The 72,089-nt window shown below is 31.5% G+C and overlaps 5 protein-coding genes and 1 non-coding gene across 7 annotated transcripts; 4 read left to right on the top strand and 2 right to left on the bottom strand.

Annotated features, from left to right (window-relative positions):
• Positions 1-29,581: 29,581 nt before the first annotated feature.
• On the top strand, positions 29,582-32,637 carry LOC139861974 (uncharacterized). 2 transcript variants are annotated; one of them, XM_071850506.1, is made up of 3 exons: positions 29,582-29,699; positions 30,338-30,564; positions 30,728-32,637. In XM_071850506.1, the coding sequence occupies exons 2-3, from the start codon at positions 30,340-30,342 to the stop codon at positions 32,411-32,413; spliced, it is 1,911 nt and encodes a 636-aa protein (XP_071706607.1). In that variant the 5' UTR covers positions 29,582-29,699; positions 30,338-30,339; the 3' UTR covers positions 32,414-32,637. The 2 variants fall into 2 exon arrangements, with proteins under 2 accessions (XP_071706607.1, XP_071706606.1); XM_071850505.1 differs by having other exon boundaries at positions 29,620-29,699; positions 30,333-30,564.
• A 2,523-nt stretch (positions 32,638-35,160) lies between these two features.
• On the top strand, positions 35,161-37,612 carry LOC139862687 (pentatricopeptide repeat-containing protein At1g06140, mitochondrial-like). The gene has a single exon (XM_071851310.1). The coding sequence runs from the start codon at positions 35,208-35,210 to the stop codon at positions 37,425-37,427; it is 2,220 nt and encodes a 739-aa protein (XP_071707411.1). The 5' UTR covers positions 35,161-35,207; the 3' UTR covers positions 37,428-37,612.
• A 12,853-nt stretch (positions 37,613-50,465) lies between these two features.
• On the bottom strand, positions 50,466-51,436 carry LOC139863641 (uncharacterized). The gene is made up of 3 exons (XM_071852253.1): positions 51,295-51,436; positions 51,003-51,203; positions 50,466-50,827 (listed from the first exon to the last, which is right to left on the bottom strand). Exons 1-3 carry the CDS (start codon positions 51,434-51,436, stop codon positions 50,466-50,468), a joined length of 705 nt encoding a protein of 234 aa, XP_071708354.1.
• A 706-nt stretch (positions 51,437-52,142) lies between these two features.
• On the bottom strand, positions 52,143-52,214 carry TRNAQ-UUG (transfer RNA glutamine (anticodon UUG)). The gene has a single exon. It is a non-coding gene; the product is annotated as a tRNA-Gln (tRNA).
• Positions 52,215-52,257: 43 nt separating this feature from the next.
• On the top strand, positions 52,258-54,629 carry LOC139861102 (probable mitochondrial saccharopine dehydrogenase-like oxidoreductase At5g39410). Its single transcript, XM_071849404.1, has 2 exons — positions 52,258-52,899; positions 53,940-54,629. The coding sequence occupies exons 1-2, from the start codon at positions 52,258-52,260 to the stop codon at positions 54,627-54,629; spliced, it is 1,332 nt and encodes a 443-aa protein (XP_071705505.1).
• Positions 54,630-54,688: 59 nt separating this feature from the next.
• On the top strand, positions 54,689-56,855 carry LOC139863640 (uncharacterized). Its single transcript, XM_071852252.1, has 3 exons — positions 54,689-54,700; positions 55,375-55,404; positions 56,508-56,855. The coding sequence occupies exons 1-3, from the start codon at positions 54,689-54,691 to the stop codon at positions 56,853-56,855; spliced, it is 390 nt and encodes a 129-aa protein (XP_071708353.1).
• Positions 56,856-72,089: the final 15,234 nt, after the last annotated feature.

Here is a 72,089-nt window from a genome sequence, read left to right as displayed (position 1 = left end):
TAAACTATAATTTAAATATTTAAAAATTAAATATGTATAATAAGATATAAAGTCATTTTATTGTACTTAAAATGAATTCATAAATATATGTATGATTTTTATAGATAATTATTATAATGTGTAAATATGTAAGAATTTATTACTCAATGTAAGCTACTATATATATATAATTATTAAATACTACATAATTACTAAATTGTATATATGAAGTGTAAATACAAGTTAAGATTATAACTGTCATAATGACCTTATTAATACTTTCATTATTAATACTAATATTATTATCAATATTAGTTTTATGTGTATATTGTAACTGTAATTTAAATATTATCAGTTATTATTGTTATTAACAAGTATTAATATTAAAATTATTGTTAGTATAATTATTATTAAGAATTATACATATTATGATTATTATTATTGTTATCATCTTATATTATTGTTATTAGTTATCAGTATTATTATTACTAGTAATTGTATTATTATTGTCGTTGTATTTGAGATTGATATATAAATATAATTATATAAATATATAAGATATACAAGTACAGATTATAAAAAAAATAAAAAAAAAATAAATAAATAAATTTAGATATATACAAATAGATAAGTGGTTATATACAAGTATATAATAGGAATTTGTATTAATATTATAAAGATAAGCATTATTATTATTATTATTATTATTATTATTATTATTATTATTATTATTATTATTAATATGATTATTAATTATTAATATTAATATTAATTGTATATAAAATAGATAATAATAAAAAAGAGAGATATAAAATACGCGTACTCACCTACTCCTATCAAATTTATTTTTTTTCTGCCTTCTCCATTATTCAGCTCGTGATATTTTTTTTTTTTTCTTTGTTGTCAATTATCAAAAACCCTACTTGAGGACTTTTATCAAGTATCATTTTGGAATTTATCTTATAAACTGCATCGTTTCATTTTCTTATACAGATTGATAATTCATTTGGGTTCTTATTTTTTTTTTCTGTGTTTCTTCTCTGTCTCATTAAACCGAACCCAATTTATCATTTAATTGATTCGGATCAAATTGAAGGAAAGTAAAATTGTAGATCTTTTCTTCTTCTGATCGTGAATGTGTGTGTACAATCCCATATTCTAATTTGGTTTAACAAAGGCGAATTTTCGAGTCAAAGCTCAAATTTAGAAAGTCAAACTATAGTGTTCTTGATGAAATTTGAAGCCAGGGATATGTTTCTAATTCAATTGATGATTAAGGAAGATTATATGAATAATTTGAAGGGTAGTTTGTGTTGTAATCTTTAATCAAAACGCTATCAAAATCAAACTTAATTTTTTTTTATAAACCTCGACGAGCAGGCTGTTGTTGCTCTTTTTTTTTATTTTTTTTTCCTTCTGATTATGTGATATTGCATTTATACATCGATTGAGCGTTACAGTAGTTAATTAGTGAAGATTAAGAATTTAGTTGTCAATCTAATCGAATGGAAATTGAATTAAGTGAAGAAGGAGAAGAAGAGGGACACGGGAAAAATTGGGTTAAATGAAATTGGTAGAGTGTTTTAATCAGAAAAACTGGATCAGTGGAGTGGTATAGGGTTGTTTCGTGCTTGTGGGTGGTCGTGAGTTCGAGTCCTGTCTTGGACGTTTTATTGTTATTTTTAGCCTTTGAAGGTAGTTCCTATTATCAATTCATTATTATTGTTATTATCAAGATTATTATTATTATTATTGTTATTATTATTATTGATTATTGTTATTTTTACTAGTATTATAATTATTATTAGTATTATACTAATTATTATTATCACCATAGTTATAAGTATTATGACTATTATGATTATTATCATTATTAATATTAATGTTAATATTAGTTATTATTATTATTATCAATATTACTAATAAAAGTTACCATTTATTATTACTAACGCAATTAAGAATTTCAATTATAACTACTATTATTATTATCATTATTACTATTATTATTATCGTCACTAGTATTATTATTAAGTAATATTATTAATGTTATTATCATTATTTTTATCTTTACTAATATTAACTTAGTATAATAAAAACTAATGTTTTGATAAACAAATAAAATATATATATACATAAATATATTTAACACATACGATATAACAAAGTATTATATATATATATATATATATATATATATATATATATATATATATATATATATATATATATATATATATAACGATTATATGAAACATAAATATATTATTAACATAAAAATAATATAATTAATAAGTTATATATATATAAACTTATTCGGTTACGATTATGAATATTGATAAATATACAAATGATATAGGTTCGTGAATCCGAGGCCAACCCTGCATTGTTCAGTTGTTCATTATAGTCATATGTATTTTTACTACAAAATACATTAGGTGAGTTTCATTTGCTCCCTTTTTAAATGCTTTTACAATATATATTTTTGGGACTGAGAAAACATGCGCTGCTTTTATAACTGTTTTACGAAATAGACACAAGTAATCGAAACTACATTATATGGTTGAATGATTGAAATCGAATATGCCCCTTTATAGTCTGGTAATCTAAGAATTAGGGAACAGACACCCTAATTGACGCGAACTCTAAAGATAGATCTATCGGGCCCAACAAGCCCCATCCAAAGTACTGGATGCTTTAGTACTTCAAAATTTATATCATGTCCGAAGGAGGATCCCAGAATGATGGGGATATTCTTATATGCATATTGTGAATGTCGGTTACCAGGTGTTCAATCCATATGAATGATATTTTTGTCTCTATGCATGGGACGTATGTTTATGAGAAATGGAAATATGAAATCTTGTGGTCTATTAAAATTATGAAATGATTGTTTATGATAAACTAATGAACTCACCAACCTTTTGGTTGACACTTGAAAGCATGTTTATTCTCAGGTACGAAAGAAATCTTTCGCTGTGCATTTGCTCATTTTAGGGATATTATTTGGAGTCATTCATGACATATTTCAAAAGACGTTGCATTCGAGTCGTTGAGTTCATCAAGATTAATATTAAGTCAATTATCTGTTACTATTATCTTTGCCTGACAGCTTCCGTAGATTCCTCCGTAACTTATGGGATTCTAGTATTATATATGCATATCTAAATTATGTATTGCAGGGTACTAATCTACGTCCTATAATCTAGTTTTATCGAAAATCCGTCGTCTGATCGTACGAGATGAATCCCTCAACCAGTTCGAGTCCCTTAGAATTCGATAGCTATTCTGATAGTTATTCCGATATGGAAACACACTTGAGCTCCGAAAGCAGTATAAACGGAATGGATCAACCAATTGGCCATCATCAATTCTTCTGATGTGTTCGTAGTCGACTTAATAAATGGAGACGCGAAGAAGGCGATCCTTTCCGTCAACCGAATTCACCTCTTGGCGAAGAACCTAAAACACTTACCGACGGACCTGTTCGAAACACCAATTTCTCTCACAGAGTATCTCACCACGACTATATCATAACTCAGATTCAAAACTTTATTCATCCGCTCGTTCCGACCAACAATCATCCCGGAATAATATAAGAAGTCAACGAACTTCGCACACTAGTTGTAGCCTTGGAAAAATATGGTGCAAAACATACCAGCTCCAGCAACATCACCGGCACCAACAGTACCATTAGTAACAGCAACCGTACCATCAATAAAACACGCCTCAACATCTCATTCTGTACATCGATTATAATCATCAATCTACGTATCATTCTACATCAATTATCTTTGTTCTTCATGCCAGTTATGTAATCTCTAAAGCCTTAGAGATTATTTATTCTAGCTCAAACCGAAAAACAAATGAGATTAATATCATATTAACTCATTTAAATCCATGATTACATCTGAAGAGAATATATATGTAAGTATATTTTCATAAAGATTGTAATTAAAAATTCTTTTGTACAAACAATTAATGGTGAAAATATTTTAACGGGTAGGTAATACCCGAGAAATATTTAGATTTCACATTAATAAGATAAACTGTACATTCTTCGAATCTGATTCAACAGTCATTTACTATCCTACTTACAACCACCGATATACTTATCCGTTCATTGCAGAATAACCATTTTCACTCAATTTCATATTTGGATTTTGACCTATCAGAATCCAACAAGTGGCATAATGAAGAAAACATTTGACGAAATAAAAATATGATAGAAACAAACAAATTAACTATGAAAAACTTTGTTAAGAATCTACGCTAACTGTTTCAGCTAACTGTTCCTAGCTAACTGATTACATTTATTTATCGCAATTTATTTATCGCAATTTATTTATCGCAATTTATTTCTTTATCGCATATTAATTATCGCAATTTACATTCTCGCAATTTTATTTATCGTCATTTAATTTCTGTTATTTACTTTACGCACTTTAATTATCGTTATTTAATTTCTGTTATTTATTTTACGCACTTTAAATATTGGGACACGTATACAAGGTTTTGACATATCATATCGACGCATTTATATATATTGTTTGGAATAACCATAGACACTCTATATGCAGTAATGATCGAGTTCTCTATACAGGGTTGAGGTTGATGCTATAATAATATATATAATTTGAGTTGTGATCGAGTCTGAGACATGTACACGGGTCACGATATGTATTAATTAATTCGAATATTATATAATAAACTATATATGAATTATTATTTGTACACTGCTAACTGTGGATTATCGACTGTGGACTAATAATGTTGGATAATTAAAATGAATTAAAATATTGATTATAACATATGAAACTAAAAACTTCTTCAAGTTTGCCACTTGACTTCATCTTAAACCTCAAATGTATCTTGACGATTACAATCTACGTTCAAACTCTTCAATGATTCTTGAAAACACCTCAACTGAAAGGATGAACCAACCGCACTTCATCTACGAAAGAAAAGATTGATACATATAGTTATACACTTGAAAACACTCGGAACCTGAGTAAACATTTAACACGTATCTGTGCTAGCTCTTTTGGCGTTGTTATTACCGAAAATAACTTTGCAATCCCTTTCCAAAATTAATCAATTTTGTCACAGCTCCAGCAAGTCAACTTCGATTTTCATTCGAATTAACCTTATTATAATCTTGATATATATGCGTGCTCTTTTGTTGTTACCGGGGAACCTTTTATATCCCACCATATTATCAGTAGATGTACCAGCAACCTCGTTGCTCCTTGGCTTAAATCTCTTCGACAAATCACTATATTTATCTATTTAATTCTTATCATATACTCATCTGAATCTTGTAACGAGAACTGCCATACCAATTATCTAGAATCAGTAATCAGTACTTTGAAAACTCACAGCATATCTACATCAACAGTTATATGTATAACATTTATCTCTTAGAATTATGATCTTTCATTCTGAAATTCTGAAAAGCACTCAGTCTACAAATCAATACTCTGATTGTTGAAAGAAAAAAAAAATCTGAATGAAGCAGCAGAAATCGTAGACAACCGTAGAAGACCTTAATCATCAGAAGTTTGATGATAAAGAATAGTATGTTGGAAAAGCTCAGAAAAGTTGGAACTGAAAAACGGATTGAGCTAACCACTAAGGAGACCAAGGAAAAATACAAGGACCATACCCTATATTCAAAGAATCCAGGTAATTCTGGATCCGCTGAAATCTTTAGAGAATATCTTGCTCCGAAGTCATGTTAAAATGTTGCGGAAATTTTTTCTTCATCAACCTTCAAACTTAGAAATTCCAAAATATCATCATAAATATCTTCCATATTTCTGAGGATATTTTCATAAATATTCTCGTCCGAAATTATATACCTCTTCGTGCTATCAGTGTTACATCATATAGAAACTGTTAGTTTCTATATTTTGTAAACTTTCGAATTTAAAATATGAATGTTTTTGAAGTAATTTTGGGAACTGATGCATGAGTTAGTATAATATAATGACACCTGATCAACGTGATTATATTACAGTAAGTCATGCGGAGTTTCTAATGAAACGTGATGATTCACAGACCATAACGTCATCATGTGCCATGTTACACGACTCTTACGTTCTATTTGGTCTATAAACATATCAAGAACACATTTTCTTGATAGTCTTATCTTTTCTCTTGAATTTTGGTAATTTAACCAATCAAGATCGTACTATTACAATTTCTCTCTTAGTACATTAGTTATGTTCATTCGAAACTCCACACTTACAAATTCTGGGCCATTATTCGCTTGATTTAAAGTCGGGAAGATAAAATAAAAACATGAAGCTTCAAAATATCAATGGGGGTATAAATCACAGTAAATTGGACTGTGGATGCCAATGATTATGGAAAAATAGAAACAGAGACTTCGAAGTATAAGGAAAAATATAAAGCACAATAAAAACACGGAGGTTACAAACCGTGGATATTAATACGAATAGCAATATAAAGACACGGTATAATTAAGAATAGTATCCCCCCTAAGGCAATAGTAGAAGTAAACAGATTTTCTGGTGGAAGATTGAAAAGAAGGATGACAGATACGATAGATAGGAAAATATCAAGAATATGAACTGGATGAAGCATTTCCACAATATTTTAGAAGTAGGAATAGAGGAAAAAAAAAAGTATAGGAATGGTGAGAGTAATGGAACGGAAGAGTTTAATTTATAAAGGAAGAATCAGATGTAACAATCAAGACAGATGATCACATTTAATTATAGAGATCTTAATTTCCTTACTCGCCGAAGAATCAAATCTTTTAGATTCTGAAGATTTTTATTTAAATCCCTTGAATTCCGGAATTCAACTCTGACAACGTCAAAAGTTAAGACTCGCCTTATTTTCTAAATTCAACCATGGTTATGTCAAAAGCTAAGACAAAACTCTATTTCTTCATTTCATTCTTTCGTGATAACTTCATTCGTGCTCTTCGAATAATTGAATTATTTTATCTGTATTATTCAATAATGATAAAACTTTATTTATCAGCTCATATTCGTCAGGAAAACATATTTATTGTTAGCTATGACGACCTCACTCAAATTTCGGGACGAAATTTCTTTAACGGGTAGGTAATGTGATGACCCGGGAATTTTCGACCAAATTTAAACTTGAATCTTATATGATTTCGACACGATAAGCAAAGACTGTAATGTTGAAGTCTCAAAACCTTTGAACTGTGTTCATATATACATTTAACCTTTGATAAATCCCGACGATTCACGAACAAATATTTGTAAATAAATATGTATATATACATAAATGTATTATATATAATAATTTGATATTATAAACTATAATTTAAATATTTAAAAATTAAATATGTATAATAAGATATAAAGTCATTTTGTTGTACTTAAAATGAATTCATAAATATATGTATGATTTTTATAGATAATTATTATAATGTGTAAATATGTAAGAATTTATTACTCAATGTAAGCTACTATATATATATATAATTATTAAATACTACATAATTAATAAATTGTATATATGAAGTGTAAATACAAGTTAAGATTATAACTGTCATAATGACCTTATTAATACTTTCATTATTAATACTAATATTATTATCAATATTAGTTTTATGTGTATATTGTAACTGTAATTTAAATATTATCAGTTATTATTATTATTAACAAGTATTAATATTAAAATTATTGTTAGTATAATTATTATTAAGAATTATACATATTATGATTATTATTATTGTTATCATCTTATATTATTGTTATTAGTTATCAGTATTATTATTACTAGTAATTGTATTATTATTGTTGTTGTATTTGAGATTGATATATAAATATAATTATATAAATATATAAGATATACAAGTATAGATTATAAAAAAAATAAAAATAAATAAATTTAGATATATACAAATAGATAAGTGGTTATATACAAGTATATAATAGAAATTTGTATTAATATTATAAAGATAAGCATTATTATTAATATTATAATAATAATAATTATTATTATTAATATGATTATTAATTATTAATATTAATATTAATTGTATATAAAATAGATAATAATAAAAAAAGAGACATAAAATACGCGTACTCACCTACTCCTATCATATTTATTTTTTTCTGCCTTCTCCATTATTCAGCTCGTGATATTTTTTTTTTCTTTGCTGTCAATTATCAACAACCCTACTTGAGGACTTTTATCAAGTATCATTTTGGAATTTATCTTATAAACTGCATCGTTTCATTTTCTTATACAGATTGATAATTCATTTGGGTTCTTATTTTTTTCTGTGTTTCTTCTCTGTCTCATTAAAACCGAACCCAATTTATCATTTAATTGATTCGAATCAAATTGAAGGAAAGTAAAATTGTAGATCTTTTCTTCTTCTGATCGTGAATGTGTGTACAATCCCATATTCTAATTCGGTTTAACAAAGGCGAATTTTCGAGTCAAAGCTCAAATTTAGAAAGTCAAACTATAGTGTTCTTGATGAAATTTGAAGCCAGGGATATGTTTCTAATTCAATTGATGATTAAGGAAGATTATATGAATAATTTGAAGGGTAGTTTGTGTTGTAATCTTCAATCAAAACGCTATCAAAATCAAACTCAATTTTTTTTTATAAACCTCGACGAGCAGGCTGCTGTTGCTCTTTTTTTTTATTTTTTTTTCTTCTGATTATTTGATATTGCATTTATACATCGATTGAGTGTTACAGCAGTTAATTAGTGAAGATTAAGAATTTAGTTGTCAATCTAATCGAATGGAAATTGAATTAAGTGAAGAAGGAGAAGAAGAGGAACACAGGAAAAATTGGGTTAAATGAAATTGGTTGAGTGTTTTAATCAGAAAAACTGGATCAGTGGAGTGGTATAGGGTTGTTTCGTGCTTGTGGGTGGTCGTGGGTTCGAGTCCCGGCTTGGACTTTTTATTGTTATTTTTAGCCTTTGAAGGTAGTTCCTATTATCAATTCATTATTATTATTATTGTTATTATTATTATTGATTATTGTTATTTTTACTAGTATTATAATTATTATTAGTATTATACTAATTATTATTATCACCATAGTTATAAGTATTATGACTATTATGATTATTATCATTATTAATATTAATGTTAATATTAGTTATTATTATTATTATCAATATTACTAATAAAAGTTACCATTTATTATTACTAACGCAATTAAGAATTTCAATTATAACTACTATTATTATTATCATTATTACTAATATTATTATTGTCACTAGTATTATTATTAAGTAATATTATTAATGTTATTATCATTATTTTTATCTTTACTAATATTAACTTAGTATAATAAAAACTACTGTTTTGATAAACAAATGAAATATATATATATATATATATATATATATATATATATATATATATATATATATATATATATATATATATATATATATATATATATATATATTTAACACATACGATATAACAAAGTATTTATATATATATATATATATATATATATATATATATATATATATATATATATATATATAACGATTATATGAAACATAAATATATTATTAACATAAAAATAATATAATTAATAAGTTATATATATATAAACTTATTCGGTTACGATTATGAATATTGATAAATATACAAATGATATAGGTTCGTGAATCTGAGGCCAACCCTGCATTGTTCAGTTGTTCATTATAGTTATATGTATTTTTACTACAAAATACATTAGGTGAGTTTCATTTGCTCCCCTTTTAAATGCTTTTACAATATATATTTTTGGGACTGAGAATACATGCGCTGCTTTTATAACTGTTTTACGAAATAGACACAAGTAATCGAAACTACATTATATGGTTGAATGATCGAAATCGAATATGCCCCTTTATAGTCTGGTAATCTAAGAATTAGGGAACAGATACCCTAATTGACGCGAACTCTAAAGATAGATCTATCGGGCCCAACAAGCCCCATCCAAAGTACCGGATGCTTTAGTACTTCGAAATTTATATCATGTCCGAAGGAGGATCCCGGAATGATGGGGATATTCTTATATGCATATTGTGAATGTCGGTTACCAGGTGTTCAATCCATATGAATGATATTTTTGTCTCTATGCATGGGACGTATGTTTATGAGAAATGGAAATATGAAATCTTGTGGTCTATTAAAATTATGAAATGATTGTTTATGATAAACTAATGAACTCATCAACCTTTTGGTTGACACTTGAAAGCATGTTTATTCTCAGGTACGAAAGAAATCTTCCACTGTGCATTTGCTCATTTTAGGGATATTATTTGGAGTCATTCATGACATATTTCAAAAGACGTTGCATTCGAGTCGTTGAGTTCATCGAGATTAATATTAAGTCAATTATAGTTAGATATATTATGAAATGGTATGCATGCCGTCAACTTTCGATGTAATGAAATATTGTCTTTTGAAAAACGAATGCAATGTTTGTAAAATGTATCATATAGAGGTCAAGTACCTCGCGATGAAATCAACTATTGTGAATCATTTATAATCGATACGGACTTCATCCGGATGGATTATGACGGGTTACGACATGTATCAATCGCCCCTTCAGGTAACGATTCTAACCAATCTTTGGCTTCTCCCTTTAAAGTCCAGGGAAATAACATGAGATATATCTGTTCATTCTCAACTTCTCTGATTTTGAATAGAGTACAGATCCTATTAAATGTTTGAAGATGTTCGTTTGGATCTTCCTTCGGTGCACCACTAAATTGGCATTGAATAGTCACCATGTGTAGGATTTGTCCTTTGATTTCATAATCTGGCACATTAATGTCTGGTTGAGTAATTGTGTGACCTTGGCCAGTGCATTTAGCTCTCATTCGGTCTTCCATACTTAGAGGTTCCAGATTTTCCATGATTGAATTTGTTGAATCTGAATCACTAGAGGATTCTAATTTAATAGTTTGTTCCTCGACAATCTCTGTTTGAATGATTGGTGGTTCCGGAGGAAAGATTATTGGTTCAGGATCTCTGAATTGTCCCTGAATATCCTCCGGATTCTCAATTGTGAGGTTGGGTTCAAAAAATGGATTATCGGAAATTTGAATTGGAGTACTTGGTCGACTGGATGACGATTCTAAAGAAAAATCAACGATGACAATATTGGCTAGATGTCTTGATCGAGTTACAGGTGGTGAACGTATGAAAGGTTGTGAACGTTTTGCTCGGTGCATTCACTGAATATCCTGTTAGTTATAAAAATAAAAATTATATAAGTTATCAAATTAATAGACTTTTCTGATTTTGCCCACTTTTCGAATAGCCAATAGATGCAGCTGGTAGCCAGGACCCTTTAAATCGGAAGCCCGCAACTCGCCACTAACAAATCCAACTATTACTACGGACCAGAAAATTTGGATGTCTATCAAATTAACCACTTAAAATAATTTTCAGTTGAAGTTTAAAGAAATTTTAGAGAAGAAATATAAAATTCTATGTCCTAAAAATTAGAGCGGCGAAAAATAAGAAAGAAAAAGATTGCGTCGAAAAACGTTGAAAAATAAAAGGTCGAAAAATAATAAAAAGAACGTAGCGCGTCGAAACTTAAAAGTCTAAAAACTAAGAATCAAAAGTTGCGTATTAAAGCTTAACGAAATTCTATATCCAAAACGGTAATAACTTAAAAAGTACTAAAATCTTAAAACGGCGTCGTAAAATTCTAAAGCACTTAAATCTTAGTCTAAAGAAAAAGTACTTAGGGGATTTTACGGCAAAGCCTAAAAATCTAGAAATAAAAATAACTACGGCAGATACTATATCTTAAAACTAGTTACGAGTGATAAAAATACAAATTACGTACTAAATAATAAAAATATACAATTTATAAAAAGAGACAAAAAAATGATAAAATTACTAATTTTTATAAAAATATTATTTTTATATTATTTATTTTATAAAAATATTAATTTATATAATAAATAAAACTAATTAAACTTAAATTACAAATTAAAACTAAAAACTAAACTAATTAATTAAATAATTAACCCTAATTAGGGTTTATAATAATAATAATAATTAATACTCCGTAATTATTGCTGTACCAGGTTCAGAGCAGCGTGTCAGGCTAACTCATGTGGTCGCATGAGTTTTAGCCTACGGGTCTATGCGATCGCATGGCCCAAATATCCAGATCACAAATTGGGCTGCTACAGTGTAGCCCGAATACTTATTTATTTTTTTCATTTTTTTTAAATATATAAGATATAAATATATTTAGTATATAAATCTTACTTATTAGTTTTATAACTTTTTCACAATAAATAAAAATATAAACTTTTTAATTTAACTAAACTTAAAAATATAGATATATTTTTCTTGTTTTTGTATTTTTAAAAAGTATTTTTACAAAAAAAAATCTTTTGTTTTTATATATATATAGCGTTTCACTTCCGGCGTTTAAGCAGTCCCAGGCAGCGGCGCCAAAAATACTTGATGTACGTAGAGGTGTATACGAAATAGTTATATATTTACTATGAAATACTATTAAAAATGATACAATTTTACACAAGTTATTTATTTATTTATAGAGTGGATATACCTAAACCTTGCTACAACACTTATAGGCAGTGTACCTAATCGTACAGTAGTGTAGTTTTTAGTAAGTCCGGTTCGTTCCACATGGAGCTAGCCAAGTTTAACGCTATATTTTTAAAACTATATTTGTAGAAATATATATATAAATATAAGTAGTATTATTATTATAAAAGGGGGTTTTTACCGTTTAATGACCGGTTTGTCAATTTTAAAATTTTAGTCGCAGTTAAAACCTAATGTAAAATATTAAAAATAAATATAACTTAATTTAAAGCGTAAAGTAAATAACAATAATTAAAGTACGATAAATAAAATGACAAATAATAAAATTGCGATAATTAAAAAGTACGATAATTAAAAGTGCAATTAAATAAAATGACGGTAAATAAAAGTGCGATGAAATATGAAATAAAGGAATTATGCTTATTTAAACTTCCGTAATCATGATGTTTGACGTGTTGATTTTAGTTTATTACCATGGGTTAATTGTCCTTTGTCCTGGATTATTCAATATGTCCATCTGGTTTTTGTCCATAACAGTCCATCAGTCATAAATATAAAGTGCGAGTGTCCTCGTCAAATTATCCTTATATTCGAAGTCAAATATTCCAACTAATTGGGGACTTAAACTATAATTACACCAATTCTCCTTGTATATAATTCACCCCTGTTTTAATAAGTCCATTGACTATTAATCCATTCCGGTGTCCGGTTAAATGAACGATTATTAGTACTTATAAATATCCCACCCATCGTGTCCGATCGAGTGTATGTGGTTATTTATAGGTACGTCTAATTGTAAATCTTTATATTAAATTAACGAACTATCATTCAATTAAATAAATATAAAGCCCATTAATAGTCCATAGTCTAATTTTCACAAGTGTCGTTCTTTTGTCCAAACCCCAATTATGGTACAAAGCCCAATTACCCAATCTTAATATTTAGCCCAACATCACGATTACTTCGGCATTAAATAAGCATAATAATAACTTAGATACGAGACATTAAATTAAAAAGGTTGAACATAACTTACAATGATTAATAATAGCGTAGCGTTACACGGACAGAATTTCGACTTACACACTTACAACATTCGCTAGCATACCCTTATTATTATTAAATTAAAATTAAAATTATAAATTTTATATATATATATATATATATATATATATATATATATATATATATATATATATATATATATATATATATATATATATATATCGTAGAGATAGAGAGGATTAAAAAAGTGTGTTAACATTCGCTCAAAACTGCGCCTTTTATAGGAATGTGGCCAGAAAAAGTAGGCCATGCGATCGCATGGCAATTAGGCCTCCAGGCCATGTGATCGCATGGAGCAGGAATCCAGCTCACATTTCTTTGTCTCCTAGTTTGCCGACGGTTTATATAATATATATATATATATATATATATATATATATATATATATATATATATATATAATTTTAAGAATTAATTATATATTATATTATATTCATGTGCATAGTTGACTTGTAATTTTTAGTCCGTTGCGTCGAACGTTGAGAGTTGACTCTGGTCCCGGTTCCGGATTTTCGAACGTCTTTTCGTACAATTTAATATCTTGTACTTTGCGTTTTGCGGCTCGTACTCTTGTAATTTATAGACGTTTCTCATCAATAATTTGAACCACTTTGATTGTACTTTGTACTTTTGAGCTTTTTGGTCGTTTGCGTCTTCAATTCGTCAAATCTGTCTTTTGTCTTCACCTTTTATTATTTAAACGAATATCACTTGTAAATAGAACATTTGCGACTAAAAGCTTGTCTTTCTTGAGGGATAATGCTATGAAATATATGTTCGTTTTTAGCATTATCAAAACTTGAGTAAACGTTTAACACGTATATGTGCTAGCTCCTTTGGCGTTGTTATTACCGAAAATAACTTTGCAAACCCTTTCCAAAGTAGCCAATTTTGTCACAGCTTCAGCAAATCAATTTCGACTTTCATTCGAATAAACCTTATTATAACCTTGATATAAGTTGCCTTTCATCATCGTTACCGGGGAACCTTTTATATTCCGTCACATTAGTAGTAAACTTACCAACAAATTCATTACCCTTTACTTAAGTCTCTCCGAAAAACCATTACATTTGTTCATTAAAACCCTATCTTATACTCATCAATATCTTATAACGAAAATTGCCAAACCAATTACCGGGAATCAGCAATCAGTATTTTGAATCTCACAGCGTTTCTACATCAACAGATATATGTATACATGTAACATTTATCTCTTAGAATTGTGATCTTCCATTCTGAAATTCTAAAAAGCACTCTAGCCTACGAATCAGTTCTTTGAGTTTTGAAAAAGCTGAATGAAGCAGCAGAAACTGTAGACAACCGTAAATGACCTTAACCGTCGGAAGTTTGATGAGAAAGAATAGTATGTTGGCAAAGCTCAGAAAAGTTAGAACTAATAAACGGATTGAGCAAACTATGAAGGAAGTTGTGGACTGTAGTGACCCATCCTAATCCATCTGGACGAAGTCTTCAACAGTTGGTCCCATTGCGAGGTTCTTACCTCTATATACCATGAACGACTCCATGTAATATGAGCAAATGCACAGCGGAAGATTTCTTTCAAACCTGAGAATAAACATGCTTTAAAGTATCAACCAAAAAGTTGGTGAGTTCATAGGTTTATCGTAAAATAATAAAATTCATCATTTTGATAGACCACAAGATTTAAATCCTGCATGGTACAAATGGGCCCGAATCCTATACACACCTGTAATGTACATGCGATATCTTTTAAATACAGTACACCTTTCTTGTGTACGAAACCATTTTTCATAAATCTTAGTAACCGTACACATATCTCGTGCATAAAATAACATACACATAACCTGTGTATAAAATCATTCTCTCGATACATAACATTCATATCAATTGGTGGCAATTATCATGTCCACATAATTCAATGGTGGCAATTATCATGTCCACATAATTCAATGGTGGCAATTATCATGTCCACATAATTCAATAATAATCCGCAGAACTTCTGTCTGCATAATAATTCATTCGAGGAATGTTTTGCTTGTGTCTATCTCGTCAAAAATTTATAAAAGCATTTCATGTATTCACAGTTCAAAATGTATTTCAAAAGCATTTAATAAAGCAGTTGAAAAATCAGCGCATGTATTCTCAGTCCGAAAAATGTAAAGAGTAAAAGGGAATCAAATGAACTCACCATACTGTATTTTGTAGTAAAAATACATATGACTATATTGAACAAGTGTAGGGTTGGCCTCGGATTCACGAACCTATATCATTTATATATATTAAAACATATAATCGTAATCGAACAACTTTATATTTATTTTGTTATGTATTAAGATTAATATTCCTATAAATAATTTTATAATATTTTATTATACTTACTTGGTATATAATTTAATTAATGTTATAATATTGTATTATTTAAAACATAATTTCATGTAATATTAGTATACTTATATAATAAATATATTTAGTGTACAAAATATTTATTTGTTAGAATGATAGTTTTTAAAATATTGATTTATTAATAATAATAATAATAATAACTATGATAATAATAATAATAATAATAATAATAATAATAATAATAATAATAATAATAATAATAATAATAATAATAATATTGAGTAATAGATAAACTACCTCATTGAAGTAACCATAAAAATGCCCAAGTCCGGGTTTGAACCCGCTACGTCCCGCTAACCCGATATGTCCTTAACCATTCATCCGTTTTTGTTTTTGTGTTGTATAACCATATATAATTTTATTTAACCCATAGTATTCTGTTTTTCCCTATTTCTTCTCATTCTTTTTCTAAAAAAAAAAAATTCACTACCAGGGATCGAACTCAAGACCTCTCGCTTAAGCACCCATGTCTCTAACCATTCCACTATCGATTCATTTCTGTTTCAATTCATAATCCAGTTACAGTTAACCAGATTATTTCTGTTAACATAATCATAAATCTTAGATTTATTTTATCATCACTGTAATCATTATTGTTATCATCAAATCTCCATGATCATCATATAATATAATCACATCATTTTGATTATCATGTACATAATCAACATCATTCTCCGGCTCTCCACAACATCATGATCATCATTATGATCATATTAACATCGTCACGTCTTAATTATCGTAGTAACTTAATCGTAATCAACATCTTAATTATAATCATAATCCTAAACATGCGGCATCATCCTTATTATAATGTAAATCACCCTTCTGCATATCACTATATCAATTTCTGTCGGGCCTTAATTGCTTTCGACCCAAGTGAAACCACCCAAAATAAGTTTAAATGGCCCAACACCTAATATAAAGGCCTGCCATAATGGACTATGTATCAGTTAAATTGGATCGAGGGTTTCTAGCTAGGTCTGGTAACACAACCGCATAGCAGATACACAACAACATACGCGTACACTCATCAGGATTTCATCATCATCACTTCATCATCCATTATCCATTATCCTAATTATATTAGACAGGTATCCAGCGAATTTGATAGACTTTACAGCTCAACTATTATCTTTAACATCGTGTGGTGAGTTTCTATTGATAAATATATATATATATATATATATATATATATATATATATATATATATATATATATATATCAGAATTAAATAGTCCACATACTCATATCATGTCGTTTTTCTTTGTCGACTGGTATTGATATTTCCCTCAACCACTTCAAATCATATAACCGCAAAAGTTACCATAGTGTGGTGGTTTGGAATGACTAACACCACCAATAAATAGTCAGGCAGCAGCAGGAAAGGAATAAGAAATAGATGACAACAAATTGGGTTTTGGTTCCGGTGGTGTTTAATAAAAAAAACAGAAAGGTGCAGTTTTAATTTGGAGGTTTTTGGTTGTTCATGGGTGGTCTTTTGATAGCAACAAAAGCACGGTAGGAGCAGTAGAAACAGAAACATGGTGCATTTGGTGTTGGTTAGAGCCTTGTACAGAAACGGTAGTGAGAGAAAAGAAAAGAGAGAGAGAAAGAGATTTTTAGATAGAGAAACGGTTTCGATTTGCTTGTTCTTGGTGGTTAAGGAAAGCTCCGGTGGTAATGGTTATATGTGATTGAAGTTGTTAGCGTTCCACAGAGAAAAGAAAAGTATGCAAGTGATGTTAACCTTCGAATAATATTAAGAGAATATGGGTGTTGATAATCGTAAGTGGGTGTTCTTTTTATTTCTGTTTTTAATTTCCAATTTACAGTGAAGGATAGTATCATATATAGATTGAAATTGTATAATAGAGTTGGTACAATTGAATTGATCAATTCTTGTTTGTATTGATAATTTGTGTTGACAGGATTTTACAATCATACACGAAGTATCTAATTAAAAATTAAAATTCTATTAATTTTCAACAACACTGTACCTTTGATTGGAATGGGTAACGAATTCTGAAGACTCAAACAAAAATCAGATGCAGTTGACAAGGATTTAAAGTTAATATTAGAATCCTATGAGTATGTTACGTATTTATTTGTATTTATACATGTATGTAACAATGTTTATTCATATATGTATATATTTATTTGTATAAACATTTATATAATAATATATATCTGTTATTTATATATATGTAATTATATATAACCAATTTTCTATATTTGTATTTATATTTTTTTATTTGTATTTCTCTTTTATTTAGATAATTATTTTTATATTTATAGATTATGATTATTCTTTTAATAAATATCATAATAATATAATACTAATAATAAAATAATACTAATAATAAGTATAATGAGTAAATAATTATAATAAATAATAGTAATAATATTAATGATACAAAAATAATAATCTTAATCAAACTTTTATTACTCATTATAATATGATAATGATATTATTAATAATAACATTAATATCATAACAATTTATATGTATCAACTTTCCCATATTATCTATTGAAAATAATAATATGACTAACACTCAATTATTTATACACCATGTTCTTACTTTCACATTAAATAATATGAATGCTTAAATAGTTATCTTATCAAAGGTCACGAGGAAATTACTGTAAAGCATGCATTGAAAGTTAAACATGAATCTCTACTAACTTTTGTCCAGTTCCCGTTAATTGACACCTTTATTCTTATTTGTAAATCACTTACCAATTATTCCGAATATTGTCAAAATGGAAAGATTTCCTAAATCAAAGTGGACCTCTCAACAGAGACTCGTAATCATACAATGTATCAGATAAATCAATTATTTGATATTATCTTCTAATTCCATCGAATAGCATATTGAAACAAATACGATCATATAAAGTATTATACGTTAATACTTTGTTAATATACTCAAGTTATAATATACACACACACACACACACACACACACACACACATATATATATATATATATATATATATATATATATATATATATATATATATATAATCATATCCAATTATATAATGGTTCGTGAATCGTTGGAATTTGGTCAAGGTTAAATGAATGTATGAACACATTTTAAGATTTTTGAGATTCAACTTAACAAACTTTGCTTACCGTGTCGGAATAACATAAAAATAAAGTTTAAATTCAGTCGGAAATTTCCGGGTCATCACATGGACAAATCACAAAGATTTAAACCTGCCTTCAAAGAGTCCAAATGATTCAGTACCGCTGAAGTCATTAACGAATACCTTGCTCCTGACCCTAAATCCTTACGGACAAATCTTCTTCATTATCCACTGATATTAGAAATTTTAAGAAATCATCGTATCTTTCATTATAAATATCCTCGATATTTCTGAAGATATTTTCATAATAATTCTTATCTGAAATCATTTATCTTTTCGCAATATCAGTGTACATCAGAAAAGAAACTACTTTAGTTTCCAAAATTCTGAAAAATTAGAATTTAAAATATGAATGTTTTTGAAGTAGTGTTGGGAATTGAAGAATGAGTTAGTATAATATAATGACACTTGATCAACGTGATTATATTACAGTAAATCATGCTGAGTTTCTAATGGGAAGTGATGATTCACAGATCATAACGTCATCATGTGCCATGTTACATAACACTTTCATTCTGCTTAACTTCTGAACATATCAAGAAAGTATATTCTTGATAGTTCTATTCTCAGTGATTCTGGTAATTTAACAAATCAAATCGTGCTATTACGTTCTTTCTTGTTTAGAACATTAAGTTCATTCGAAACTCCATACTTACGAATTCTGGACCATTACTCGCTTTACTAGAGGTCGAGAAGAGAATAAAAAGGCAAAGAGCACCAGAATATAAGAGAAAATATAAAGCCCGATAACAACACATAAATTACAAACCGTGGATATCAATGTTTATCGCAACATAAAGACACGGGAGAATTAAAAATACTATAACCCCAAGGGTGAAGTAGAAGTAAACAGATTCCTCCGGTGAAAGTTGGAAGAGGAGAATGATTGTTGCGATAGTCAGGATAAGGACAAGGATCAGAACTGGATTAAGCATTTTCACAATCTTTTGAATTTGAGAACCGAGTAAAGAAGTGGTGAAAACTATTGGAACGGAAAGGGTAAATTTATAATGGAAATATCAGACGTACTAATCGGGACAGATCATCAAATTTAATTAAAGGGGATTCTAATTTCCTTAAATCCCGAAGAATCATATCTTAGCTTTCAAAAATTTTCTTCAAATCCCGTGAATTCCGGAATTCAACTGAGTCAACGTCAAAAGTTAAGACGAACCTTATTTTCTAAATTCAAACGTAACTATGTCAAAAGTTAAACCTCTATCTCAATCTTTTGTGACAGCTTCACTGGTACGTTTCACATAATCGAATCGTTTTGTCTATATTAAACAATAATGATAAAGCTCTATTTATCAACTCATATTCGTCATGAAAACATTTTTATTGTTAACCATGACGACCACATTCAAATTTCGGGACAAAATTTCTTTAACGAGTAGGTACTGTGACGACCCGAAAATTTTCGACCAAATTTAAACTTAATCTTTATATGATTTTGACACGATAAGCAAGGTTTGTAAATTTGAGTCTCTAAATTTTTGGAACAGTTTACATGAAACCATTTGACCTTTGACCAATTCCGACGATTCACGAACAACTGATTATAAATAGAAATGTAATTATATACATATCTACACATATATATATATATATATATATATATATATATATATATATATATATATATATATATATATATATATATTATAATCTGAAATATAATAATAAAATGTTATGCGGTTTAGTTGTTGAAATTATAAATGTAAATAGTATGTGATTTAAAAATAAAAACTTGTTAAGTAATAAATATGTATTTCAAATTTATTATTATAATCTGAAATATAATAATAAAATGTTATGCGGTTTAGTTGTTGAAATTATAAATGTAAATAGTATGTGATTTAAAAATAAAAACTTGTTAAGTAATAAATATGTATTTCAAATTTATATTAAAAGCTTTGAACATAAGTATTTAGAAATACTAGTTTTATTTTTTCAATGAACTTAATAATGAATAAATATATATTAACAATGGTAGATTTATGTATGTAATATATATACACGATTATTGATTATATGAATATTGTAATACACTAATAGAGTAAAAATTTTAAATATTCAATATGTGCCAAAATATAATATATATGATATAATTATTAAATATTATAACATGTAATATTAAATAGTAAATTTAATTGCAAGATAAAAATATAGTTGTTATATTAACATTAATATTATTAATACTATTTTATCAATATTAGTATTACTAGTATTATTATTATTTATCAATATAAAGATTTTTTTTATATTTAAATGAATTATTACTAAACCTTTCATTTTTATTAAAATTATCAAATATTATTATTATTATTATTATTATTATTATTATTAATATTATCATATTATTATTATCATTATTCTTAAAAATTATTATTGTTATTATCTTTATCAATATTATTATTATTATTATTATCATTATTAATATTATTTCTAATAATTATTATTATCATTATTATTTAATTATTATTATTATTAATATATTTAATTATTAATAATATAATATATAAAGATGAAATTACGCGAATTCACTTTCACCTCACCATCAAACGTACTGAATTTTTTGTTTCCTGTCTATTACAGATCCAAATTTTGTTATCAGTCCACATATACTTTAATTCTGTTATGTACTCTTATTCTCCCTTCCTTGTCTGATTCTTTTTTTTATTATTTTAGATATTCCTGATTTGATTAAACCTGTCGATCGTAATTGCTTTATAATCAATCATTATAAGTTATTGAGGGAACGCATTCAAATTATTATCACCATTACCAACTACAGATACCTTCTTTAACTTACCATTTGAGAAATTAAAGCAGAAAATAAAGAACACAAGTAACATACCCTGTTCTTGAACTCGTTTTGCTCAAACATCGATTTCGAAACACATTTCAAAATCCTTAAATGTCAAGTTGTTAGAAATCATTCACTAAAACTATCTGAAAAGTTTCAAAACCCAACTCTTTCTATCGAGTTAGAATTTTGGAGTCAAACTTTAATTTTCAAAAGTCAAACCATTTGTTCTTGGTTAAATTCGAATTTGTTATTTTGTTTTAGGATCAACTGGTGATTCAGAAAAATTACATAAATGATTCAAGACCTATTCCATGTTATAATTTTCACATAAAACGATCTAGAATTCGAAAAGTGATTTTGAGTTCATAGGTGACATACATCGACAGTTTAATGCTTCTTTTCTTTCTGTTATTGTGTAATTCTGTTGAGAAAACACAATACATTTGCGTCTGTTTTGTTGCAAATTAAAAACCAACTCGTTACTTTAAGGTTATGATGCTTGGGAATTCCAGTCGATTGATGATGAAGAAGCTGGAAAAAAAAGAAATCACATAAATACGGGTTAAATAGTTTAGCGTCTGTGTTATTATCAGAAAAACGTGATGGTTTAGATGGTGAAGGTGTTTGCGGGTGAGCGGAAGGTCACGGGTTCGAGCCCGACTCGAGGCATTTTTTTTAAAAGGCTTTATCCTTGAGGTAGTTTACTATCTTTATTATTATTATTATTATTATTATTATTATTAATATTATTATTATTATTATTATTATTATTATTATTATTATTATTATTAATTATTATTAGTATTATTATTGTTATTATTATTATTATTGTTATTATTAGTGTTATAATTATTGTTATTATCACATGTACAAGTATTATAATCATTATCATTATTATTATTATAAGTACTAATAATATTATTATATTTAGTAATCTTATCTTTAATATTAGTATCATTTTATAATTATTAGTATTATTATTTATTATTATTATTATTATTATTATTATTATTATTATTATTATTATTATTATTATCATTATTAACATAAGTATTATTACTAATACTATCATTTTTGTTATAAATATGATTATCATTATTAATATCATTATTATCATCCTTACTAAAATTTGTATTTTGTTGTCATTAAAAACTATCAATATTATTATTAGAATTTTTATATTATCACTACAATTATTATTACAACTATTAATATTAATACTAATATCATTATTTTATGATTATTATTACTAACACAAAAATATTTTAATTTAATATAGAAACATTGATAATCTACCTTTTTAAATTATATTAAGAACTTATTTCAAAGATTGAAGATAAATATATATTAAGTTTTAATATATGAGATAATACTTCAAAACATCAAAATAGGATATTTAAAGTAAATAACTTAACATATACTATATATATATATATATATATATATATTAAGTATTTAAAATATACAGATGATAATAAATTATTAATATAATAAGCATATTAATAAAATAAATATATAAACTTGTTTGATTACAACTATATGTTTTAATATATATATGAATGATCTAGGTTCGTGAATCTGAGGCCAACCCTGCATTGTTCAGTATAGCCGTATGAATATTTTTACTACAAAATATTGTATCGTGAGTTTCATTTGCTCCCTTTTTAAATGCTTTTGCAATATATATTTTTGGGACTGAGAATACATGCGCTGCTTTTATAAATGTTTTACGAAATAGACACAAGTAATCGAAACTACATTCTATGGTTGAATTGTTATACCGGATATTGCCCTTGTTGAACTTGGTAGCCTAAGAATTGTTGTTTATTATAATTGCCACCTATTGATGTGAATCCTAAAGATAGATCTATGGGCCTTGACAAGCCCCAGTCAGAGAATTTGAACTGCTTTAGTACTTCGATGTTTATATGTTTGGGGATATTCTAGATGCATTTTGTTAATGTCGGTTATCAGGTGTTCAATCCATATAAATGAATTTTAAACACTTGCGAGTGTATGATTATTGAATAAATGAAATCTTGTGGTCTATTAAAATTATGGAAATGATTGATTACGATAAACTAATGAACTCACCAACCTTTTGGTTGACACTTGAAAGCATGTTTATTCTCAGGTATGAAAGAAATTTTTCGCTGTGCATTTGCTCATTTTAGAGATATTACTTGGAGTCATTCATGACATATTTCAAAAGACGTTGCATTCGAGTCGTTGAGTTCATCAAGATTATTATTAAGTTAATTATAGTTGGATATATTATGAAATGGTATGCATGCCGTCAACTTTTGATGTAATGAAAGTTTATCTTTTAAAAACGAATGCAATATTTGTAAAATGTATCATATAGAGGACAAGTACCTCGCGATGTAACCAAATGTAATGTATTCGTCCAGATGGATTAGGACGGGGCATTTCAAATTTGATATTTTTTAAAGATTAAAATGAACAAAATAGATAATAAATAAAGGGAAAATATGTTGTCAAATTTAAGAAATCATCTTATTAAAAAATATATTTTCTTGAAAAAACCTAAATATCTTAAAATTAAGCCCAAATAATTTACAAATTCGGCCTAAATAACCTAGAACTACTGACTCAAATAACCTAAAATCTAGCCCAAATTACTTACATACATTTGTGCCCAAACAATATAGAAAACAAAAGTCGTCATCTTTCTACAAGTGCCTTGCAAAACGTGCTGAGAAAAAAAAAATCAATGCAGAATTACAAGAAAATAGATAGAAGCAAAAAAACTGTAACATTTTCGTCGTGTAGGTGACGCATCAATCAGACGCACGATTCGACAGGGGAGCTAAGCCAAACACCTGGGTGTGGGGACACAACATCGGTATGGATATGCACAGTTTGGGAAAAACCTAGGAACCGAATAGAAATGAGAAACTGAGGGGAACCCGAACCGAACCGAGTTATTTCGATCTGATCCTCAATCCAATATTTTCCTTTTTGGTCTACACTAAATGTGACGACCTGGAAATTTCCAACCAAATTTAAAACTTAATCTTTATATGATTTCGACAAGATAAGCAAAGTCTGTAATATTGATTCTCAAAATTTTTTGAACTAATGTTATATATTCAGTTAACCTTTGACTATTGACCAACGATTCACGAACATCTATTTGTAAATATATATATATATATATATATATATATATATATATATATATATATATATATATATATATATACACAATAAGTTGAAATATTAATTATTAAAAATAAATTATAAATAACTTGCAATGTGTATTTAAAAACTGATTTATGGATATTAAATAAAGATATATACATTTATATAATTTCAAGTTATTTAGTAAACGATAGTAACATTCGTTTATTGATTCGATTGATATTTAGATCAGTTAACTAAAACGTTTAAGATGAACAAGTAAAACACTAATTTGCTACAGTATTTTCAAATTGCTACAGTACCCGAAAAGCTACAGTTTTTTCGAAAACCACTATTTGCTACAGTAAAAATCATTTTGCTACAGTAAAACACTATTTCAAAATAAAAATGTATGTATATTTTTACAAATGTTATAAAATATAATATTAACTTAGATATAAAACGTTTTGATTTAAAATAATATTATTATACATTAAGACGTAAATTTATAGACGCAAATGACCAAATCACTCGAACGTACAAGATACACTTCGGGTAATATAGTTATTGGTAATGTAAGTCTATATTTTGACAAAAGTACACGTCGCGAAACGTAAAGTACAAGTTATTAAAGCATACGAAGTAACGTTCGAAAATCCGGAACCGAGACATAAGTCGAACGTAAACGTACAAGACATCGGAACCAAAATTACAAGTTAACTAGGCACGAGAATATAATATAATATATAATTAATTAATATAAATTATATATATAATATATATATATATATATATATATATATATATATATATATATATATATATATATATATATATATATATATATATATATATAATCATGTCGATAAGCAAAACGGTAAACGATTGTGAGCTGTCAAAGGAACCCATGCGATTGCATGGGATTTACCCCTTCAAGCCATGCGATCGCATGGCAGGGCTGGTGAGTTCAGGTCCTAGAAAAGCTCGACGAATTCTGGTCACCATTCACTCATTCACTTCACAATCTCTCTATCTCTCATATTACTACGTATATTATTTATTTATTTAAATTATTATTATTATTATTATTATTATTATTATTATTATTATTATTAAGATTAATATTATTATAAATCTTAATATTATTATTAGTAGTATTAGTATTATTATTAGTATTATACATAAAATACTACGACGAGGTTATGAGCGTGTGATTACAAAACAAGCTTTTCGAGCGGGATAGAGCTAAGGAAACTATGGGATATAGCTATGGAGGTTAGGGGTAATGTTCGTGGGTATTGTCCAGAAGTCAAACCTAGTGTTTATCATCTCCGTTGCGTCTACGTACTTTCCTACAATATTGAATCACAATATTGATACGTGAGCATTCATATCTTATCTTTTATATATTAATAGTGTATCCATGTCTAGTGCTCGAGTATATATGTTTATGCATGCTTGTATGCTTTAATTTTGTCGTTAGATAGTTTATGATGAATCACGAATTTGATACATATGCTACTGATATAAGGTATATGATATGCATATTTTTGGAAAGGTGGCGAAAAATTATTAACTTTTCATTTAGAAATCGCGTGATTTCGATGAACGGATTAAAAGATATGGTCAACTGAATTATGATTATTATTAATTGAAATTGTGTTTGAAACTGTAAATTGATATTTAAACAACTTGTTTATGAGATTGATAAATTGAATTTCCAAATATTATTAGTCGAGTAAATGAATTCTTATATAAGGCATGTCTCGTTGAACAATTGTCAAAGTTGACTGTCTTATCATGTTTTAAAGCTTTATAAACACTATAATCTGATTTTACAAGTATTGGAAAACTATGTGAAATAATAAAATATTTTCGATTACCATGATAATTCAAATATAATATAGCTCCTGAAATAAATAATATTTTGAGTTTGATAAACTATAAATTCATTCAATTATCAAGACTTATACTATGTTAATAAACATGTATAGATTTAAAGATCATATTGGGTCAGGTTGACTTTTGTTAACTTTTGCATGTCGGTCTCGAGCATTAGGATTGTGACACACTATGACCTGACCTAGCTCGTTAGACATGTATTGACCAAAATATGTTCTCGAGGTTGAGATCTACGATTATTTTGCATTCCGAGTTTCGGTCACATTTTGGTGAATGACCTTATGTGCTGCTAAGGTGAGTTTCATTTGCTCCCTTTTTAATTGCTTTTGCAATCTATATTTTTGGGCTGAGAATACATGCACTTTATTTTAAATGCAATGGATACAAGTACATACTAAATTCTACACCGAGTTTGAACCGAAAATCCTCTAGCTTTGGTAACTAGTAACTGCCGGTTATAAGAACTGGTGGGCGCGAGTAGTTATATATGGATCCATAGGGCTTGACATCCCCGTCTGTTCCAGGTATAGAAACCCTAGCCTGAACTATAAAACAGACGTATGCTATTTGAGTTTAGTACACGTTGGATTGCGTGTATTGTACATGTTGGTTGCATGTATGTTAAAACAGGGGTACTTATTAAAACGTTAAAGTTTAGTTACCAGGGTGCTCAATTTCGTAGAATCTTTTGATAAACGTTTCGGATGAAACAACTGAAATCTTGTAATCCACCTTTATATACAGATTATGCGCAACATTAAAACTATGAACTCACCAACCTTTGGGTTGACACTTTTAAGCATGTTTATTTTCAGGTTCCTAGAAGTCTTCCGCTGTTTGCTTATACGTTATACAAGCTATGTGCATGGAGTCATACATGCTTTATTCGAGAAAACTTTGCATTCACAAAATCATCACCATGTATCTTATTTGACTGTATTGTCAACGGATGTATTGTTAAAAACTATTATATACGGTGATTGTCTATACGTAGAAATCATCAGATGTCGAAAACCTTGAATTTATATATTCATTTATGGTGTGCCTTTTCAAAAGAATGCAATGTTTAGAAAACGTATCATATAGAGGTCAAAACCTCACTATGAAATCAATGAATGATGTATTCGTCCAAATGGATTTGGACGGGTCATCACACTAAACCCGAAAATTACACTAAAAATAACCTAACTGAACCGGACCGAACCAAAAGTATATGATCCGGTCCTTGGTCTGACTTTTTACTATAAAAAGGGACTCGGAACAGTACCAAACTAATTTGGTCTGATTCTGTATCGTGCATACCCTAGACGTCGGAGTCTGAAACGAATAGCAACGAAATTCGCTTAACATGGCCACTCTATGTGCATTTAAAATCACTTATACTCTTTTAAAATACTCGGCACAACGTACCAATATTTAAAAGGTATATACTCTTGAAGTTATAAAAAATATAAAAAGTCTAAATTTTATAAAATATATATACAAGACACCTTATAAGGTAGGAAACTATCGACAACTACTGTATTAAATTCCATCATTAACTATTTAAACCGTTTTGATAGATAGATCAACTATGCGTAAAAAAAAAATCAACAATGCGTAAAAACACATCATTTTTTTAAGCGAGCAAATCCTCTTATGAACGAGCACATTGGCTCCCCCATAGAAGGTAAAAGTAAAATCTTGGGTAATCAAGCGCCCAGAGCGCGAAACCTGGTACCGAGTGACTTGCGCACTATGCGCATCCTCTAATCACACTCCTTTTTGAATAATTTGGCATAACCTGGAACTGAAACCGAGTGCCGAGTGGTGTGCTTCATTGACCAACTCGGTGGCCGCTTAGTCAAGCCTATGTGGTTATAAACACTCTTGTATATTTTATTAACATTGGCTATAATTTATGGGGGATGATTTTAACACACCATTTTTTGATCCTCACACACCTATTTTAACCTTTTACTCTTCTAATAATACTCCATTTCTTTAAATTGGTGTGTGAGGATCAAAAAAGTGTGTGAGAATCATCCCCATAATTTATTACTCCGTAATGTCTGAATTTTTTTACAGTATATAAGTTTACGATAATATTAAAATATTAATAATGAATAAATATTAATTTTTTTATTTAAGTGAAGCAAGAAGGCCTAAAGGGACGGAAGGTAGAAAGAATCTAGATATGTGATAGGTGCCACATATATGAGTGTAGGATGTATTCTCCGTATATCATATATTTTTGAAAAAAAAAAAGAAATACTACAATTTATAATAAAAAATATACTCCGTAATTTTTATTTAAAAAGATTTGCTGGCCAAATGGGCAAACACATTAATGATGGAATCAATATTTGTGCTTGAAGACCACATGTTGACAAACTTTATACAAATGTGTGTTTTATTTCAATTTGTTAGAGAGAGAAAAAATGGATCTATTATAAATAATAAAGTTGTTATATAATTTATTTTATAAATTATAAATACATCTATCTTAATTCTTATCTCAAAGTCACTCTCTTTCTCGTATCTCTTGATCAGAAAAAAGTGGCCCAGCAGATCCCAGATTTTTTCTCTTTTTTATTTTTATTTTTATTTTTCTATTTTCTATTTTCTATTTCTGTATCTATATTATCGGCTCTGTTTTATAACAATTATTACTACTACTCGCTAGAGCTTAATCAAGGTTATGAGGTAACTTAATTTCTTGTTCTGATTACTTTTATACTAGTTTAATTAGATGTTAATTTTGTTACTTCTTTGAATTATTACTGTGTAACAACATTCTGTGATGGATTTTGATTTAATCTGTTTACTGTTGAGATTGGTAACAGAATCTAGGTAATTAATTAATTAATTAAATATATAAATATATGTATGTTTCCAATTACCTTTTTAGAGAATTTGTTTGGTGGTTGAAATTTGGAACCTCAAAGCCACTTTATTATATATTTGTAATTATTATCATTAAAAATATTATTTTAATTTTTATCATTATCTATTTTTTTATGTTTATATGTTTATGTTTATTATGTTTAAAATTTGGAGATTGTATATCTATCTATATAGATTATGATGATTGTTAAGTAATAATTTTGTGTGTTTATCTTTTGATTCCATGGTTGATTTTATGTATGTGTATCTGCAAAATGACTTGAGTTGACTTTTGGTTGACTTTTTTATACAATTTTCAAAGTCTTTTGATTGCATGTTCTGTTGACTGATTTATTGAAAAATTTGTGCTTGCTATGCTAACATAATCTTTTGTGTAGTAAGTTATGCTTGAATTTAATTTCGAATATTAATCGCTAATGTTACTTGATTTAGCGCAGGAATGGCGACTAAAGTACAATCCAAGACACAATTTCCAGGTTCCATGATGGATCTAAACAACGGGTTATGCAACGGTATGTGGGACTCGTATCATCGTGAGCGAACCGAAAGGACCCCACTTTACGACCCGTACTTAAATAGACAAACCATGAATGGATACAACAAATATCCTAAAGAACAAATGAGACAAACTATTATGAAGCAAGAGTCAATCTTCAGGCATCAGGTCTATTTTAATTGGTTTTGTGCATCTTTTTCTTGAATATACTTTTGTTATACTTTTTCGTGATTATACTTTTAAACGGTCACAGGAGAACTTGTTAAATCGCGTACATTTGAGTAAAAATACCCGGTCAAACCTAATATGTTTACCCGTTTATGTATTTCAGCTTCAAGAGCTTCATCGCCTGCATAAAAAACAATGTGATTTAATGAATGAATTCACAATGAAACGGCGTTGCAATTCTACAATGCCAGAAAATGCACCAAATTTAGGTCAAGTTTCTTCATGGATTACAAAAGAGATGCATGGTCAGAGAACAGTGATTGATTTAGAACTGCCTGCTGACGTGGCGGAGGAGCATGTTGGGAAGAAACCAGTCGAAAATGTTCATAATCTGAGCGCAAGTAGAGTCATTAATTTGGCTGATCTTAACGAACCAATCGTAGGTGAAGAAAAGTCGTTTTCAGCGTCTCTTGCCAACAAAAGTAGTGATCAAACGCAAGATTTATCCGCAAGGTCAAACTCGAGTCTTTGGTATCTACAAACCGAGCCAAAACAAACCTATGAGCGTTTACCGATAAAAAGAACTATATTTGGGGTCGAACTATGTGAAAGTAATCACAAACCGTCTTTTGATTCTGCACAAGATAACCATAACCTTTCGATTAGCTCCTTTGGTGCGTTAAGGCAAATTCGAGAAGATTTTGTAAGCGATAAACGTGCTAATTTTAGTAACTTGATATTTATGACAAACGGTATCAACTCCAGTGAGAAGAAGAACGAAGAAAACGGGCTGCCTTCTTGGCTTACGAAAACAAAACAGAAAGAAACAACACTTTATCAGATGAATTTGGATTCACTGCAGCAAAATTCTCAGCAGTTTTTTAAAAAAGCTGAAAAGATTCAAACCGATGATTCTCATGAAATTACGAAAATTTTTGGGGTCCCTCTTATTAAAGAAACTCATAAGAAAAAAAGCATTTCAAAATTAAGGCATCAAATTGATTTGAATTTATCTTTTGATGATGAAGATGAAGTTCCATCATCAACACAATGCATCCCAGAAGCCGTTGTCAAAATTGCTTCAATGGAGATCGATTTAGAAGCTCCTGCAGCCCTAAAAACCGAAAAAGCTTACATTTTTATAGATGCCCATGAGGAATTGGTTAAAGCTGCAGCCGAGGCTATAATGTCGATTTCAGTCGACGAGACTAGTCAACTACATGAGGAAGAACAGTCAGCTGACACGTTGCTGACGTGGCTTGCTGATGTCATAGCTTCAGGCGAGAGTGTTGGGAAAGATTCAGTGAATAATGACGAAGTGCGTGTTCCTGGAGGTGTGGATTACTTTGAGTACATGACGTTAAACCTGCAAACGAGTACGGAGGAACGTTTTGAGTATAAAGCTGCTGAGGTGGTTATGGAGGACAAGGAAGAAGACGAAAGTTTGTTAAGAAAACGCGTAACGAGAAAGGGACAAGGTAAGAGAGGTAGGCAACGAAAAGACTTTCAACGGGACGTTTTGCCGGGAATTGTTTCGTTATCTAGGCGAGAAGTGAGTGAAGATTTTTTGACATTTGAAGAGGCGTTTAGTTGTATTGGTCTTTCTTGGCAGTCGAAAAGGAAAGGTGGTGGTAAGAATGGTAGGGGCAGGCGGCAATGGGCGGATCCCTGTCCACTGCCGCCGCTGCCACAGCCACCTGTGGTGGCTGTTGCTGATGAGCGGAGTGTTTGTAGACAGATTGCGTTGGAGGAGAAAAGTCTTGGCGGGTGGGGAAAAAGGACGAGACGTTTACCAAGACAAAGATGTCAAAATGGCGGGAATCATCATTCGTTTGCTTTGAAGTGTTAAACGAAACTCGAAAGCTACCACCTTGATTGCCGCTAGCGCCGATACAATGGCGGTTGAGCGTTGACTCATTGTTGTACATAATTTTATGCAGTAGACTTGTTTAAGTGTGTCTTCTGTAATAGCAATGAATTTGCCATCAACCAAGTTAGGTTGTTGGTTGGTACTATAAAAACAGCATTTTCTTTACGAGTTTGACATAAATAGAGGAAAAACAGTCTTTTATTCATTGCTTGCTCACTCCATCATTTTCAACTTCTAAGACTTGAATATAGTCGATGTAAACATGTAATATAAATTACGAGCATGATGATAACATAAATCGGCAGCTGGGGCCTCAACATACTCGCACAAAAAGCTATAGAGAATGGGATTATAAAGGGGATCGGGGTAGGACCTAAAAAAATAACAGTTTCCCATTTACAATATGCTATGCTGATGATATGATTTTCTTCGGAGAATGGAGAAGAAATAATGTGACAAATGTTATGAAGCTTTTAAATTGTTTTGAAGATCTCTGGACTAAAGTTAACTTTGTGAAAAGTAAACTTTTTGGTATAGGCGTGTAGAACTAGATGTGATGGTTGCCCGCTTTAATTGTACACCCAACACCTTGTCTATTACATACCTTGGCATCCCATTGGGTATAAAAATGAATAAGGTTAGTGCTTGGAAGCTGGTTATTGAAATATTTAAGAAAAGGCTTTCAGAATGGAAACCTAAATCAATTTCGTTCGGTGGTCGATTGACCCTTGTGAAATCGATGCTTATAAGTTTGCCATTATATTTCTTTTTCTTATTCAAAGCTCCTGCAAGTGCGATCAAGCTACTCGAATCCATAATGTGCAATTTCTTTTGGGGCGGGTCGGGGTCGAGGAAAAAAACTTTCATCGGTCAAATGGGATAAAGTTTTACTTCCATATGTTTTTTTTTCTTTTATTTTTTATGAACAATGACTTTTATTAGAACACTCTAGCAAGAAGCTAGAGGAAAAACATAGGTTCCTTCATTAGAACACCCAATGTTTTTTTTTTTTACTTCCATATGTGTCTCGGAGTTTAAATATAGGTTCTTTTGTTTCAAAAAATCTTGTTTTATTGGGCAAATGGTGGTGGCGTTTCAAAACAAACCACAATTCCTTATGGGTTAAGATTATATCTAGCATATATGGGTCGGATGAGGGGTTGGGTGACACTAATATTTCGTAGTTTTCTTGTGGCGGCTCTACTTGGGCCAATATTATCAAAGCAAGTTCTATGATCGATGGCATGGGCATTGGGTTTACCAACTCCTTCATCAAAGTTATTGGGAAGAGAAGCTCAATCAAATTTTGGTTGGATATCTGGATCGGAAACGCTCCGCTTAAGGACTTATATCGGAGGCTATATGCTCTGGAAATGGATCAAAATGCTTCGATTCAAGAAAGGATCCGTCATAAAAGTGAATCGTACGTTTTCAACTAGCAGTGTGCTAGGGATCCTCGTGGTAGAGCCATCAATGAAGTCGATGATCTTTCAAATCCGATTTCCTCAGTTCAACTTCAGGCCACATCGCAAGACAAAATGAGATGGGGTCTAGGCATCGATGGTGTTTTTACCACAAAACAACTTGCAGTACTAATTGATGAAAAAAAGTTGCATCCTGGGAACTCGATTATTGAAACAGCTCGTAATAAGTCAATTCCCTAAAAGGTGGCAATATTCATATGGAGGGCCAAGTTAAAAAGACTACTGGTACGCTCTGAACTTGACAAACAAGGTATTGATTTAGATTCGGTTTTATGCCTTATATGTGGAGATGAAATCGAAACCGTGGGCAATTCACTAAATGTAACAAAGTTATTGATTTTTGGAAATGCTTTTTAAAGTGGTGTAACATCCCGGTTGATAAACTAAACGATTAGATCCACTTGCTAATGACTCGATTTTCACCTCCTTTTTGAAGTTTGGAAACACAATATGGGAAACAGTCAAATGGGTTTGTTGTTGCACGTTATGGAAATCAAGAAATAACAAGGTCTTTAGAGGGAAGGAGTGGAATAACTCAACTATTTTATCCGAAGTACAATCTATTAGCTTCGTTTGGATCTCAAAACGCAATAAAAAGATCACTTTGGATTGGCACGAATGGATGCTAAACCCAGGATTTTATGTTGCTAATTCAAATAGTAGAACAGGGGTAGGATAATTCAATCGTCTATCTATATTTAGGTGCTCGTTTGTTATGTTAATGTATATATTGTACAGCCGAGGCTTTATAGAGATTTGTATAGGTTCATTTTGCCTCGATGCTGCTCGTTGGATTCTTTTGTAATCAGTTTTGTGTACATATCTGCCTGCTTGTCAAAAAGAAAAAAAAAAAATGGGCATACACAATAATGAAATATATTGTCCTACGAAATAATATATTTAAATTTGAATATATATAAAAAAAAACAATTTTACATAAAATATGTGACAGATGGTTATACATAACACATATGCCCACCCAAAGGCAGGTGGGGTACATGAAACAGAAATGCATAATTTTATTTCTAGGGTTTGTAGTAATATCAATCATAACATTAATACTGAAATTAAGCTTGTTTCTTCTCTTGATTATGTATCAAGTCTACACCGGAATCAAATTCAACGTGAAAATCAACCCTTTATTCTCTAAAATAAAATCCCACTCTCATTTTTTCTCCAATTTAATTCCACAAAAAGTACCATCAAATTCATCAATTATTTCGAAAAAGTTAGCATCTTCGTTAGAAAATTGTTGCAATGCTATTTATTTAAAAAAGGTTCATGCTTTCATGTACATACAAGGTCTTGAAACCAACCCTTTTTTGGGTTCTAAGCTTGCAAATGCTTATGCTTTTTCTGGTTTATTAAGAGAATCAAGATTAATTTTTGACAAAATTGTTAACAAAAATCAAACTGTTGTGAGTTCAATTCTTGCTGGGTACTATAGAGCCGGTGAACTTGATGAAGTTTGTAACGTTTATTTAGATTTAAAGCGTAGAAAAATTGGTTTACATGGGTCTGCATTTACATTGACTTTGAAAAGTTGTAGTCAGTTAGGTGGATTAGATTTTGGGAAAGGTATTCATGTTGATGTTTTGAAATGTGGTTTGAATACGGATCGGTTTGTGGGGTCATCTTTGATCAAGTTGTACGCGATGTGTGGAGATATGGTTGATGCAGGTAAGGTGTTCGATGAAATTACTGAGAGAGATCTTGTTCTGTATACTTCTTTGATAACTGGATATACTCAAACTGATGATCAGCAGAACGCTTATGAGGCGTTTGAAGTTGTTAAGCGTATGCAAACTGAAAACGTTGTACCAAACCGTGTGACTTTAGTGAGTTTACTACAGGGTGCAGCGCAGTTACGGTTGCTGGATCATGGGCAGTTGATCCATGCCTATGCAATTAGGAAGGGAATTGGTTGTTTTGATGAGGTGTTTGAAACGAGTCTTATGGACATGTATATTAAGTGTGGGGCCCCACATATGGCTACTGTGGTTTTTAATCAAATGAACATCAAAGGTACTGCTTCTTGGAATGTATTAATTTCTGGTCATGTGAAAGCATTGCAACCGGTTGAAGCCTTAAATCTTGTCTCGCTCATGGGACAAAAAGGTCATAGATTTGATTCGTTTGCTTTAGCAAACGGGATTTTAAGTTGTGCTAATTTAGGCTTATTACGGGTTGGTAAGAGCATACATGGTTATATGCTCAGAACCGGACTTCATCTTGATGTTGTTGTCAATACAAATCTAATTGATATGTACACAAAATGTAATAATTGTGAGAAAGCAAGGGAGATTTTTGATTCCATGAAGGACAAAGATGTCATTTCATGTAATGTTATGATAGCAGGTTATCGTCAAAATGGGCATGCACGTGAAGCGATCGAGGCTTTTCACAACATGAGAAAATCGGGTTTGACTGTAAACGAAGCTACTGTTTTAGAGGTAGTTTCAGCGTTTTCTGATATGAAAGATATAAGACAAGGGAAAAGTATTCATGGATTTGTGATTACACGTGGGTTTGATTCAATTACTGATATTGCTAATCAAGTTTTGTACTTGTATGTAAAATGTGATTATATTGATTATGCTAGGCTAATCTTTAATCAAATAAAACACAAAGACTTAGTATCTTGGACGTCGATGATGAAGGGATATGAGGATGTTGGAAATGCTAATGAAGTGATAAAATTGTTTCGAAAAATGATGAATTTGGAAAAAGATTTGAATCCTGATTCGACTACGTTAACTTGTTTGCTTCAAGCCTTCGTTCAGCTCGGGTGTTTAAGACAAATTAAGGAGATTCATTGTCGTACGATTCGACTATCAATGGAGAATGATGTAATCATCATGAATTCGTTACTAACTTCTTATAGTAAATGTGGAACGTATAAAACAGCAAGAGAGTTATTCGGTCAAATGGGTCAAACGGGTCAAATGGTTAATAGGTGTTTAGCTTCTTGGAACACAATGATAGCTGCATCTGGAATGCACGGTGATTGTTATGAAGCGCTCAAATTAATCAAAGAAATGAAAAAAGAAAACATTGTTCCTGATGAAGTTACATTCATGTCTGTATTATCGTCTTGCAGCCACGCCGGTTTGGTTGACCAAGGTTTGACTCTTTTTAAGTCAATGAAAGAGGAATATGGGTTGGTTCCAAACGAAGAGCATTACGGGTGTATGGTTGACTTATTGGGCCGAGCGGGTCAATTTGACGAGGCATTTGACTTTTTGAAATGTCTTCCACCAACACAAAATGGTTCTGCACTTGGTGCGTTAGTGGCTGCTTGTAGAGTTCATGGAAACAATGAAATGGGAGAAGCTTTAGGTAGGTGGTTATTGGATTATGACCCGGAAAATTCGAGTTCGTACGGGTTGGTTTCAAATATGTATGCAGAAAATGAAAAATGGAGTGAGGCTGCATGTGTAAGAGATGCTGCTAAACAGAGAGGCTTGAAGACAACTAGTGGCTTTAGCATGATACAAATTGATAGGTAAAAATACGAATTATGGGACATTTGGGACACATCTTTTTTGTTTATTGTAGTTTTGAGCAGGCGTGGAACCAGAATTTTAGGTGGTTGATGTAATGATGTCATTAAATAATAATGAAATATAGCGAACAAGAATCTTATTGGCAAGGTATGATTATGTACAAACTTAAAAAATTAAGTTATCTTGTATCACAGATGTCTTATTTTGTTGATAACTAAGAAATTTATATGTAATTAGGTCGACTCTAATTTTTAGAAGAACTAAATTTTGGTGAATAAGAATGATTATTAATATGATTGGATGGATGATAAAAATTTTTTGCTTTATACTTTACCGGCTGCCCGCTCACATACAAAAATGAATGAATCAAATTAATTTAATAAATTCACTTAGATAGTAGATACTAAATACAATGTCAAAATCTACTCTTGTTGGATGAATATTAGTACCACCAACTCACATTTTGAATACAACTTGGTTAAGACCATCTTTAACGCTAACGTGATCGAGAAACGTGATACCATAACGTCATCCATCACACCATTAACGCGGCGTGATGGGTAAAACATTTTGTTGACGTGATGATAGCATCACTGGAAGCTTCTTTGGCATGAGGTAGGATGCACCAATTAGAATTATGAGAACAAAATATTGACCAATCTGATTAAATAAAGGGGGAACATACTCTTCATCACCACTACAAACCTTTACTCCGACACATTTGTCATATTAGTACTATACCTCACAAAAATCTCATCACACCCCATCACTCTGTCACCACTGTTTGTTGTGTCGAACAACGATGTCAATTGTGTGGATGCAACTATTATTATTGACGCGTTAGGTTCTGCGGATTCGGGTGATAGACATCTTGTTGGAGCTCATTCATTCTGTTGAATCCGTTCTTTCTACTTTAGCTTCACTTGGTGATAACAATGTTAAATTTCTTCCATTGGACTCTAGTAAAAAGCTAGGGTTGAACAAGGCGAAGAAAGTTAAGGACTCGTACGTGCTCAGAGATGAAGAGATAATGGACAAGTCGAATGATGATGATAACAAGTTCGCGCTTCGGGATGAAAAAGATCTTGGAGATTCCGACAACAACGGTCTCGAGTAATTTGAAGTGGATCAGAACCTTGGGTTTTTTTTTAAAGTCTTGAGAAGGAAAACTCGCTTCATTCTCTCGTGTCAGGTGTTAGGATTGGTAACGCTTTCATAAAGGTATCATCATATGCGATTGAAAATCGGGGATGAAAGAAATTTAATCGTTTGAAGGTTGATAGTGTGGTTGTTAAGCTGATCATAAAGACTCAAGAAGGTAAGGTAAATCTAATTAGGTTGCCGAGTAATTTTTTGAGCGGTTTTGGTTAGTTTCTATGTTTGTAGTGGTTGATAGATTTGGATTATATATTGGTTGTGGTTGTTTGATTGTATCTTGTGTGCGGTATAGTGTTACGATTGCTTAAGGCTCGGGCTTAGTTAGCTTATGCTCTTTGTTTAGTTTTAGGGAACGCTTACTACTTTCGAGTCTTGGTTTGTGTTTAGATTGATTGTATTTTTGCAAGTCTTTTTCGTGAAAATACTTGGTTATATGTTATCGATATTTTAACCAAAAAAAAATCTTGTTTCGAATCGGGTCACGTAACCCACTTTGTAGTTGAATCCGGTTCTCGTTTCGAGTTTCAACACCACCTTGGATAGGTCACTATTCCACGGGACCAAACTACTAACAATTGATCAAATCTTGTATATACCTAAGGCCACTCTCAACCATGACACAATTCATCTCCTATGACTAACGGCCACATTATCGTCATATCATCATTTCCTTCACAGAACTAACTCAGCACTAAATACTCTCAACCAGGACATACTTACTCACTTTTTTACTTTTTTAAAAGAAAAATCGTACAACTAATAATAACTTAATTATAAAAACCAAACATACTTTCATTAAGAAAAATAAAATTACATATTAAAAAAAGCATAATTAATAACATTACACTAATAAATTAAAGTATGACATAATTAAAAATATTAAAACTACTTGGATTCATCCGAAACCTCCGCAAGTTGCTTCGCGAATCTTTTCTTGATCCTTGCTTAAAATCTCATCATCATATCGTACTCGTAGGGAGGTAACTCGCGTGATATCGGTTTTAAAAGAAACTTTAATCCCTTAACATCGTACGCGTCGTGTCAGCCTCTTCTTCTAGCTTTTCCATCGTTTGTTTCTCAACTAGTGCGGCAGCTTTCGTGGACTCGACTATCTTCTGGCGCGCTTTCTCGAAATATCTACGAGAAGCGGCATCCGATGCATACGAATCCCTTTGGCTTTTGGTTCGAACAGGTAGACATCACATCACATCGTCCCTAAACAACCTTACAAAGTCGGGCTCAGTATGCTTTCGATTTCATTTTCTAGAGTCTCTTGCGTGTTTGGGAAGAGGTTATCGGGTTGAACTTGCTTTCTTATGTGGGACATAAGACCTTCAAACACTAAAAACTTTGCACAATCTTTAAGTACGCGCCAAGCATCCTCTTAAATAAAATTTCTTTTCATTTACAGTTTGAATTGTTTGCTGCGTGTCTCATAAGATCTTCCCCCAACATCGATTTTCCAGTGTTGTTGTAGTTTTTAGTGGATTACAATAACTATTTTGACATCATGTTGTAGTTTGCTCCATTTCCTAGTGTTTTGATCGACTCGTCGTTGAACCGACACTAGAGAGTTGTGTTGCATATGTACATCTCCCAAAAATGAGTTTGAGATTTTTGAGGTTCCGGTGAGTGGTTTTCAGAAACACACATAAAATACTCGGCTAAAATTTTTCTTTCTTCGTCTATCCATGGTTGTTTAGGACATTTCACTTTGTTGCCTTTGCGATCGCTTGCGGGTTAGGTTCGGGCTCGGGCTCGGGCTCGAGTTGAGTTTCTTGGACCGCGTTAACATCATCATCGTCATCGTCTTCGAGTAGAGTAGAATATAAGGAGTTTGATAGTTTGGATTCGGGATGAATGGAAGTTGTTGATATGTTTGGTTCAACAACAACATGTAGGATGTGTTATTTGCATAAGTCGCACGACCGAAGTTTGGTGCTAGTGGGTTGGGATATGACCCGGTTGGTGACGAATAATTGTGTGTTTCCATCAAATGGTTAAACATATCATTAGCTTGACTAGTTTGAATTTGGGGATAGTTTTGGATTTTTTTTTTTTTTTTTTTTTTTTTTTTTTTTTTTTTTTTTGGGTGCCATTTTGCGTTTTGAATAAGTAAAGTGAGAGTAAATGAAAGTTGTTGTTCGTTAAAATTGTATGAATTGTTGTGTATATATAGGAAAAATGCACATATAAAAACTGAAAACAAAAATAGTTGTTTGCACATTTTGTCTTTATGTTTTACAAATACAAAGCCTAGTAACGTAAACAGTTTGTCGTCCTCAAAGCTGTGGAGATTATACATATCGAAGAACGGTTCCTAGGAGGGCGAGCTGTGCGACTTCAATTCTATCACGGACCTCCTGGGCGAAGGTCTAGGTTACCAGCACGGTTACCGCGTTCGGAATGGCCTAATCCTTCTCCAACAAAGTATATTTTCAAGAATAGTGTCCTAAAAAGGTTCACGGATCACCTTATATGATGACCAAACAAATTAACCCATAAGTCACCAACTCATAAATGTCGAAATGACAATGGAACGAATGATTTGATATTTATATTCATATCCATTTATGCGGACTAGCATTCGACCAGTGTTGTTTGACGTGTTGTGTAGATCAATTGTAAAGGCGTTCTACATCGAACACTCGGTTCAACCTAGACGTAGACATCGTTTGCTAAAGGTATATCAAAAATCCATTTTGAAAATTTATTATTTGACAATTATTGATGGTATAATTGGATCATGGTAGAACCGTTAATCGTGTGAATGTTTGTTAAAATAAAAAATATTTTTTTAACACCGCGTTGTGTTTATAACTTCAAAAGTATGGATGATTTTCTATCAGTTAAGTTTGAACCTTTTGTTAATTATGTCAAAGTCCGAAATCCTTGAGACTCAGGACTATGCATTTTTTCACATTAGAAATAAGTATACTAGATTATAAGCATTTTGCATTAAAATTCGAATTTTTGACTTATCACTTTTTTATATTTATAGTAATAGTCGAACTACTCCCTTCGTCTCACACTTGGTCCTCCAATTAAAATCACGCAGTTTAAAAAAAATGATCGTCAAATGTACTTTTTGTTAATTTTCTGGTTTTACCTCTTACTTTTATTAACTTTTTGATTTTACATGCATAAAGTAAGAGCATAAAAAAAAACTTTATCTTATTTATCTTATTTATTATGTGTGAAAATAGGCAATGAATTTGAAGCAACTTAAAAAGAATAGTGGACAATAATATTGAATGAAAGGAGTATTAGTTTTCTTACACTTCTCATAATGGGCGTGATACATTGTGTTTGCTTTAGTTTTGCTTCACCTAAATATAATCAGTAAATCAATGTTGTTATTTTTTTATTTGCATTTATACAGAAAATGAAGATAAAAAATTTTCTCTGAATGGCTCGAGCATCAGATCACAACTCCACCAGCAAGATCTCTACCACCTTCTTCCTTACAAACTTCCCACATCACTTCTTCTCGACGGAGATTCGCGATCTTTGTTCTAAATACGGTACGGTTTCTGACGTTTACATAGCTAGAAAATTATCCAAAGGAGGCAAACGATTTGCATTTGTTCGATTTTTGAACGTGCGTTCTACAAAGACCTTGGAATCTGAGTTAGCCTCTATTTGGGTTGGTAATTTTCACATCTATGCTTCCATTGCCAGATTTGTTAAGAATAGTAAACCTAATTCCAATGGGTCCAATTTCCGTTCAAATGTTCATAAAGTTAATAACCCTAATTCCAATTTGGGATCTTTCTATGGGAACCCTATGCAGGGGAATTCATACGCTTCTGTTGTTGCTGGGTTTAAATCAGCCCCCTATGCCAAAACCCCAATTAAATTGATTACAATTGAAGAGGATGAACTTTTATACCTCGAAAATTCGGATCTTATTTTATTGGGTCGTGCTAAGAACCCTGCTCAGATTCCTTTCCTTAATAGGAGTTGGTTCGATGAAGGTTTTACTTCGATTTCTGTACACTACTTAAGTGGTGCTTGGATGTGGATCGATTTTCCCAACATAGAAACACGCAACAATTTCAAAAATAATCTAGCTATTCAAAATACCTTGGTAGACATCCTACCATATTCTGACACTTTCACTGTCAAAGAACGAGCAATCTGGATCGAAATCTCGGGTCTCCCATCTAGGGCATGGACCTCTGATGCTTTCAAAAAGGTCGCATTTCGTTTTGGAAGGGTGCTATTTCAAGACACAGAGGTAGATGATAAGAAAGGTAATGGTAAGGTATGCATCCTCACCACTAATATGGATCTCATTCATGAAAAAACTCTTGTTACTGTGATGAAGAAAGAATACTCGGTTCTAGTAAAGGAAGTGTCCGATTGGTGTCCTGTAATCCTTAAGGTTTTGACCGTGCCTACAGAGAACATGTCGGATGATGAAAAGTCTCTTCCCGGAAAGGATTCTGAATACTCAAGCAACGACGAACTTGAAGAAGGCGAATATGTTCAAGACTCGTATTTTAACCCTCACATTCCCAACATGGACCAGGATCCACCCATTATTACTGAAGAAGGCGAGAACAAAGAGAATCATAAGTACGTTGAATCTCCTACAAATAATGGTTCTGAAGAATCTCCTCGTGATGATTCACCTGTCACAAACTTTAAAGTTGATACTGTCGAAGAAGCGGAAAATAATGATGTTGCTCATGATAAAGATAACATTCAGGTAGAAAATGAATGTAGCACAAAAACTGTAAGCACTAAACCTTTTCATCAACAGTCATACGATGGCAACCGATCTGAGTCCTTTTCCAAGCCTCCTGGTTTCATTGACCTTCGCCACTTCTCTCCAAAGTTTTCGGCAGGTAAGCCTGCTACTTCTGAAGAATCGATTGGATGTGCTAATACACCGGTCAAGGTTCATAACAATGACTCTTTTCTTGAGCAACTTGACAAGTATATTGTAGTTGGTAACTCCCTTGGTTATGACATGCTTGGATGTCAAGAAGACTTGAAGAAAATTATTTCTAGTATGGGTGCATTTAACACTCATAAATGAATTGTCTATCTATAAACATTGCAGGAGGGGCGAATATGGAAACAAAACAAAACTGGATAAAGAATCTTTGTGTAGAGTATAGTATTATTGTTTTGGGCATTCAAGAAACCAAGCTTTCTCATCTTGATCTTTTTGTTGTTAAATCCTTCTGGGGAAATTCTTCTTTTGATGTAGCATGTGCTAATGCCAGAGGTTGTTCAGGCGGTCTTCTGACTATTTGGGACCCATCTTCCTTTTGTAAAAAACGCACTCTTGCCTCTGATAACTTATTAATTGTTGAAGGCATTCGTAAAGGATCTAACACGCCTTGTTATCTTATCAACGTTTATGCTCCTCAATCGAGGCAAAACAAACGTCGGATATGGTCTTATTTGTCTGTTTTCTTGAATAATAACTCGGGTGACTTTATTATTTTCGGTGATTTTAATGCGGTTAGATCTTCTTCAGAAAGGCAAGGTTCTGCCTTTTGCCCTTATTCTACTGCTGATTTCAATGAATTTATTGCTTCTTCTAATCTAGTGGACATTCCGCTTGGGGGTAGAGCCTTTACCAGGATCAGTAAGTCGTGTGATAGCAAAGCAAAGCTTGATAGGTTTTTGGTTTCTCCTGGGATACTTGATGCCGTACCCGATTTAAGTGGTCAAGTTCTTTCTAATCTGTGGTCTGACCATTGTCCTATCATTCTTCTCAATAAGGTTGTCGACTATGGTCCCGTTCCCTTCAAGCTTTTTTCTTCCTGGTTCCTTGCGGAGGGGTTTGAAGATGTTGTGAAAGAGGCGTGGCTTGACCCCAATATTACATCCCTCTCAATTGGGAAAAATCCGTTTGTTATTTTTAAAGACAAGCTCAAATTTACTAAACTTAAGTTAAAGGAATGGTCGAAAAATCTTAATCGTTCATACAGAGATGATCGGGCTAAACTCCTTAAAGAGATTGGAACGATTGATGATGAGCTTGATAATGGTAGATGCAATATAACTCTTTCAACGAGGCGTTTAGAAGCAGTTAAGCAACTTGCTAATTTAGACAAAATTGAATACATGAATATTGCTCAAAAGAATCGAAAGATGTGGTCCCTCTTTGGTGATGAGAATTCAAAATTTTTTCACTCTTCATTGAAACGCAAACGGAAGAAGCTTGCTGTCTCAGGTATTAACCATAATGGCATTTGGGTCACAGAACCCAAGTTGGTTAAAAAAGCTTTTCTTGAGTCTTTTGAAGAAAAATTTCAGAGGCGTAATACTATTAAGATTGCAAGGCCTAGTCGCTATCTTTGTAAGCTTTCTCCGGATCAGTGTGCTTCCCTTGATCATATTTTTTCTACAGCTGAAATTAAATGTGCCATTTGGGCATGTGGGGATGATAAATCCCCGGGCCCAGATGGTTTCTCATTTCGATTTGTGAAACATTTCTGGGACCTGATCCACCCGGATATTTTGGCTTTTGTCCATAACTTCCACGCTTCGGGTTACATTCCTAGAGGATGTAATTCCTCGTTCTTCTCTTTGGTACCGAAAAAAGACAGCCCTATTTTAGTTTCGGACTTCAGGCCCATTAGCTTGTTAGGGATCCAATATAAGATTCTTGCAAAAATTTTAGCTTCCAGGCTGGCTCCTGTTATTGACTCTATTATCAGCCCGGATCAGTCTGCTTATATTAAAGGGCGTCAGATTCTTGATGGTCCCTTAATTATTAATGAGGTCATTGATTGGTGCAAACGTAAAAATAAAAAAGCCATGCTTTTAAAGGTTGATTTTGAGAAAGCCTTCGACTCGATCAGTTGGGACTATATTTTCTCTATGCTCTCTTTCCTTGGCTTCGGCCATAGGTGGATTCTTTGGATCAAAGGCTGCCTGACCTCCTCTTTTGCATCAATTCTTGTCAACGGGAGTCCCTCGGTCGAATTTAAAATTGGGCGGGGTCTTAGACAAGGAGACCCTTTGTCCCCGTTTCTTTTCATTATTGGTATGGAAGGTTTACATGCGGCTATTCAGGATGCAGTGGAGTCCAGTTTATATGTGGGTCTCAAAGTGGGCCCGATTAATAGAAGCTTCTCTTTTTCCCACTCTTTCTTTGCCGACGATGCTCTCTTTGTGGGTGAATGGAGCGATTCTAATGTTAATAACCTTATTATTTTACTTGGTTGTTTCTATGCTGTTTCAGGTCTTCGAATCAATCTTCAAAAATCGAATCTCATAGGAATCGGAATCCCTAATGATGAAGTCAGCCGTCTCTCTTCCTCTTTTGGATGTAATCAGGCGTTTCTTCCCTTCTCTTACTTAGGGATAACTGTAGGTGCGAATATGCATCGTTTTAGTAGCTGGAATCCTATTATCAATAAAGTGGAGAAAAGACTTGCTTCTTGGAAAGTTAAATTGTTGTCTTTCGGTGGCCGTCTCACCTTGATCAAATCTGTGTTGGGTTCTCTTGGAACATACTTTTTCTCGATTTTCAAAGCGCCAAAAAAGGTTATTAACCACCTTGAATCGATCCGGAAGAATTTCTTTTGGGGTGGCTCGCAAAATGATAAGAAGATTCATTGGATTAAATGGGTGGACATCCTTAAACCTAAAGAGAATGGAGGTCTCGGGGTTATTAGCCTTGATTCTCTTAATAAAGCCTTGTTATACAAATGGAGGTGGAGGTATTTAACAAATAAAAATTGTTCTTGGGTCAAAGTCGTTCGGGCTATTCATGGACTTCAATCTGATGGTTTACATCCTATCATTAAGCACTCTTCTAGTAGTTGGGCCAATATCAACAAATGCCATATTTCTTTACACGACAATCATCGCTCTCTCGACTCCGTTTTTACTATTAATATTGGAAATGGGATGTCTACTCGGTTCTGGCATGACAGGTGGTTAAATGGTTCAATTCTTCGTGAAAAATTCCCGAGACTTTATGCTTTAGAAACTGAAAAAAGTTGTGTGGTTGCGGATCGTCGTTTCGATATTTCTTGGAATTGGAAGTGGCGTAGAACGCCGAGAGGAGGGGCTGAAGAAGAACAACTCACCCTTATGCTTGCTTCACTCACGCAGGTAGCTTTAACCGATAGTCAAGATCATTGGATTTGCCCAGGTTCCCCGCTTTCTACTTACTCTGTCAAATTTGTTCGTAATATCTTTGCTTTGAATTCAAATGGGTTGAGAAAAACTTATTGGAGCAAGGTTATTCCTCCTAAAGTTAACATCTTGTGTTGGCGGCTTTCGCTAAATCGTCTCCCGGATAAGCTTAATATGTTTGTGCGTGGAGTTGATATCGGGGATCTTCAATGCCCATCTTGTAACGCTGCTGTGGAGGATTCGAACCATATATTCTTTTGTTGTGATATTGCATCTCAAGTTTGGTCGTATGTGGCGAATTGGGTAGATAGTCCGTTTCCTAAATGGAAGGATTACCAAGAGTTTTGGAATTGGTTAGATAATTCCTTTCCCAACAAAGGAAATCGACTTGTTATAGAGGCTATATGTTTTACGGTGTTTTGGACGTTATGGCGATATCGGAACGGAGTCGTCTTCAATGACATGAAACTCAAGAGATGCAGCATCTTGGACACCATCGTGTTTTTCTCTTTTGATTGGTTATCTTGTAGAATTAAAAATTGTAGAGTTAATTGGAATGTTTGGCTCCAAAACCCTATGAACTCATTGTAACCTTTTTCTAGCTCCTTGCTAGTTTTATTTATTTATTTTGCCGTTCTAAAAAAAAAATGTTGTTGATCTTGAACGGTTGAGATATTTCAACCGTGCATGATGAAGAAAAGTATCATTTTTAATTCTATTTGTAATATTTCATTAACTGATTTAATAAGTAGAAGTCCTTGTAATGTTTTTTGAAGCGATTGGATGATACATTCGTTGTAAGTTGGTGGTTTGTTGCTCCTTGGCTAGTTGCTAAGCAGTTTGAGTAACAAAATTTTAACGTTAAAAAAGAAAAAAGAAAATTGGATGACCAATTATATCTCCTGTTCCTTTCTTGATTCCATCCCATAACCATCCAACTCCAAATTAGGAAACTTTACCAATTAATCACCGGTTACTTCAAGATATAGTCAACTTTGGAGTACATACTTGAATGATTAATGAATATTAGATGTACTGTAGAAGGACAATAATCAAAAAGTAGGTTAGAAGTCCTAAAATTCTGCACCCTCAGTCCCAATTGACCCAAATAACTGTCTATTCAATCATTTTTGTTTGTCTTAAAAATATCGTCTTTTATTTTAAACTAGTAAAACGGGCTCGCGCGATGCCGCGGGTCCTTTGGGTTGCGTATTCATAGTTAACGGAGCGATATGTATTTACAGAAGTAAAAACGTTTTGCTACGAGTGTTTTTAGATACTTGTAGTTAGTACCTAGTATACATAATGGCCTATGCGTTTTTAACGGAAGGAAGATTGCGTAAAAAAAGGGAAACAGAATTATCGATATGATGTAGTTACTTTTGGTAGTTTATTATAGGTGTGTATATGTATTAAATATAGTCCTAGGTATTTAGCGTTTTCTTTAGAAGTATCCGTTTTGCCTATAGTTAGTCCCGTTGTGTTCGTTAGATTTTTTTGAGTTGAACGGTGGGTTCGAAAAAATTTAACGCTAGGCGAGCGGAAATATATGTCCCGTTGAAAATATGGGTGAAGTTTGGTTAAGATTTTTAATTAAAATAATAAATTTACATTTTGAATCCCTGATTTACTGACTGAACTTGACAGTTGGCTAAAGTTTAGGGTGTTGTTTGGTTTTTTTTTTTTTGATTGTCGTTTGACAACCCATGGAGGGTCAAAACGACCAAAATCTCCATGGGCATTAGTATATATGGGCATTAGTATATATATGGTTAATAACAATAAAAAAAACTATTAAAATGAAAACAATTTTTCAATATAGCAGTTAATTTATTAATTACTCTTTATAACAACTTTTTTTTAATTAAAAAGCTCTTTGATCGAAGAGTATAATGAACAATTCACAAATACATCTTATTTACAACAGAAAGTCAATCAGACAATTATTAGAGAGTACTAGTAAGATCTTAGTTTCGAGGTTGACGGGCCTTTCAGTTTTTAGTCTTTCGCAAACAATAAATTTTTTAAGGGACGGTAACTCGAGTTTGTATAAAAATGCAACCATTAGGGTGTCGTTAAGCTGCTTAAAAAACTTGTAAAATTCAATAATCGCCACTTTATAGTCAAAGATAATCGCTACAAGTTTTTATACACCTTAACAACAGTCCAAAAGTTATCATTAAAAAATCGTACTCGTATATAATATAAATATAAACTATAAGTACACCCGAATTTTGATGACTAGGTGTACAACTCCTAGATTAGATTATTCTTATCAAGACACATGCAATATAGTACTTGTGGGCATAGTCCAACGGTTTCCTTCATGTTCTTTGAGTCATGAATAAAGGAGAGGTAATGAGTTCGTTTTTTAGGAATAACATTATTTTCTTTAAAATAACTGAATACCAATAATGGTGGTATATATTATGAACTGGTGCAAAAAAAAATCATTGTTAAAAAAAAAAAGACACATTGAATGTATAAAGACACATCGAATGTAATGTAGATATTTAAAATCCATGATTAACCGGATTTTATGGTTGCAAAATTCTCTATCGAGTTTGTAATTCTTTTCTAGTTTTCTACTAGTTTTTTCTAATAAATTCTTCATTTAAAAAGTAAAATAAATACCGGAAAAGATTAGATGTTACTTGTTAGATATTCTTATAGTTCGAAATATATCGAGTTTTACCTCAAACTAAATTATTAATTATCCATATTATCAAGTTTTCGAATAAATTCTGCAGTTAAAAAGTAAAACAAATAATGTAAAAGATTAGATGTCACTTGTTAGATATTCTTATAGTTAAGTGTTCGAAATATATCGAGTTATACCTCAAACTAAATTATCAATTATCCATATTATCCGTCCATATTCAACATTAGAAGATCGTAATTATGTTTAGAATTTCGATTATTGCTATGTATAAATCCGATCTTTGTAAACGGTAAGTTGATATTGACCTTGTTGACGTGGTAGATGGCATTATATAGCTTATATGGAAGTCACATCTGCCAAAATTGTATGGTTGCTATACATGATTGAAAATATAATTTTTTTTGAATAGCCAGTACGGGATCACTAGGAGAACTTAACCACCCACGCGTTCATCTACCGTAGTTGCATAACTCGCCCCATGAGAAAACCCGGCCCAATCCCAGAGCATGAGCGGTAAAAACTCCCTTTCCCCACTACCCCGCAACGCGATGTGCAAAAGACATCTTTGGGTGGAACATAATGGTAAAAGAGAAACTTTGTGTGCAATGATGCACACCACGAGAGTCGAACTCTTGACCTCTCGCTAAGAGAGGCATGCCACTACCACTTGAGCTACAACACAATGTTTGATTGAAAATATTATGATGTTAATCAAAAGTCTTTTTTAAATTCAAATATATATATATATATATATATATATATATATATATATATATATATATATATATATATATATTAAAAAATAACAAAAGTACAGATGGTGAGGCCTGCATACAATGGACTGCCACACCCCAATGATCACGTACAATCTAGCAAAAATACTAACTCGAAAAGTCTAAGCAAATTAGGATGTCAAGATACTAACCTAACAAGCCTAACCATGACTAAGCATTTACAAAAATTTGAGGGTTATGTAATTAATTATATCAATCGATACTCTTTGATTTGCACCTCTTCGCGATCCAATCATAACTCGTAACTTAAATTTTACTTAAGGCAGAAGGCACATTCCAACACGTGTTTTTAAAAATCTTTTGGTTACGGTTTTTTCAAATAAGATAAGCACACGTCCAATTAATCGCTTGCCAAATCTTTGCACCTAGATCCGTCATTGGACACGTCGAGCTCCCATCGAAGATCTCACCAATGCTTAAGCTAACCGAACCTCCAAATCCCCACCACTCGGACACTTTAGACCAAATATCAAACGCTAGTTTACAAAAGAGAAGAGAATGCTCTACCGATTCAATATCTTCTTCACAAATAGGACACCTCACGGAGTTAAGATCAATGCCATGTTTATCAAGTTCCGTTAGGACGGGTAGTCTTTTTTTTTTCCTCCCTCCACACACGAACGCCTCCACCTTTTTTGGGATCAAGTTATTCCTCGATGTTTCAACCCAATTTATACCTGCTATAAATAATTTCGAATTCAAAATATCAAACAAAATTTTTGTTTCAAAATACCCTTTACTGCTCAAAGACCACCGCCATGAATCACTCTTTTTCAGAATCAATTACTATGCTTAATTCGTCCAGTTCACCAAGTACTCTGCCTGTCGGATTTCTTAACCATTGCCACGAACCTTCATAGCACTGCTCGTTCCATCCAACTCGATCACCCACCTTAACCTCCTGATCTGTTTCTAACCTGTACAATCGACTGAACTTGACTTTGAGCGGCTCATCCGAGAGCCAATTATCGTTCCAGAAATTTGTATCGACTTCGTTCCAATCGACCTGTACAAACTGCTCTAGAAGTTCACACCGAATATTCAGTGATGTTCCTTGTTTTAAGGATGTTTAACCAGCGTGTATTATAAGTAGATGAAATTATTTAACCCCCCGAATCAATCCCACCCGAGACCCCGTAAATACTTTGAATAACTCTAACCCACAAGGAAGCGGATTCGGTTCTAAACCTCGACCACCACTTGCCGATTAGAGCCAAAATTTTACATTTAATTGCATCGAGATTTAGTCCACCCTCCTCGAAAGGAAGAAGGACTTCACATCCCATTTGACCCACGAAATTTTTAAATCGTATCCCGACCCGCCCAAAAAAACGAGCGCCTCACATTTATAAATGTGTTATAACAATTCACTCGCAAATCAAAGAGTATCGAGTGACTAGCTGATAACTTGAATTGTTTTGTGATAAAATAAATGTTTTTTGGACATTTTATTTATATGGTCGAAACGTTATCCGATATGGAAGTCTTATTCGAAAACTTTATCAGGATAATTATATGGTCGCTATTCACAAATTTGGAGAGCCTGCTTGCGACTTGAATCCAATTTTAAATGCTCTTGTCGAACAAATTTGAAACTTTTCGTCAAATTTTTGTGTAATGAAATCTTACTTTGATATTTTAGTTAATGTAATATTATTATTTATAAAAGTTAACTTATTTAATGTTTATTAAATTAATGAACGTTGTTTTATGTCTATATAAAATAAGTTTTGTGTCTTATTTTTTCAGTTGAAAAAGAAAAACTTAATAAAATATGAGTTCCTCTAAAATTTAATCCCACAATTTTCTTTAAATAGACTTCGATCTTTAATTCTCTATTAAGTTACGAAGTATTATTTCGTTCTTCCAGTAGGCGGTGCAAAGGACGGCATATTGAAGTGGTTTCACATGAGCTACGGAGTATATTAAAAGTGTCAATAAAAATGGCGACATTTAAAGTGGGTTCGCTTTGACTAAAAATTCTATATAAAAAGGTCCTACCGGGAGTCGAACCCAGGTCGCTGGATTCAAAGTCCAGAGTGCTAACCACTACACCATAGAACCATTTACATTGCGTTTTCAAAAAAACACTATTAATATTCAAACCATGGCAGAAGTTTATGATGTCGTCATTTTTGGTGCATCTGGTTTCACCGGCAAACATGTTGTGAAAGAAGCACTCAAATTTGTGTCACCAGATTCACCTATAAAATCAATAGCTTTAGCCGGTCGTAACTCAATCAAATTATACCAAACACTAAAATGGGCCGCACCAACTCACCCAACCGTCCCCATTCTCGTAGCCGATACTTCGGACCCATCGTCTCTCAAGCGAATGGCAGCTCAAGCTAAGCTCGTACTCAACTGCGTCGGCCCGTATCGTCTTCACGGTGACTCGGTTGTCGAAGCGTGTGTTGAAGCGGGTTGTGATTACTTGGATGTTTGTGGTGAACCGGAGTTTATGGAGAGAATGGAATCGGTTTATCATGACCGGGCGGTTGAAAATGGTAGTTTGGTGGTTTCGGCTTGTGGGTTTGATTCTGTTCCTGCTGAATTCGGGTTGATGTTTAACACAATGCAGTGGGTATGGCCTGCTGTGCCTAACCGGGTTGAAGCGTATGTGAGTCTTGAGTCGGATAAAAAGATTGTAGGAAATTATGCCACGTATGAATCTGCGGTTTTAGGGGTGGCTAATTCTGATGGTTTGATGAAGTTTCGAAAGTCTATACGTAGACGAGCTCGACCTTCGGTAAAATCGGTTTTCAGGCTTGTTTCTATATGCTTGGTTATTTATTTCTACTTTTTGTTTATAATTTGACCATAGAAAATTAACACAAATCATAATTATGAAAACCATATAAGCTAGTTTACGTTAAAGTTGCAATGAAGTATAAAAGGTGTCTAAGTGCATAGTTAACCTTTATATAGTATTTGTCTCGACAACAATTGTCGTTTGAATACAGCAGACGACATTTCACATGTATAAGAGATAAAGTACCTAAATTAATTATCAGTTTAATATATATAAATATAAATATCATTATTACACTATATATTTTATTTACCTTTTAATACTTACCTTCATATATATATTTTTCTGTTTTATATGTATACATTAAACATATTAAAGGTATAAAGTAACTTTACTTCATTAATCTTATTCTTATTAGCAATTAATTTGAAACAAGTTAATAATGAATATTTAAACAATTAATTTGGAATTGTCCAACTAAACAATTAATTTGAATAGTATAAAAAGGAATAACCAACGAAGCATTGCATGGTATCTAATACCTTAGTAGGGATGACCCGCGATTAGTTGCAAGCAACCCGGGTTCAATTCCGAGGAGGGTAGGTTTTCTCCAGAATTTACTGCGATTAGTTGCCAAGCAACCTAGTTCCCGCGATTAGTTGCTGAGCAACCCGAGATGATCCTTGGAGTTTCCTACCTAGCGTGTGTGGGTCACAAATGAGAGTATTTGATACGAAAATTGTCGGTCAAATAAAAAAAGTATAAAAGGAATATTGTACAATTTAATTTAAATTGTGAAATTAAATTGAGTCGTATTAGCATTAACTACAGTAATAAACAAATTGAAACAGATGTTGCAAGATGCTATAAAGCATATCAGTAAGCGATTGAGGGACGGCAATTGCCTACACTAGTATACCTTCTAGTGATCCGACATGATACATACTTATCTATAGATTAGTATTATAACAATATTCTTTGGTACAATCTTTACTTTTAAACACAGTTAAAATCAAAATTTGACATAATTTTTTCAGATTCCTGGATATGCTCCTCCTTCAACAGGATTCGACATTGAACACCAAAAGAAGATCGGACTTTGGGCCGTGAAACTCCCATCTGCCGATCCCTCAATCATCCGAAGAACACTTTCAATCCTCACCGAGAATCCAAGTGGTCTTCAAGGTGTCAATGAAGACTCAAACCAAGCCAAAAAACGAGTATCATTTTGGTCCAAAATAAAACCCGCCCATTTCGGAATCAAGATCGCTTCCAAGACTCATATAGGTGTTCGTATATACATCTTAGTTGGCAGTATATTCGGGAAACTGAGTCAATCACCTTTCGGTAGGTGGCTTTTGATTGAATTCCCATTCATATTCAGTCTTGGATTTTTTAGAAAAACTGGTCCCACTGATGATGAAGTAGCGAGTGCGAGTTTTAAAATGTGGTTCGTGGGACATGGGTTTAGTGATGCGAGTAAAGTAACGGAAGAGCCTGATAAAGAAATCATTACGAGAGTAACGGGCCCGGAGATTGGGTATATAACAACACCTATCATTTTGGTTCAATGTGCGCTTACGGTTTTGAAGCAACGGGGAGATTTACCGAAAGGCGGAGTGTATACTCCAGGTATCGTGTTTGGTCCGACCGATCTCTATGATCGTTTGCAGAAGAATGGGATTTCGTTTGATGTGGTTTCAAAGGGTGACATGATCTCTACATAATATGTTTATAGATTGTGTTGGTTATCTAACTTAAATGTACGTTCCAATAATTATATGTAATGTTTTTGAAGGTATACGAAGTTGTAGACTTCATAAAAATGATAATTCATTTATCAGATCCAAAAGTCTTATGAAATTTAAATTTTAAAATCGAATATAAACTGTCTTAAACTCCATTGATTGTTAGAAAAGCAGATACAGAGAATTCATACTGATTGTTTACCAAGATAGCACTTGTTTATTTTCGTAACAATATAACATTACAATGATTGTATCATAATATACAAAAAAGAGTAATGTTTATTGTGATTATTCACCCCGGAAAGTATACATATATCAGTAGCGAATCTAGGATCAAAACTTAAAGAGGTCTCGATTTTTTTTTTACAAAGTATCTTTCATATTTATTTATTGGTTGTTTACCTCCAAAAAACCATAAATGTTGATTATAGTGGTGTCTTGTACAATTTAAAAAGTACTTTATAAAAAAGGATTCTAAACTAGTGGTGTCACGGGCCCCACAGCTCATTACCTAGATGCGCCCCTGACCTACATCTGCAGTTATTTCTTATATTCGAGGTGGTCATGTGGCCTAAACGACATGAACATGGCAGCATAATGTTGAAGTCGGCCACCCGGTGATCCAGTGAAGCCCCCCTCATCCTCAAAATGTGTTAAAATTATGATCGCAATCTCATTTTTGGGTTTGTCATTTCTCATTTGTGGTTTTCTGTTCTTTGTGTAGGAAGTTGACTTTTGGACCACTTGTGGCAAGGTTGGTGAACCTGTGCTGCTAAGATAATAAAGCTGGAGGGGCTAAAGTGTATCTTCTAGGACTGGCCATGAAGAAGCTAAAGGAGTGTGGCACATTCAGTCCTTATGTTCTTCTTCAAGGGTGCAAAGTGTAACTTGCTCTAGGGTTAGGATATATAAACCCTGTGAACTCAGTGTGTCTGTACACACTTTACCCGGTCACTTTTATCATCATCTTCTTATGTTCCTCTGGTTATGAACACCGTGTTTATGTTCTTGATTCATTGTAATTTTGGCACTTGTTAATCTTGGCACTTGTTAATCTTGGCTAGAGGTTGTATCCGGATTGTGGATAAACCTTGATTGTGGTTTCTGTTGTTGCTCGTATTGTTTCTCAATCTTGGTTTATATTGATTGCTTTGGTGATTGCTGTACCTTGTTGCTATAAATTTCACATGGTATCAAAGCGTTAGGCTATCGATCGATCTGTGTTTTTCAATTGAAGAAACCCTAATTTCAAAATTAGGGTTAGGGTTTGGTTCGATCTGTGTTCTGTGCAGTTGTAACCGGACACAGCTTTGTTAATCGTCTTCCACTGCATCTTGTTGCTGAGCTAGGGTTCTATACCCTATTAGGGGAGTTTCTCTCCTCTATCCTCTCTTTTTTCATTTGTTTCCCCTTTTAGACCGAATCCCAGTGCCCAACTCTTGATCTGAGTTCCTTGAAACTCATGAATACCTGATCAAGCACTTGGTTGATTCAAGACCAATTATATATATATATATATATATATATATATATATATATATATATATATATATATATATATATATATATATATATATATATATATTGTGCCTGGTTTCTTATTCCTTACAGGTTTTGCTTAGGCCTCTTTGGCCAATCTGTTCTTGTGTTTCTGTGTTTGTGTTGGTTTTTTTTTTCTTTCGTGTGTTTCTCTTGGCTATCCTGTTTGTGTTGGTGGAATGGGTGATGAAACTGCTTTAACCCTCATTAATAAACTTGACTTCGGTGACCTCTCTATCTGCACCCTAGTGACACCTCCAGTGCTTTTCTTGTTACTTTTAAGCTTAAAGGCACTGAAAATTATAAAATATGGAGTAGGTCTGTCTTGTTGCCCTTGGAACTAAAAATAAAGTTGGTTTTGTTGATGGCACATGTGTCAAAAATGTCACTGATGATGTTTTGTCTAAACAATGGGATAGGTGCAATTATGTGGTCTTGTCTTGGTTGCTTGGGTTCATATCTGATGAGTTATATGCTGGTTTGAATACTAGTACTGTTTGGTCTGAATTGAAAGAAACATATGATAAAATAGATGGCTCTATTATCTTTAATCTACACTTTAATATTAGTACTCTAAAACAAGGGAGTAGTTCTCTATCTGAATATTATCATAAGTTAAACTCTCTATGGAAACAATATGATGCCATGACCAATTTGAAAAATTGAACTTGTGAAGCTGCATACCAAACTGTCAAACGTAACAATATGCTTAAGCTAATGCAGTTCTTAATGGGCCTAAATGACTGCTATATAAATGTCAAAAGTAACTTGTTGCTTAGTGACCCTTTGCCTGATGTCAAAACTGCCTACTCTGTGTTGTCTAGGGAGGAATCTCATAGAGGGTTGACCAACTCTGAAAACAAACTTCAAACATCTGTTTTTCTTGCTCAAACCAATTCTCATATAACCTCTTCTAACAATGCTGTCTCTGACAGCAATGTTCAAAGAAAGGGAAATCAATCTAATTTTTCAAATGGAAACACCTCTTCTAATGGAAACAACTTAAATAATTTTTCTAATAACAATAGAGCTGCCCTCAATCCAAATTATAAATGCACCAAATGTCATAAAATTGGGCACACTGTTGACAGATGTTACAAAATTGTGGCATTTCCACCTGGATGGAAAGAAAAACCTTTTAACAAGTTTCATAAGAATTCTATTAATCATAGTTCCTTAAGTGAGGACACTCGGTCAGGGTCTGGAAACAACATAAACCTGACAAATGAACAAATGGTGAAGTTGTTGAGCCTAATAAATGAGAAGTCTGGTCCTGAGATTGCTTCTGGGAACATGGCAGGTACTGTGCTAAACAACAATAAAAAAATTAATGAAAATTTTCATAAGTTTTTTAAACCCAAAACTAATTTTACAAATAACAAATGCATGGGTTGGATAATTGACTCAGGGGCCACCCAACATATGACTGGGTCTGATGATAAACTTGAAAATATTATTGATGTCTCTCACCTAAATTTAACTGTTGGTCACCTAAATGGAACTAAAGCCTTTATTAAAAAAATTGGTGATCTAAAACTTAATGAGAAAATAACTCTTTTCAATGTCCTGGTCATCCCTGAATATTGTGTTAATCTCCTCTCTATTCACAAAGTGGCTAAAGATAGTAAATTGTTTGTTAGTTTTGATGATATTAAATGTTATATTCAGGACTTGAGGCTAGGGATAATTGTAGGGACTGGTGATGTTTATAATGGTCTCTATGTGTTTAATGTAAGTGACTCTGAAAATGTGAATGTGTGCCTTCCTGAAAGTAAATGCTACCTGTCCAAACATCTATGGCACAGCAGACTTGGTCACCCTTCTGATAATGTTTTGAAAAATCTCAAAGATAAGATTGATCTTTCATGTAAAGATAATGTTTTTGAACCATGTGACATATGTCACAAAGCTAAACAAACCAGAGAAACCTTTAATGATAGTGATCACAAGTCTGCTGTAGTTGGGGATCTTGTTTACATTGACCTTTGGGGTCCCTTAGGATCCAAAGTAGAGAAGGATTCAAATATTTTCTGACCATTGTTGATGATTACTCAAGGGTTGTATGGACATACTTAATTAAGTCAAAAGATGAAGTCTTTAATCAAATCAAAACTTTTATGTCATTCCTTGAAACTCAATTTGAGTCAAAAGTCAAGATCATAAGATCTGACAATGGTACTGAGTTTATAAACAATCAAATGGATGAGTTTGTCAAAAACAAAGGCATTTTACACCAAACCTCATGTGTTTACACCCCACAATAAAATGGGATTGTTGAGAGGAAACACAGACACCTTCTCAATGTGTCCAGGGCTCTCATGTTCCAGGATGGGCTACCTTTAAATATGTGGAGTGACTGTATTCTCACTGCTTGCTATTTGATAAACAGGACTCCATCTTCTGTGCTCTCTGGATCTTCTCCTTATGAACTTTTATTCGAAAAATCTTCTAACCTCTCTCATTTAAGATGTTTTGGTTGCCTATGCTATGCTACTGTTTTAAAACCTTTTGACAAGTTCAGTCACAGATATGAACAATGTGTTTTGATTGGATATTCAAACCAAAAGAAGGCTTATAAACTTTTTAATCTTGAAACCAAAACTACCATGTTTTCTAGAGATGTTAAGCTTTATTAAACTGTTTTTCCTTTCAAAATTAAAAAATTTGCTTCAAATAATCCTGAAAATGAAAATACTTTGAACCACAAAAATTTCTTTGATCAAATGTTTTTTGATGAACCAAACATCTCAAGTCCTAATGATGAGGAGAGAGGACACAATGATGGTGATGACTGTAGTGATTTTAGTCCTGCTACTAATATGCATCACACTGGTGACAATAGTGGGGATAATAGTGGCAGTGATGAAGGTCCTACAGAAACACCAGTGGATAATTCCACTTCTCATGAGGGCAATACTCAACCAATTCAAAATATAAGGAGATCAGCCAGAGAGACTAACCTTCCTAGAAAATATAATGACTTTATTGTAGAAGGGAAGGTGAAATATGGGCTTGAGAAATATGTGAACTATTCTTTCTTGAACAGTGAGAATTATGCTTTTGTGTGTAGCTTGAATAAGTCTGTTGAACCTAGTTGTTATAAACATGCCATTAATGACCCAAACTTGAGGGAAGCCATGAACCTTGAAATGGAAGCCCTAAACAGAAACAATACTTGGGTTATCACTGATTTACCTCATGATAGGGAACCCATAGGCAGCAAGTGGGTATATAAAATAAAGTACAAATCCAATGGTGAAATTGAAAGATATAAGGCTAGACTTGTTGCCAAGGGTTATAGTCAAAAGGAGGGAACTGACTATGATGAGACCTTCTCTCCTGTTGTCAAACATGTTACTATTAGATGTGTGATTACTCTTGATGTTCAAAATGATTGGTCCTTGTTTCAACTTGACATCAATAATGCCTTTCTATATGGTGACCTATGTGAAGATGTTTATATGACCCTGCCTGAAGGATACTTTGATACTAATAATACTAGGGTGTGCAAGTTAACCAAGGCTTTATATGGTCTAAAGAAAGCCCTTAGACAATGGTATTTTAAACTTAATGCTGCTCTCACTGAACATGGTTTTGTCCAGAGTGTCTGTGACAACTCCTTATATGTTAAAAATGATGGTGACACCTTTATTGCTTTACTTGTGTATGTGGATGATATTGTCATCACTGGAAACAATAATTCTGAAATTGAGAAGGTCAAACATTTTTTGAAAACAAAATTTCAGATTAAAGATCTGGGAAAACTTAAGTATTTTCTTGGAATAGAAGTATTGAAAAATGAAAAAGGCATTTTCATTTATCAAAGGAAATATTGTCTTAACCTTCTTGATGAATATGGTCTGTTGGGGTGCAAGCCTGCTAGCACTCCAATTGAACCAAACTTAAATGTCTTGTGTGAACCAAGTAAAAAAGACCCCTTATTGACAAATTTGACTGAGTACCAAAAATTAGTTAGAAAACTAATTTATTTGACACTTACCAGACCTGACATTTTCTTTTCTATGCAAGTCCTTAGTCAGTTTATGCATGCTCCTCTACAATCTCATTTTAACCTAGCCTTGAGAGTACTCAGGTACCTGAAAGGCTCTCCTGGTAAAGGTGTTCAATTTGTTAAGAGCAATACCTTAAATGCTTATTATGATGCTGACTATGGAAAATGTAAGATTGAAAGGGAATCTGTAACTGGGTACTTAGTCTACTTTTGTGGGTCTTTGATTTCTTGGAAAAGTAAAAAACAAGCTACCACTGCCAGGTCCTCAACTGAGGCTGAGTATAGGGCCATGGCAAGCACAGCTTGTGAAATTGTATGGGTCAAAAATCTCCTTCAAGAGCTTGGTGTAAATGTTGACTTGCCAATTGACCTTTTTTGTGATAATAATTCTGCTATTCAGTTAGCAGCTAATCCTGTGTTCCATGATAGAACCAAACATTTTGGAATTGATGTGCATTACATTAGACAAAAGGTTTTAAGTGGTCTTATTAAAACTGTGAAAGTGAAATCTGAAAGTCAACTGGCCGACATTTTAACCAAGGGTGTAAGTGTGACCCAACATGGTTTTTTAACCAGCAAACTTGGACTTTATGACTTATACCAAAAATGAGTTTGTGGGGGGATGTTAAAATTATGATCTCAATCTCATTTTTGGGTTTGTCATTTCTCATTTGTGGTTTTCTGTTATTTGTGTAGGAAGTTGACTTTTGGACCACTTGTGCAAAGGTTGGTGAACCTGTGCTGCTAAGATAATAAAGCTGGAGGGACTAAAGTGTATCTTCTAGGACTGGCCATGAAGAAGCTAAAGGAGCGTGGCACATTCAGTCCTTATATTCTTCTTCAAGGGTGCAAAGTGTAACCTGCTCTAGGGTTAGGGTATATAAACCCTGTGAACTCAGTGTGTCTGTACACACTTTACCCGATCACTTTTATCATCATCTTCTTATGTTCCTCTGGTTATGAACACCATGTTTATGTTCTTGATTCATTGTAATTTTGGCACTTGTTAATCTTGGCACTTGTTAATCTTGGCTAGAGGTTGTATCCGGATTGTGGATAAACCTTGATTGTGGTTTCTGCTGATGCTCGTATTGTTTCTCAATCTTGGTTTATATTGATTGCTCTGGTGATTGCTGTACCTTGTTGCTATAAATTTCACAAAATGTATCGCCGCCACGTAAGTTGTATATTAACAGCAGCCCATATTCTCCAATTCGACGAATAATACCTTGCCCTTCTCTTCATCTTTTCATTAACAAACATGTAACGAAAATGAGTTATGATGTACCTTAAATGCTTTGCATCTAGTGCAAATGCTTATGTTGGTTTGACACAAATGAATGTTGCGGTTGAAGCCAGATAACGGTCTATAAACGGAATCTTAAGGCACCACGAAAGAAGCTCGTCCCCGAAAAATCTCCCTGGTTCGAGTGTGCTCGTTCCAACCATCCCTCGACTTAGCTACTGGGTTCTCTTCACCTTTCCGTGAACCACGAACACCATTCTCTCTATTGGGTCCCCTTCTCTAATAATCTGTATATTTGTACATTTGTTACATTATTATCTAAAGTATATTGAACCTTGTGTAAAGACCTGTCCTAATCCATAAGAACGAATACAATAACATATGACTACATTGCGAGGTATTTGACCTCTATATGATACATTTTACAAACATTGCATTCGTTTTAAAAGACAAACTTTCATTACATCGAAAGTTGACAAGCATGTATACCATTTCCTAATATCCAACTATAAATGATCTAATCTGTCATTTACTTAATCATAATCTTTACTGAACTCAACGACTCGAATGCAACGTCTTTTGAAATATGCTATGAATGACTCCAAGTAATATCTTTAAATTGAACAAATGCACAGCGGAAGATTTCTTTCAATCCTGAGAATAAACATGCTTTAAAGTGTTAACCAAAAGGTTGGTGAGTTCATTAGTTTATCATAATCGATCATTTCCATAATTTTAATAGACCACAAGATTTTCATAATTATAAACAGAACCTCTCGTCTGCATAAAGATAAAATCATTCATATGAATTGAACTCCTGGTAACCGACATTAACTTTAATGCATAGAATATCCCCAAACAGAACCTCTCGTCTGTATAATATAAACCTCGAAGTACTAAAGCCATCCATAACCTGAATGGGGGTTGTTAGGCCCAATCGATCTATCTTTAAGATTCGTGTCAATTAGGAACAGAACCTCTCGTCTGCCTAATTCTTAGGTTACCAAGTTAAAAGGGGTGATATTCGGTTTAATAATCCAACCATAGAATGTAGTTTCGATTACTTGTGTCTATTTCGTAAAACATTTATAAAGCAGTGCATGTATTCTCAGTCCCAAAAATATATATTGCAAAAGCATTTAAAAACGGAGTAATGAAACTCACAATATTGTATTTCGTAGTAAATAAGCATATGATGGAATTGAACAAGTGCAAGGTTGGCCTCGGATTCACGAACCTATATTAATTATATATATTTATATGTTAGTCAATAACTATCTAACAATTTAGGTCAGGTCGTAGTGTATCACAATCCTAATGCTCGAGACTAATATGCAAAAGTCAAAAAAGTCATTTTGACTAAAATAATTTCTAAAATCTATACATGATTATTATATAATTTAATATAGTCTTTTTATATATTTAAATATTTTTAGTAGATTTTATTAGAGTAAATAATAAAAGTCATTTATTAATAAAAATTTATACTAAAATATATATGATAAAAAAATATACTTTTATATATCTTAAATAATAAAATTTATAAAGTTCAATTATTATCATAAAAATATAATGATAGGTATTATTAATGTAATTATATTACATGTAGTAAAATATCTTTGTATCACATATTTATAAAATAATATTGATAATAACAATAATAATTAAAAGTTGTATTATTTTACAATAATAATTATTATTATTCTACTAATAAAAATAACAATATTTATATTTACTAAAAATGATATTAATTATGATAAAATGATAATTTTTATTAATAATAATATTAAAAATGAGAATGATATTTTATAATAAAAATTATATAATAATTTTAGTAAAAATGATAGTTTTAATATTAATAATACTTTTCAATAATAATAATAGTGACAAAATAATGAAAATGGTATTTTTTTATTTAAATCGATAACTTACAATATTTTTATTTCATCATGATACTTATACTCATTATTTCCTAATCGATTTGTTTAATAGCTTTTAGTACTCTTTTATATCGCATTCATAATAATGATAATAATAACAATCATAATAATTAGATGATACTAATATTAGTTTTAATGATGATGATATTAATAAGTATTATAATAATATTAATGATTTATAAAAAAATATGATAATATTAATGTGACGACCCGGGAATTTCTGACCAAATTTGAACTTGATCTTTATATGATTTCGACACGATAAGCAAGGTCTGTAATGTTGAGTCTCAAAAATTTTGAACCATGTTCATGTATTCAATTACCTTCGACTAATTTCGACGATTCACGAACCATTAATTGTAAATAGATATGTGTATATATATATATATATATATATATATATATATATATATATATATATATATAAATGGTAATTGAAAATATAATTTGAAATATTATATGTTAGTGCTATTAAAATTTAATTCTGTAAAATAAAATAAAAATAGGATATTATAATAATTATTATTTAAAATATATATATATATATATATATATATATATATATATATATATATATATATATATATATATATATATATAATGTATATTAAAAATAAATATTAAATGATTGTAATACTCATTTGATGCCCCGATTGATATTAAGTAAGTAAATTCAAACTTATGTGATTCTAAAATAAACGGTGATCCAAAAATGAGTAATATAAATTTTAGGCTTCTTAAAAATGTATTTAGGAACTATTTGTTGAATTTTAAAACTTTTTATATTCTACTTGGGATTGGGAGTGAACAATTAATGTAATTTTTATTTAATAATTTATGATCGAATTTTATACCATAATGACCAAAATAAATAAATATAGTTAATTTAAAAATATGGGATTTTTCTGAACACTTTTATCCGCCACTGATTTCGCACGATACACAGTCCGTGAAAACTGTCGGTAACTAACAACCAAAACAACTGGTTGCTATACTGTAGTGACCCGTCCTAATCCATCTGGACGAATACATTACAATTGGTTACATCTCGAGGTACTCGACCTCTATATGATACATTTTACAAACATTGCATTCGTTTTTAAAGACAAACTTTCATTTCAGCGAAAGTTGACGGCATGCATACCATTTCATAATATATCCAACTATAATTGACTTAATAATAATCTTGATGAACTCAACGACTCGAATGCAACGTATTTTGAAATATGTCATGAATGACTCCAAGTAATATCTCTAAAATGAGCAAATGCACAGCGTAAGATTTCTTTCATACCTGAGAATAAACATGCTTTCAAGTGTCAACCAAAAGGTTGGTGAGTTCATTAGTTTATCATAATCAATCATTTCCATAATTTTAATAGACCACAAGATTTCCTTTATTCAATAATCATACACTCGCAAGTGTTTAAAAATCATTCATATGGATTGAACTCCTGGTAACCGACATTAACAAGATGCATATAGAATATCCCTATCATTCCGGGACACCCATCGGACATGATAATTTCGAAGTACTAAAGCATTCCAAATTCCAGAATGGGGCTTGTTGGGCCTGATAGATCTATCTTTAGGATTCGCGTCAATTTGGGGGGTCTGTTCCCAAATTCTTAGGCTACCAAGCTAAAAAGGGGCATATTCGGCTTCGATCATTCAACCATATAATGTAGTTTCGATTACTTGTGTCTATTTCATAAAACTGTTATAAAAGCAGCGCATGTATTCTCAGTCCCAAAAATATATATTGCAAAAGCATTTAAAAAGGGAGTAATGAAACTCACAATACTGTATTTTGTAGTAAAAATACATATGACGATATTGAACAATGCAGGATTGGCCTCGGATTCACGAACCTATATCATTTGTATATATATTAAAACCTATAGTCGTAATCGAACAATTATATATTTTTTATTAGTGATTTTTATATCAATATCTTATATATTTTATTATATATTCATTTTGTATATTAAATATAATCTGTGTTTGCAAATTAATAGTTATAATAATACTAGAATAAGTAATATAATAGTAATAATAATTTTAATACTAATAATAATAATAATAGCAATAATAATAGTTTTAATAAAAAATGGTAGAGTTAAGGTAATGATACTTTTAGTAATTATAGTAATTAATAATAATAATAATTAGATTCATTGTAAACTTCGTGTTAAATTTCTAGACTTATAACTGTTGTACCTATTTTGTTAATTCATAATCATACTCCTAATTTTACATACCTTCATATAATTATAAGTATTTTACATAATTTTATCATATTAACTTATTGTTAACTTCCAAATATCAACGTTATAAACATGTTCATATTTATAATAATAATAATAATAATAACAATAATACAATAATGATAATACTAATAAATATAATAATGTCAGTTATGGTAATACTAATAATTTTTAATGATAGTACTAGTGATAATAATACAAGTTTTTATAACAATAATAATAATTAGTATTAACAATAATAATAATAATAATAATAATAATAATAATAATAATAATAATAATAATAATAATAATAATAAATATAATAAATATGGAAAAGGGAATAAGGTGTATACCCTCCTAAAAAGAAAAGCTCCAAACGGGACTTGAACCCAGGACCTCTTGCAAACCCGCTAACATCCCTCACCAATACCCCATTTCTGTTTATCTGATATAATCATCTTATATAACTATAAACCGTTTATATTTCTGTTTCACTCCTTCTCCTTCATCGAAGATCACATCGACCATAGCTCACACAACTAACAATTTTTGTTTTCTTATTAACCTTTAGGATTTAATACGTGTACAAAAACGATTATCTGTGGTAATGAATTTAATTGAAACAGAAAATAAAAAAAAAGAGTTGTATCAGTTTTATTTTTACACGAAGAACACATAAATCAAATTAAAGATTTCGAACGTTTTAGCTTAAAGTTTCTACATGAAAAAGATTCTAAATCACTTCTATAAACTTTCTAGATAATCAATTTAACTTTTCTTGTAACGGGTAATTCGAATTTGGATCAAGAACATTTGTTGACTTTTTACAAAGTTAACTTTGACTCAAAAATTGAAATTCGTTAGGATAATTTGGAATCTAAAACTTTACAGATAGTATAAACGTATGATTTCTAACCTTTCTGCATTTATACATTTTGAAAAAAACGATTCGATTTCGAGCCTTTTAAATATTGAAGTAAGAACAGAGCACGCTTGGTGTTCTTCACCCCCTTTTTTTTTTAATTCGCCATATAAGGCTGGAAAAGAAATTGATAATTGATGTTAAAGATATAAAGCTGATTGAATGTGGCAATATTCTGTGTAATTCCATTTTTTTATATCAATCAGAGTCGACAGCTAGTTAAATAAAAGCAGAAATATAAAATAAAAATATAAAGTGTGAAATCGATGTCTAACAGAAAATTGGATTATCCTGGTGATTGATTCGTGATTGGTACGAACTTATAGACACAAACAAAGATCGAAAACAGTTAAATAATGATATGATCAGATTGTTGGACTTTCTTTATATAATACCGTAATTTAATTTTTCTAATTTAATTAATAATTATATTACTATTATAAATGTACGAATTTATATAATATAAGGTATCTGTATATATATCAAAATGTATACATATATTTATTTTTATATATCTGTATTTATTTATGTATATATATATATATTAGCTTCTTTAATTCTTGATATTTAACAAGTATAATTATATTAATAAAGTAATTAATAACAATAATTGATAAAATAAAAAAATGATAATTTTAAATAATTTAATTATTAATAATAATATTAAAAATGATAATACAATCTTATTAGTTACAATAATATTAATTTTGCAAATCTTAACATAAGTAAAAGTAATGATAATAATATTAATATAACAATTATTTTCAATCTTACACTTAAATGTAATATTACTATATAATATGTATTATATCCTAATGAGTACTAAATTTTTATATATCTATAAATCATAATAACTTAAAATTAAAATTTTACCACTAGTTATAATAATAATGTTATTAACAATGATAATAATATTAATAATAATGTAACAAATCAAATGTATCAAATTTCATATAATATTATTAATGATACTGATATTAATATTAATATTAATATTAATATTAATATTAATATTTATAATGATAATGAAAGTTTTAATATTAATACAACAACTATATTTTAAATTGTATTATATATTATTAATTATGTAATTTAATCATATATAATATGATAACCTTTATTAAATATTTATTATTTATAAATTTTATATATATTACAACATACATATAATAATAATTAATCATAGAAATCATATATATTTATATATAGCTTCATTTTAAATTTACACTTAATTATTTTTGTATCCTATTTTTCATATTTAATTCTAATGCTTAAATTATATTTTATAATTTCAAATTAATATATATATACATACATTTATATATACATATTTATTTACAAACAGTTGTTCGTGAATCGTCGGAAATGGTTAAAGGGTAATGAATATATGAACACAGTTCAAAAGTTTTTGAGACTTCAACATTACAGACTTTGCTTATTGTGTCGGAAACATATAAAGATAAAGTTTAATTTTGGTCAAAAATTTTCGGGTTGTCACGGTACCTACCCGATAAAGAAATTTCGTCCCGAAATTTGATTGGGATGGTCATGGCTGACAATAAGTATGTCTTCATGACGCATACGAGCTAGAAATTAGAGTTTTATCATTATTAAGTAATATGGATAAAACAATTCGATTACGTGAAGAGTATAAGTGAAGCTATCACAAAAGAGTGAAATGAGATAATAATGTTTCGTCATATCCTTTGACGTAGATATGGTTGATTTCCGGAGTTCAAGGGATTTGGAGAAAATCTTCGAAATCGATATAAGATTTGATTCTTCGATAATTTATGAAATTAGGATCTCTCTAATTAAATGCGGAAATCTGCCTTGCTTTCTTTATCAGATATTTCACTATAAATTAACTTCTTCCGTTCCATTACTTTTACCACTCCTATACTCAATTCCAAAATTCAAAAGATTGTGAAAATGCTTAATCCAGTCCTGATCATTGTCCTTATCCTACTATCACAACAATCATTCTCCTTTTCCAACTCCCACTGGAGGAATCTGTTTACTTCTACTTCACCCTTGGGTTTATAGTATTTGTAATTCTCCCGTGTCTTTATGTTGCGATAAACATTGATATACACGATTTGTAATTTATGTGTTGTTATCGGGCTTTATATTTTCCCTTATATCTCGGAGTCCCTGCTTCCATCTTCTATAATCATTGTCATTCACAGTTAATGCTCTCTCTTATTTGCTGCGATTTATACCCCCTTTATATTTCGGTGCTTCATGCTTTTGTTTTCTTTTCGCAAGTAATGGTCCAGAATTCGTAGGTATGGAGTTTCGAATTATCATAATATACAAGGTAGAAAGGAAGGGTAGTAGCACGATTTGATTTATCAAATTACCAGAATATTCGGAAAAGACCGAATTATCAAGAAATATTTTATTAATATTTTTGAGTTTAAATAGAATACAAGAGTCGTGTAACATGGCACATGATGACGTTATGATCTGTGAATCATCACGTTCCATTATAAACTCAGCATGACTTACTGTAATATAATCATGTTGATCAAGTGTCATTATATTATACTAACTCATGCATCAATTTCCAACACTACTTCAAAATTATTCATAATTCAAATTCGAATTTTTCAGAATTTTAGAAACTAAAACAGTTTCTTTTATGATATAACACAGATAGAGCAGAGAGATAATTAATATCGGACAAGATTATTTATGAAAATATCCTTAGAAATATCGATGATATTTATGATGATATTTTGGAATTTCCAAGTTCGAAGGTTGATGAAGAAAAATTTTTCGCAAGATTTTAACATGACTTCGGAGCAAGATATTCTCTAAAGATTTCAACGAATCCAGAATTACCTGGATTCTTTGAATATAGGGTATGATCCTTGTATTTGTCCTTGGTCTCCTTCAGAGTTAGCTCAATCCGTTTTTCAGTACCAAATTTTTTATCGAGCGTTCCCAACATTCCATTCTTTATTATCAAACTTTTGGCCATTTAGATCATCTACAATTTTTCTGTTTCCTCTGCATTTAATGCTACGATATCTGAATCATCGGTTATCAATCCGAGGTGGTTTCAAGAGAATTGTGTTTTTAGATGATTAAACGCTGATGTTAATATGGTGGAACATAAAAGGTTCCCCGGTAACAATAAAAGAGCACACATATATATCAAAGTGTTAATAAGGTTGTTTCGAACGAAAAGTCGAAGTTGACTTGCTGGAGCTGTGAAAAATTGGCTATCTCGAAAGGGATTATCAAGTTATTTTGGGTAATAATAATACTAAGGAAATAGCACACCTACATGCTAAACGTTTACTCAGGTTCCAAGAGTTTTTCAGGTGCATAACTATATGCATAAATCTTTCCTTCCATAGATGAAGTGTGGTTGGTTCATCCTCTCGATTGAGGTGTTTTCAAGAATCATGAAAGGTTTGAACGCAGATTGTAATCATCAAGATACAAATGAGGTTTAAGATGAAATCAAGTAGCAAACTTGAAGAAATGTTTAGTTTCATAGGTTATAATTGATATTTTAATTCATTTTAATTGTCCAATGTCATTAGTCCATAGTTAGGAGTCCACAATTTGTAGTTCAACAATTCATATAGAGTTTAATATACAATACTCGAATTATTTAATACGTATCGTGACCCGTGTACATGTCTCAGACTCGATCACAACTCAAAGTATATACATTATTGTAGAATCAACCTCAACCCTGTATAGCTAACTCCAGCATTACTGCATATAGAGTGTCTATGGTTATTCCAAATAATATATATTGTAACGACCCGACTTTTTCGATTTGCTTTCGTGCCTTGTATTTTTGCGAAACTGCGATTTTGTGCGTACTATGCTACTTTATACTCTGGAAACTTGATATACGTGGTTTACTTCCAATTATATGTTAAAACGTGCCTTAGAGTATGTAGGATACTTAACTTGTTCACCGGAAGCCTTTATAACCGTTAGTGTTACTTGACGTTTCGAATAAACCGCGGACTGCGCAAACATTTAACTTTTGTCGTAACCGGAATATTATGACTGCGAAATATTAATTATTATTTTATAATAATAATTACCTGGGTTTTTGGATGCTTAATTACGCGTAAGAATTTAATTAAGCTTACTAGTTAGTCTTGTTGGACTTTCTACCTTGTTGGACTTAAGCCCACCCTACTCTAGCTAGTGGCCCAATTAATTAGCCCACTTATTAATTACTAGTGACCCATTAATATATAAGACAATTACCCATTTAATTAGAGGGAACATGCTAGCAAAAATGTCAAGTATTATCCATAATGTTACATGAGATCCTAGCATAAGTACCTACTTTAGACAACTACTAACCAAAAAGCAACTTTGTGTCCCCCCTCCCCCTATAAAGCTCACGGCCATATGGCCATTCCCACACCCCATTTGCCTATAAATAGCACCCTTAATCCATTCATTTTACACTTGCTCACATTTCTAATTCACACACACTCACTCTCTAATTCTCTCTAGTTCTTTCTCTCTCTAAAAGTGTAAGTAATTTTGAACTTTTCTTCTTCTTCTTCTCCTTTCTTTTTCATGTACATCATCATCAATGGAGGATCAAGATTTTTAGCTTTGATCTTGATTACATCTTGTAGATTCAAGCATGAATCCTTCAAGAACATGGAAGATTCAAGCTTTCTAGCTTTGAATCTTCACCCACTTTATAGATCTATATATTTTTTTTACTTTAATCTTGTTATTTTGTTATTAAAGATTAAAACTTGTGTTTGTAATCTTCATGTATCTTAAAGATCCAAGCTTTATGCTTCAAGATCTTCAAGAACAGTCAAGATGCAAGCTTTCTAGCTTGAATCTCCATATCTTTTTGTTAGATCTAAGTTTTCTAACTTATGATCTTATTATTTTGTTAAAAAGATTCAAACTTATGTTTGTTATCTTCATGTAACTTAAAGATCCAAGCTTTATGCTTCAAGATCTTCAAGAACAATAAAGGTTCAAGCTTTCTAACTTTGTGACCTTATAAATTGTGTGAAAAGGATCCAAGCCCTCTAGCTTAGGGTTCCATCACCTCATTTGACTTAGATCATGTTCATACTTGTTTGATTGATGTAAAGTTTGTAACTTTGTTTGTAGATAGGACTTGTATTTGTGTTAAGACTAAGGATATGATGTAACCTTGGTTCATCATCCATCTAAGACTCTTAAATGAGTTGTGTTACCACTTGGTCTTAACATATTGTTTATTGATGGTAGAATCTTGGTCAAAAGTGATGCTAAACCATCAACGAGTTGTACACTTGAAGCTAAAAGCATTAAGGATGAGAACCGTGATGAGCATCAAGCACCAAGAACCCCACCGGAGCACTTGTCCACTGATTTTCATATTTTATCAGGCCACCTGGGCTACTAGAAAGATGATTTTCAGTTAGTTCGGTTCGAGTAGATGATTTTCCGTTTAGACCTCATCTTAATCCGAGTTATAGTTTAGGATTTATGGCCCTCCGAGAGTCACTACACCCTATTAACGTTGTGCTGAA

The sequence above is a fragment of the Rutidosis leptorrhynchoides genome, chromosome 8 (genome assembly GCF_046630445.1).
Source record: "Rutidosis leptorrhynchoides isolate AG116_Rl617_1_P2 chromosome 8, CSIRO_AGI_Rlap_v1, whole genome shotgun sequence".
Classification (NCBI taxonomy): domain Eukaryota; kingdom Viridiplantae; phylum Streptophyta; class Magnoliopsida; order Asterales; family Asteraceae; genus Rutidosis; species Rutidosis leptorrhynchoides.
The sequence above is the reverse complement of the archived record's forward strand: the minus strand, read 5'-3'. Positions and strand labels throughout refer to the sequence as shown.

Excerpts from the sequence above, each read along its gene's own strand:
- LOC139861974 (XM_071850505.1), top strand. Across the intron at positions 30,565-30,727 it reads AGTCAATCTTCAGGCATCAG|CTTCAAGAGCTTCATCGCCT; the intron begins GTCTATTTTAAT and ends TATGTATTTCAG.
- LOC139862687 (XM_071851310.1), top strand. The coding sequence starts at position 35,208 with ATGTACATACAAGGTCTTGAAACCAACCCTTTTTTGGGTTCTAAGCTT.
- LOC139863641 (XM_071852253.1), bottom strand. The coding sequence starts at position 51,436 with ATGGGATGTGAAGTCCTTCTTCCTTTCGAGGAGGGTGGACTAAATCTC. Across the intron at positions 51,204-51,294 it reads GTGGGTTAGAGTTATTCAAA|GAACATCACTGAATATTCGG; the intron begins GTATTTACGGGG and ends CCTTAAAACAAG. Across the intron at positions 50,828-51,002 it reads GAACGAGCAGTGCTATGAAG|GTATAAATTGGGTTGAAACA; the intron begins GTTCGTGGCAAT and ends TATTTATAGCAG.
- LOC139861102 (XM_071849404.1), top strand. The coding sequence starts at position 52,258 with ATGGCAGAAGTTTATGATGTCGTCATTTTTGGTGCATCTGGTTTCACC. Across the intron at positions 52,900-53,939 it reads GTAGACGAGCTCGACCTTCG|ATTCCTGGATATGCTCCTCC; the intron begins GTAAAATCGGTT and ends TAATTTTTTCAG.
- LOC139863640 (XM_071852252.1), top strand. Across the intron at positions 55,405-56,507 it reads TTTGGACCACTTGTGGCAAG|GTCTGTCTTGTTGCCCTTGG; the intron begins GTTGGTGAACCT and ends AATATGGAGTAG.